Source organism: Metopolophium dirhodum, chromosome 8 (genome assembly GCF_019925205.1).
Source record: "Metopolophium dirhodum isolate CAU chromosome 8, ASM1992520v1, whole genome shotgun sequence".
NCBI classification, from domain to species: domain Eukaryota; kingdom Metazoa; phylum Arthropoda; class Insecta; order Hemiptera; family Aphididae; genus Metopolophium; species Metopolophium dirhodum.
Window position 1 is genome coordinate 16,818,319 of NC_083567.1, and position 72,089 is coordinate 16,890,407.

General features: G+C 29.1%; 3 protein-coding genes, 1 non-coding gene and 1 pseudogene across 4 annotated transcripts; 4 read left to right on the plus strand and 1 right to left on the minus strand.

Annotated features, from left to right (window-relative positions):
• Positions 1 to 9,942: 9,942 nt before the first annotated feature.
• Positions 9,943 to 10,299, plus strand: LOC132951332 (protein FAM200A-like). The gene has a single exon (XM_061023154.1). It carries the CDS (start codon positions 9,943 to 9,945, stop codon positions 10,297 to 10,299), a length of 357 nt encoding a protein of 118 aa, XP_060879137.1.
• Positions 10,300 to 15,796: 5,497 nt separating this feature from the next.
• LOC132951502 (5S ribosomal RNA) lies at positions 15,797 to 15,915 on the plus strand. The gene has a single exon (XR_009665334.1). It is a non-coding gene; the product is annotated as a 5S ribosomal RNA (ribosomal RNA).
• A 2,805-nt stretch (positions 15,916 to 18,720) lies between these two features.
• LOC132951333 (uncharacterized) lies at positions 18,721 to 20,584 on the plus strand (annotated as a pseudogene).
• Positions 20,585 to 21,048: 464 nt separating this feature from the next.
• On the minus strand, positions 21,049 to 39,606 carry LOC132950166 (telomerase-binding protein EST1A-like). The gene is made up of 23 exons (XM_061021421.1): positions 39,378 to 39,606; positions 36,791 to 37,905; positions 36,603 to 36,730; positions 36,325 to 36,534; positions 35,881 to 36,258; positions 35,525 to 35,644; positions 35,262 to 35,454; positions 34,983 to 35,197; positions 34,735 to 34,924; positions 34,452 to 34,676; positions 34,285 to 34,346; positions 33,108 to 33,253; positions 32,833 to 33,020; positions 32,692 to 32,765; positions 32,001 to 32,107; positions 31,807 to 31,913; positions 31,585 to 31,740; positions 31,321 to 31,515; positions 31,071 to 31,236; positions 30,798 to 30,973; positions 30,640 to 30,730; positions 30,357 to 30,579; positions 21,049 to 22,909 (listed from the first exon to the last, which is right to left on the minus strand). The coding sequence occupies exons 1-22, from the start codon at positions 39,415 to 39,417 to the stop codon at positions 30,443 to 30,445; spliced, it is 4,419 nt and encodes a 1,472-aa protein (XP_060877404.1). The 5' UTR covers positions 39,418 to 39,606; the 3' UTR covers positions 21,049 to 22,909; positions 30,357 to 30,442.
• A 3,746-nt stretch (positions 39,607 to 43,352) lies between these two features.
• On the plus strand, positions 43,353 to 50,850 carry LOC132950515 (probable cytochrome P450 6a13). The gene is made up of 4 exons (XM_061022015.1): positions 43,353 to 44,317; positions 48,267 to 48,491; positions 48,612 to 48,863; positions 49,021 to 50,850. The coding sequence occupies exons 1-4, from the start codon at positions 43,423 to 43,425 to the stop codon at positions 49,188 to 49,190; spliced, it is 1,542 nt and encodes a 513-aa protein (XP_060877998.1). The 5' UTR covers positions 43,353 to 43,422; the 3' UTR covers positions 49,191 to 50,850.
• Positions 50,851 to 72,089: the final 21,239 nt, after the last annotated feature.

Consider the following 72,089-nt stretch of genomic DNA (forward strand, 5'->3'; position numbering starts at 1 on the left):
GTAAATCCTGTCCCCCCACCTCCACTTCACTAGGTTTTTTTTATCATTATTATTATTATTAATGTGCATTTCGTATCTTACGTGTGTCAAACGCGTTTTTTTTTTATCACGGATAACTCTCAACTGCCGGTCGACCACGCATTGCGCCGGCGAATACGCTTCTTTATATTATACTCAATATAAAGGTATACGTATTGTTTTTCCCTCTCGCGCGGCCAACTTCCAATCCCTCTTGCCCACCCACCACCACCTTCACAACACACACACACATGCTCTCGTGACTCTTTCTATTCGATACTGCCTATATAGGTATATATATATAAGTAATGTACATATAGGTACGCACAACGATGCGATGACACTGCAGTCGCATCTCCTCGCGCACAGGTGAATAGTGCATTAGTAATAATATTTTTGTATTCTATATGAATGGAATAATTTCGCGCAGAAACGACGACTTGCGCGCCCGTACATGTGTGGAGGTAACTGCAACAAGAGTGGACAAGAAAACAGCGGCAGCAGCATCGACGGCTTGGAATCCCTGTAATGCGCTCCGAGGTCAACGCACGATCACCGCCGCCGACCAAGAGCACAGACAAACTATCTCGCCGACGTGTGTGCGACCTTCGCCACCTTCCTCCCCTCTCTGCAGCATCATCGCAATGATACTGAAATCACCCTAAGACGACACCGCGAACAATAATTCCCGCCCCGTTTCGTTTTGTTTTTTTCCGTCGCGAGTTCCGAGGGCGAATTCCTCCGCTCTGACAACCACATACGGACATTCCGAATAATCATTATTATTATTATAACTATTATTATTATTATTATTATTATTATTATTATTATTATTATTATTATTATATTAACTATAAGCATATATTGAGATTAGGTATAGTATAAACTATTAATTACCCATGTATATTATAATATATTAATATATTATAATATAATTTATTATCCAAATTAATGAACATGTTAGTATTAATAAACCAAGGGAATTTTGAGTAAAGTACAACATTTACCCAACACCAACACAGTTGATAAAAATTATGTTATTAATATTTTTGCGGTCGAAAGAGAATGAAAGATCAATAATAATATACAAGTAGCTTATGCACTTAACGTACATTAACCCCCCCCCCCCCCCAAATTGGACTTTTGATTTTTTTTTGCCCCAATAATTAGTACTCAATTCCTGCTAATTCCTGGCCAAGTTTTCATAATTCCTGCTCTAACGGTTTTCCCAGAAAGTCGAATTTTCCAAGGGTGGGGCTTGGTTGGTTATGCACTTATGGTTAATTAGTATTTTATAATAATAAATTTATATGAACAGTACCAATAAACAAAGCTATTACTATAAATTCCTATGTCATAATGTCATATTATATGTGATTAGATTACTGAATGTCTAAATGGGATGTGGTGACAAATAGCTATATGATTGTATATCAATAATCATAATAGTTAGTCTTATGATTATTCATAAGACTAACTAAAAGCTCGCTTGAAGAAAAATCAAAAATTAACTTTTGTTTGCGTGATTTGTCTATTGATGTCTAGATAGTCATATAGATTAATTATATTGATTAAGTATTTTTTAAACCGGATTGTTCTGTGACAAATTCGTCTGGAATGCCGACAAGATGATAAAAAAAATACTATTTATATTTTGAACTTGACTGCACTGCTACAGAGATTAAAATAGTGAAATTTAAAATTAACTGCAAGTTACTGAATATATATATATAACTTTATTAAAGTAAGTGTACCTACATATTTTGTAAAAGAGTTTAAACTTTAAGTTTAAACTAATGAGAAAAAATAACAAAAATGCCTTGTTAAAAGTTGAAATTTAATTAACTGTACTAACTCGGACTTAAAAATAACTCGTTATTAATTCACAACCATGCTGTATACAAACTTTAAAGTGCAAAAATGTTACGCACATATGCCTTGATAATATGGCTCATCAAAGGCATAGCTGGAAATTTTATCCGGTGGGGAAGGGCAAACGTATTTTTGTAATTTTACTCAAATTTAAAATTTCGTTAAACATTAATAGGTACGTTTGATAGCTATGGGGGGGAGGGAATTCATCCTATGCTCCCTTTTGGCTACGCCTTTGTGGTTCAACATGTGGATTACCTATTTACAATTTATATTTATAATATATCATTATAGACAGACACCTACAAATCGTGTAATTTTGTCAATTCGAAATTATATGTCCGTAATTATTTGAAACCGGCCGGTGCAGTCAAGATTTACACAATTGTATTATATTATAATATAGAAGTTGCAGTGGCAGTTGACGGTGATGAAATAACACTCTTGCAATGAGGAACACGCGATACTTTTTTCATTATGTTTATAATATACGCGCGTCATTCGGAATTTAGTAACCGTGTATAATTGACTATCTACTTGTCATATTATCATTGCAGTGAGCTTAGGGTCATAATAATAGTATGCATCTATGTAGGCTGTATTCATAATATTAGTAAATTTGATTTCGAAACAGTGCTGATTTTTTTCTAACTGTTAGAAATATAATATTGTAATATATTATGATGACGAATACGTAGGTAAAAACAAAAATGTCATGAAAGTTATAAAATATATGGGTACTATCTCTACTTATAATCGTATTGAATCACTATAGGTACCAAATGTTTAGAAACTGCCGCAATATTGACGACGGAGTATTTAAATAGAAGAAATTTAAAAATTTAACAATAAGGTGAGTTCTAAAAATCAATAGTTCTAAACCAAAATTCTACAACTGCAGTAATCGTAGTAACCGGTAAATACATATCTGGTGAATGTAGTAGACCCTCAAAAAGTTAGCAGCATAACCTAACCGTAATAGACACTTATGAAATAATAATACATCTAATAAATGTGTATACCTAGTAGAATTGTTTTTCTGACATCAATCGATTTTACTCTCGTAACAAACTCTTTCCGGCATGAACATTTTGAGAAAAATAACTTTTTATGCACTTTTTAATATTATTAAAACAGCCGTAGTTACTCAACAGCCTTGTTCCGTTTTTTTCTCCACTCTTTTAAATGTATTAAAATATTATAATTTTCCGGTAAACGGTCACTTCAATAAACTAATATGCCACATAATGCGCCATTAAAACGGCTAGGTGATTGTTTTAACTAAATACCATCATACTATGATACTATATGATGCATTGTCTGTATTACGAAAAATATATTTGACAAGTGACAACAACAACATTAATAATACAATATTATTAGTATGCAAATCATTTATTTTTTTTTTAACAACTAACAAAGATTAGTGACCTGAGTATACGACTAGTGTACACTGCACTTTAGACTACCAGTCAGATCGTATGTGTATCCATAAACATATAATATTAATTTATAACTAATAGTTAATACGCAATATCGTAATTTAATAATATTCGATAAGAGTAGCGGTTCAGGCTCAAGCAAATTATATAAATATTAAGTAATAATACAAATAATAGAGAAAAAAAATATAAATTATACATGGTATAAACTTAAAATATTTGGCTTGGCGTGGCGCGTTAGCGCATTCCGCGACTAGTAGCAAGTAACGGCCACAGCTACTAGCTCCCGGATGGGTGATCACTCTGGTTCATAGTAGTTAAAAACCTTGCCATACATACACGTGTTTGCTACCTACCGTAACAACCGTTAAAACAATCGTAAAATCAACCTACCGTACCAACCTTACCCCTACCACAGTTCATATCCCCTACAACAGCTAATGGCCATAGTCGCCGGGCTTAAGTTCAATAATAAAAAAAAAAAACTTAAAATATGATAATTAAATAACTATACAACTATTATTTGACAACTTATCAGCTGCACGACACCTCCGGACTCGTCTGCGGCCGCGATCCAAAAACCTACCATCTATACTATTGTATAGGTATGCACTGAACTGTTATGATTTGATAAGACACAGAAATAGAATTTACGAAACAACCCGCCACGACGATAAGTTTTTAACGTGTTTTTCAACGTTCGATTAATAAACCCCGGCGCGTAATTGAGCGTACCACCAACTGCCAAGTCATAATATTATTATTATTATTATTATAATAATTATAATGCGACACACAATATTATTATTATACGCATTCAGCAGTGCGCATGCCGGTGTATATTATTATAGTGCTCTATAAAAAGACCGAACTTCTTTAGATAAAATAAAAACACGATTTTCCCTCAATCTTTCGTGCGTGAGCTGAACATTATCGTATGATATGCGTTTGGATTTCGTTTCGTCCTAATCCTATTCTTGGACGGCTGGACGTGTATATATACATTATAATATCGTTATTTTTACACCATCCATGTATTATTTTTACCCCCGGGTATATGTTTTTTAAGAGCATCTGGCACATAATACTATTATTATATAATAATGATAAGTCGTTTAAAGCCCACCCATCACGAGGACGGCGATAACACGGTTATAATAATAATAATTATTATTATATTGTTTTAATCCTGTAACGACTATTATGAGAAAAACATTTTTTTTTTCTTCAAATCATCCTGGTCCCCTTGTTTATCTTGCATAATATAGGTAATATTATTTATATAAAAATTAGATTTAATAAAAGAATATGTTTATCTGAATACAGGGGTAATTTTTAAAACTACTGTGAATTTTAAGTTTTGACTGTCAAAAGTACCAACTAGATAAATTTTCCCATCAGAAAAGACGCCGAAGTTGAAAAACAATACATATCATTCTAACATCATTCCGTCCATCGCCCCGCCCAGAATCTAAAATTATGATGTGAATAGAAATAAAACTCGAACACTCTATACGCGTATATTATACGACATTATTATTATATTTCTTATTACTTGTCGACCCGACCTTTTTTTTTACTTCTCAGACCTCGCCTTATCGTACTTCTGAAAAAATAAACATTATTATTGTTAGCCAGATTGCCAATTTGCACTGTATTATTCCACTCGAGTGGCGCCGGGAGAGAAAATCGCTGCAGCGACGGAATATACGACACATCTTTCGAACAAACTTAATAATATAATATAATAACATATTTCATAGTTATGGTGGGTGTCTCGCGCAATAGCAATAATAATAATAATAATATTCTATAACGAATTCTCTATAGAGAAAATAAATACGATAAATAAATACGCGCCATACTCGTCGTCGCTATACAAAAAAACAATCGCGTGCACTCTTTTATTATTACACATTTACATATTATTTTGATCATTTGAGCGTATACTCATAATACAGCTTTATATACAGGATGATTCGCAAAGCATAATAATGAATTTATTCAGCACATCTATTACAGGCATTTAAGAAATACGTCCAACTCATGAATTTGTTGGTAAAATGTTGGATATTGTTGCAGGATTTCTCCCAGACTTTGTTGCACATTATTTTTACCTGTAGAGCTTTTTCAAAGTTGTGCTGTTGGATCAGTGCAGATCCATCCAAACGAATAAAAACTTACTAGGTAGGTATATAAATAGGAAAAATTATATTTTTTTTCGATACTGACTTTTCTACACCCGGCGGCGTGCCTAGCGGACAAAAAGAAAAGTCTTCAACGTTTTTTTTTATATTAAAAAGTAGGACTTTTCCTAATATTCTATTTTTCTATATTAAAATGATTTTGTAGCTAACAATTTATAAAATGATCAACTTTTATTGTTTAGGATTGAAAATGTAAAACAAGGATCCACGTAAGTAGGTTTCAATTCTGTAACCGAAAAATTTCAAAAATATAAAAAAAACTTTTTTATAAAGTTATTTTGTGTTTAAATGTGAACGAAATTACATATTATATAACCAAGAATTTTAATTCAACTTACCGGCTACCGTATAACAATAGGTATAAATATAATATAATATAAAATATTCACACTGACAAACCATGCATCTCCGCTCAGAATCGTTTTTCGTATACAATGATATTATATCATACAATTAAAACTTAATACCATCAGTGACCCACTTGTAACTTACTGTACAGCAGAGTGACATCCACTTGCCCACCTTTTTTGTTTTTATTTTTCAAAATAATCAAAGCATTTTTACTATCAGAATCTAAAATAATAAAAATAATATGGAATCACTTAAGACTTATTTATTCGTTTCATTTACTATGTTAACTTTATCTTATAAAAATATTAATGTGTAAAGTTGTACCTATGTACAACTGCGGTTTATAATTTACAAAGCGTTCGTATGTGGTTTTTTTAACTATAGAAGAGACTTGTCGTTTGATGATTTCGATGTAGGTAAGTATATATAAGATGTATATGTATGCAGATGTACATATATATATATTGGTACACACATATATAATTATTGAGGCGTTAGTATAATTTATATAAATTTCGTAAAACGAGTATAAATCAATGTGCGTTTAGAAGAAACTTTACGCGTCCGCGTTAATTATATAATACATTAATAGTGCACTACTGCAGGCGTATAATATTAATAGGTATATACATTTATTATTATAAAATAATATTTTCACGATAATAAAACGGAAATTATGCCGCGAAAAACCGGGGAAAAGAACGGACGGAATATTATATAATATTAACGTGTCAAAACTCATGTTATTTATGTCCGGTTTATTCTATTCGGATTATAACGAACGTAATATATTATAATAATCGTAAAATATGCACACGATAGGCAATATAATAATAATAATATAATAGTGCGTATATTATTGTTATACTTAATATTACACCACAACAGACTCGATTCAGCGTCTGATAAATTATTGCTTGTTGTATTGCGTATAATATAACTTAAACTATAACAATATATCATGTGGAAAATGCTTTTATAATATAATATTATTCCTTTCGAGTTGCATTTGAAGCATATTATAATACACCGTAGGTACACATTGCACGTAATTAAACGTGAATTTGCAATACATTAGCAGAATATGAATTTTGGATTTCTCATAAGTATACATTATAATATACAAGGTGTAACAGAAAGCCCTGATTGTAAATGATTTAAGATTTACTTACATCTGAAAATTCCCAAAACTAATATTTTTACTTGTAGCGTGAGTGTTTATAAACTATGTACAAAATAAATTGTTTTTAAATAATGATTAAAACAAAAGTTATTTCATTTGTCATATCAATTAAACACCTTTTGTATAGTGTAATTATACCTAATAATTTTATTATATTTTATGTTATAAATACATGCGTTATATGCAATAATATAATCTATCTTTATTTCTTTTACTTTTATATTTGAAGATAATTCATCTACATCAATAGACTTGGCATAACAATTGTTATTCTATACAATAGCTTAAAAGTTTAAAAATTGTATAGAAAAACTTTAAAAACCGCAAGAATAGCCGCACCATATTTTTTTTTTGCGATTTAAATTGGCAAAAGATTGACCAAATGTTGAGGGAACTACAGTGGATATTATTATATAATGGTTTATTATTCATTATATACATTATAGAACACATTTCGGAACAAACACCTTTTGCCTTTTGGTATAAGTTACCTACATCACATATTATGTGGTATATATAGCATACCCTTGTACCATGTATGTCCTATATTTTAGAACATACCTATAAATTATATTTGTGCACTAAAAATACATGCAGTCCGTAGATGTAAGAAGACAAAATTAATATTGAAAAAAAAAATAATAAAATACTTATAATTTTTGCCGAATTATAATAATATAGTCTATACAATGATAATGGAAACATATGTTTTAATCATTCATCAAAATGACATCGATAAAAAAAAAGAACATTCGACTTTTGGCTAAAATTAATTTTATTTATTGTATTTGATCAAATTGGAAAATGATAAAAAAAAATAACTGTATAACTCAAAATAAGGCCTTTGCTTGTTTTAATAAATTGATCAGCCACCGCCGTCATCCCTCGTCGAAAATCGACGAAATCCGCGAGCAACTATATACAGCTGGAGGCCACTGCTGCAGTTGCGATTTTCTACGGTTTCGACCGAGTGCGTGGCTTGAGTCGTTGAACTTTTCGTGTCAATAATAATAGACGTAAGAAATCGAAAAAACTCATAGGTTTTTCAAAATATTTTCCTTGTTCTCGCGTAGTTCTTTTGTTGTCACCGCGACATGTAGGTATAATATTATAATATATTATTATGTGTGTACGCATTAAAAAATTATATCAAACCGTCGATAATCTGACTTGGGCACGCACATATAGTGCACGATGAAGTGGACAGAGGGGGGAAAATAAACCGGGAAAAATCGAGGAAAAGTATACTACCGCGGCGCACCGCTGTCCTAACCCACCACCAATTACGTACACGCACGAGTTGCATTAAATGATATGACGTATAATATTAAATACATATTGTTTCTTACACGACACGTCGTCGTCAAAACTCACACGAAAAACTGTAGAAAACCACTTGTGTGGCGCGCGTGTGAGAGCGCCGTTACCTCAGCACTGCCAAGTTTGAAACTGAATATCAAAATTAACCAGTATTATGTACTTTTTTTTGTACAATTTTGTACAACCAAAATAAAATTTTTTACACCTTCCCCAACTTAAGAAAACATGATTTTCTCATGACCTTGCTGCGTAAACATTACCCCAGCACTGCCAATAAGCAATATTATCAAATCGAAATACTCCAACTCACAACTGGTCAAATACATTTAGTATAAGTACTAAGTACTAGAATACGAAGTAAGTATAAGTACATGGGTATACGCACTGCCACACTGGGTGAGTGGGGTGGGTAATGGGAATTAAATTATTTTTTATTGATTATATTGCCTTTAAATCTGAGCCCTAGTTATGATATTATTATTAATTTCGTTAAGGGGCCTCGTTACGTTTAATATTTGAGTGGCAACATTTGGGCAATTTGTAATCAATTACAGTTTACAATAATATAAATTTTAAATTTTACAAAGTGTTCCATAAGTGTCTATAGACAATTTTCTGGCGAGTTCAGGTTTTACAGAATAAAAGTCGGACAATGAAAACTAATTTCAATTTTATTACAACTTAAGGTCTTTTGAGCTAAAATTGACGACAGTACCTAGCGAGGGCGCGAGGCCTCTTATCTGTGGTACATTATTATGGGTAGGTATGTTTGATCCACTAATTGTAATAATATGTATCGGTGTATACCAGTGGTTCTTAACCATAGGGTCGCGACCCAATTTTGGGTCGCCAATAATTTGAAATGGGTCGGCTAAAATTTAAAACGTTGGTATAATATTTTTATTTTTAAGCCTTATAATATAAATAATAAATGAAACCGTTTTCGTAAATTCCCAGTATTGATAATTGGTACAAAGAAGCTTATTAAATTACATTCGTTTCCGTTAATGTCAACCGATTAAGTATAATTATAGCTATAAGTTATAGTATTTGATAAGTTTTTCACCAGCATTTTTCTTAGAATCAACTATCAATGTTGTGAACGTCGTATGGTATTTATTCGTGTAGTCGTGAGGTTAACGTCTACCTACCTGTACCCTGTGCGGAATAGTCATTAGCATTAATATAATATTATTTGTAAATAGACTAAAAATTTTGTATAATTTTGTATTGTGTATTAAACATTTATAATGAGTAAACAGACATCACTTTCATCTTTTTTTATAAAACCTGTGGTAGTTAAAATTAATGAAAATGAAAAGACGGAATCAAATGCAAATGAACAAGAAATAGAGAAAGACGAAATGCCTAGACAAAAGGTAAAAATATCAATGAACTACACTTATAAATACATTGATAAATATATTGGTTATGGGTTTACTTATATAAACGAAAACAGAGTAGATTTGCCACAATGTGTTATTTGCGGTAATGTACTAGCAAATGCTTCTTTAAAGCCAAATAAACTTTTGATATTCGATCAAACAATATGTGGATTCTTAACCCGTTTTTACCCTGTGAAAATCATGAATTATCTTTATTAAATGAAATCCAACTATTAGAATTATCGTCAGATAAATTATTAGAACAATCTAAAAATTTAAACCAATTTTGGATATCTTTAAGAAATGAGTATCCTAATCTTTACGAAGAAGCAATAAAGAAATTAGTTCCTTTTGCAACAACATATTTATGTGAATTCGGATTTTCGACATTAACTACGATCAAAACCAAACCAAGAAATAAGCTTGATGTCGAACCCATGATGCGTATTTCACTTACTAACTCCATAGAAGCTCATATTGATTCATTGGTGAAGCAACATCAAGACCAAGGAAGTCATTAAATTCTTCATTATTTAAAAAAAGTATTTAAATTAAAAATTATTTAAAAAAATATGTACAATACAATTATTAAAAATAAACTATAATAATAAACTATAATAATATTATGACCTGTTACTAGTACAAGTAATAAGAGTAAGAAAAATTATTAAATTAAGAGTACCCGGTGGTTTTTTTATTCCGCCATTGAACATTATTTATAAAAAGGTCACATGAAAAATTTGGTATATATCTTGGGTCGCCACTACACAAAGGTTAAGAACCGCTGGTGTATACTGTATAAAACTAAAATATAATGATATTATATTATTTTTGTACACTTATAAAACTAACACTATGAATTGTTTATTGTATTGTTATATAATTCAATTCTCATTTTAATTGGATTGTACAACAATTACATTTAATGCTGAAAATTATAACTAAAATTTTAAAATAAACTAGTGATGAACTACTTAAAAAAGGTATACGCTATATAGAATAAAAAGACATTTCCTGTAACTTCAAAGCTCTACTTGGATATAATATGAAAATGAAACTAATGTAGGGATCAATAAAGTTAGACTAATTTATTAAATGGTATATTTTTCCAAACAGTTAATTATTTTATATTACAATTTATTATTAACCATTATGTAGGTAAGCACCTAATTATTAGATAATCAATATAAATAATGAATCCTTTTATTTTTAAAAAATTCATCATAAAGATGTCATTAGATTTAGGTTATAGAATGGGGATGGAGGGCACAGCTTATTAATATTAGGATTTTACAAATATTAGGATTTTTTATCACCTTTTTCTATTTTTATCACCTTTTTCAGTTTTATCACCTTTTCCATCACTCTTTTTTCCAGTTCATCACCTTTTTCCAGATTTATCACAGTTTCCATCACCCTTCTTCCACTTCATCACCTTTTTTGTAATTTTAAATCATCTTTTTTCCAGTTTCCATCACTCCTTTTCCAGTTCATCACCTTTTCCAGTTTCCATTACCTTTTTTCCAGTTGATCGCCTTTTCCAGTTTCCATCACCTTTTCCAGTTTCCATCACCTTTTTCCAGTTCATCACCTTTTTTCCATCACCCTTTTTCCAGTTTATCACCTTTACCAGTTTCCATCACCTTTTCCATCACCTTTTTTCCAGTTCCTCACCTTTTTTGGTAATTTCCATCACATTTTTCCAGTTCATCACCTTTTTTCCATCACCCTTTTTCCAGTTTATCACCTTTTTCCAGTTTCCATCACCCTTTTTCCGAACCCTTTTCCATCACCTTTTTTCTAGTTCATCACCTTATTTGGTAATTTTCCATCACCTTTTTCCAGTTCATCACTTTTTTTTTGTAATTTTCAATCACCTATTTTCCAGTTCATCACCTTTTCCCAGTTTCCATCACCTTTTTCCAGATTTATCTTATTTTTTCCAGTTCATCACCTTTTTCCAGTTACCATCACCTATTTTCCAGTTCCTCACCTTTTTCCAGTTTCCATCACCTTTTTCCATCACCCTTTTTCCAGTTTATCACCTTTTCCAGTTTCCATCACCTTTTCCATCACCTTTTTTCCAGTTCATCACCTTTTTCCATCACCCTTTTTCCAGTTTATCACCTTTTCCAGTTTCCATCACCTTTTCCATCACCTTTTTTCCAGTTCATCACCTTTTTTTGGTAATTTCCATCACCTTTTTTCCATCACCCTTTTTCCAGTTTATCACCTTTTCCATCACCTTTTTTCTAGTTCATCACCTTATTTGGTAATTTTCCATCACCTTTTTCCAGTTCATCACCTTTTTTTTGTAATTTTCAATCACCTATTTTCCAGTTCATCACCTTTTCCCAGTTTCCATCACCTTTTTCCAGATTTATCTTATTTTTTCCAGTTTATCACCTTTTTCCAGTTACCATCACCTATTTTCCAGTTCCTCACCTTTTTCCAGTTTCCATCACCTTTTTCCAGATTTATCACAGTTTCCATCACCTTTTTTCCAGTTCATCACCTTTTTTCCATTTAATCACTTTTTCCATCACCCTTTTTTCCAGTTCATCACCTTTTCCCAGTTCATCACCTTTTTTGTAATTTTCAATCACCTTTTTTCCAGTTCATCACCTTTTTTGGTAATTTTCCATCACCGTTTTTGGTACAATTATAGTATACAAGTTTATAAGTTAAGGATTGAAAATTTAAAACAAGGATTCTCAAAAGTTAGTCAATAGTTCATACTGTTACCACCAAAACCAAAAAAATATATAAACCCAGTTATTTTTTACAGACATTGTAAGTTCAAATTTGAACGAAATTACATAATACTAAAACCAAAAATAACGATTTTAGTTATTTTATTGTAATTTAAAAATATTATTTGTGGCCCATGGGTGGTGGGTATATGAAACATTTAGAGTATATTATTATATTTTATACACACAATGACATTTCAAAATGTAATTTCTACTCCAAAAATTAATTTAACCTACTGTTGTATTTCTATGGTTGTATTAATGCCTAAAATTATTTTTCAGAAGTTTTATCCGATGACTATGAGAGATGGTACAGTTGGCATAATATAGATATATTTTGGTAAAAATAGAGATGGGATCAAATCTCCTAAGAGGAGTTAAAGTGTATTACCATTGATAATCAATGGTGTTACCAATAGGCGATTTCCTCATACTGTTGTTCATTACATATATATTATATATATTATTATTATTATTATTTCTTTTTTCTATTAATTAACCCGCGTCAACTTAGACCACACCGTTCCCCTATATTATTTTTATATCTACCATCAAGCCTTATCTATATATTTATCAAATTCACTTATTGTAATTTTATTTGATTGTTAACATTATTTTATTTTAAATAAAAAAACACAAACGGTATAGAAGATTGACACGTTGGGTCTTATTCTATTATCATCAACGGTAAACGCGTCATTGCCTACTCTGATTCTGTAATATTATTATTACTCATCACACGTCGTATAATATACGTACTTATCTATGCAGCGCATGTATCGATCATACCGCACCGACTGACTTTATATATTATTGTGGTCAGATCGATAGTTTTAGATACCTATAGAATCCTATAAGTACATACATACGTAATAAAATAATGATAATACCATTTCAGTCCGTTAGGGCGTTTTCAAAGACGACCAAACTCCGCTATACCACCATACCCCATAGGATGCACGTTATACCTTACATTAAGGAAAAACAATTACGTTACATTGGCGGAAAACAAAAAAATCTAATTCATAATGACAAGCCACGCTCGCACCGCAAAACCACATTTAATCGTTTCCATCGAAATGAAAAACGCACATTTTTCTAACGGTTTCTGTACTATCTATACAAATTATATAGGTATAATGTATGTACATAATAATATAATATAAAGTTGCAACGTGTATAGGTAACAACAGGCAACAGTGACATATTATTATAAATCATACACGTTACGGAAATGAGCGTCGCCCACGGTATTTTCTTACTGTTTTTTTTTTTTAAATCAACATCAGTGGTTTTTACTCACCAAAATGCAGCGAAAGTATTGAAAATCATTTAATAAAATAGACATATTTTTTAAAACTACAAAAATAACATTTTAACAAAAATTGCTTACAACGCAGTAGGTAGGTAATGTAATGTTTTCAAGATTCAACGTCATAATATTATATACTTATGGGAACGTGAACTAAAATATTCTTCAATCGTAAACATAAAAACAATTAAAATAACGAGTTCGCCGAAGAATTATCCCGTGTTATATTTTGTTGCAATTCAAAATTTTTTTTTGTTTTGATTAGAAACTTTTTCGTATATTATTATATTTAAATATTTTATACCTATACCAACACAGTAACATATTTTCAAAACATTTAGATTAAATTTAAATAAATATTGAACCATTGAATTTGATGATCAGAGTATTTTTTCTTTTTAAAAAAACACATTGTAAAATCAATACATTCTGAGCGGAGTGAACTATTTAGCATACCTAACTCTAATTCTAAATTTTAATGTTTAAAAACTAGGACTTTTTTATAATACCTATACCTTGTATAGAAAATATGAAAAATAAATAAATTATGCATAGTACGTTTTTATGAATATTATTACAATTTTTGTATATATATATATATATGTGTGTGTGTGTTTTTAGAAGCCTATCCGCATATAAATGTAGGTACCTAAAAATAAATCTTATATTACATCTGTTCTATACCTACTTCTATGTAATACTACTTTCGGTGACCACATTGCAATTAATATTTTTATTTTTTTTTTTTTTTAACATTTATTAGATTATATACAATCTGTAATATAATATTTACAATGAGCATATGTGCTGAATTTATTTACATGGCTTTTGAATGCGGGAGGTGACTGGTGAGTAGCTACCCAGCAGTAACACTGGACTATTCTAATTAATATAAGTATAAAACCGATGAAATATTACATATTGTAGGTACATAATATATCATTATATAATATTATATAGGTAAATAATAAAACAATTGTATATAAGTTTAAAATAAAATAAAATAAATAAGTCTGCATTAAGTAGGTAATTTTGCACTTGGAACGCAGTTTATAAATTGTTGGATTGAGCTCCTCTACTTAATAATTCCCAATTTGAGCACTGCCTAATGGCTAATACCTAATACATATTTTGGTAAAATTGTCTTATTGTAGTCGTCAGTACTCAGTTTTGACTTGATATTCAAAAATGATCAGTTATTACGTAGGCACTTACGTCTTACATTCTTACGTAGTTACGACAATGTTACAAGTGTAAATTTTGTCTCTTTAATAATAATTGCTACAGTATTATTTATTATGATTTATGATCAATGAAAATATGTGATAAATGATAACAAATAACACTATAACAGTGATATAATTATATTTTATAAATAATTATAATAACGTACCTACGTTTCTGTATAGTTTGTTTATAGATTTTCCTTTGGGGTGGGGGGGGGGGGGGGAACGTACGTATTATAATATTATAATAAATCTATAAATGAACACCAGAACACGTTAACTACAATCGTGTTTTTTTCCAATTATGGACCAATAATTGTATAATAAAGATTTGCAAAATATAAATTATGTTATCTGTGTTTATGCTGAGTCACAATTTTTAATTTTTTTTTTTTGGGTTTAGTGGTTGAAATCGTACATCATTACACCCTGTTCTTCGTCGCTGGTAGCTGGTAGGTACTATCGATAGGTATTTATTTCATGACCATATAGGAAAATAATTGTTATAGGTACTAGTATACCTTATATTTCGGTATATAATTTGATTTCTGTAATGAATAATGATTATAACTTAAACGATTTTGTACGAATTCTGGTATAATATGAATTTCATTAAAACGTATTTGCGGAAGGGAGGAATTTATTGATAAATGGTTTAAATTATTTAACAAAATGAAATAAGACGTTAGTGATTTATTTAAATATTTTAATTTTCTACTCCCTCTTCGCCAACGACCATACCACGTTGAATACACCAGTTCTCGTACGATCACTGAAGTTAAGCAACGTCGGGCGTAGTTAGTACTTGGATGGGTGACCGCTTGGGAACACTACGTGCCGTTGGCATTTTTTGATTTTTTAATATACATTATTTTTAATTTAGGGTCGATTTTTTGCCATTTTTAAACACCTTGACTTTCGAGAATTTTTGTAGAACTCCTTCCCGCGATAAATTTAAATAATTGTTTATATTATACAACATAATATCACGTTTAACTTGTTAAGCCACAATTCGCAACGTATTTATTTTTAAATATTTTGTTGTCAAATAGTTTAAAAAATTCATGTTTTTTCAAAATAGTTTTGTTTTTCTGGATTATTTATCATACATCTCAAAGTACCAACTAAATTCGATTTGATACCTAAAACCACCCATAAAATCCACGTAATTCTACTACTCATATATATCTATTAACGTTACACACACACACAATTGTAAAACCCATTCATCGTTTTCCTCAGAATCTAAAAAAGTCATTTAAAATATCTATAAATAGAACGAAAAATAGAAAAAATAGTTTGATAAAAAAACACATAATTTTAAAATCAATACATTCGTCTGATGAGATCCACCCAGTATATCCAAAATAAATTCTATAGAATGAGATAAAACAATAAAAGTTTTCGCGTATATTGTACAGCAATTATTTACTTTTATTATGGTTCTTTTAAAAGTCTGGTCTCGGGCTTAACTATTTTAAAGAAATAGCGGAAACCCAGTATGGCGTATACAGAAACGTTTGTGAACAAATAATTGTTTATCATCGTTAATAATTATTTAGTATTTACACAATATATACATGGTCGTTGTACGCTCAGTTATAATAAACATATATATATATATACTATGGCATTTCAAAAAACGAAATAGACGTTTCTTTATCAATTTAAAAAATGTTATGCTTCTATACTTTTATAGTGTTAACCAGTAATAATAGCACAAGCAACTTAATTTTTTTTTGAAAATAAGAGTTACTATTTTTATTTAACAGCGCTTGTTTATTAAAAACTTTATGTGTCGAATCATCGATTGTATTGTTTAGTACGTCTTATAATTTACTATATAATATATATATTATACAGAATAGGTATTAGATACAGTAAGTACGTTTGTTCAATTTATTAATAATCTTAATTAAAATAACTATATAATTATAATATATAAATATATTAGATTTTCTATCATCATAATTATTCTTTTTCAAAAATGTTATATAGGTTTAAACCATGAGTAGGTGTATATTAAATAATTAATAACAAAAAGGAATTTTTTAATTTAATTTCCTATAGTAAAGTTTGATAAAGTTAATTTAACATAACATTTTAAGAATTATTATTTTAAATTCGTGAACACACCACTATTACATAAAATAAAGTATAAACTAAATCATTTCCATTTCCAAATATTTATAGTTTTGTTAATGTACATTGACATAAATGATAAACGCTACACAACCGTCTTAGTAGATACCGTCTTGTCAGTATTTATAGGAGTTTAAGTCAATATATAGATAATTAAAAAGAAATTTTCCGTTAAACTCTTATAACCGATGTTAGTTATGTACTTACTGCATAGTTACTATATACTTATAATATATTATATCTAACTGTTTATGTGTTATTACGTTAATTAATTTTCATAAATTTGCACGCCTATTTTTGCTGTAAACGGCGTGGCTTGCGGATTCGATGAACGTAACATGCGAAGTGCGTGGATCACATAATACACATAAATACATAATATTACAATAAATCAAATAATAAATCAATTAATAAATAAAATAAATAAATGTATTTTTAATTAAATTAAATTTTTTTTTTTAAATTCATATAAACGTTTTAGATTGGAGCTGTGATAATTATTTGATTACGCAGTTACAGGTATTGGACGAATATTATAATGTGATTCTCAGTCGTGGCGGAGGTGCGTGCTCAGCTGGCTACCGGACTGCATCGAAGATGACGTGCTGCTGCAGGTGTTGACGGAAGTCGGCTGTGACGAGATATATTATATCGAACGTGTCGTCGAATTACCTGCAAGGAAGGTGGGATCTTCATTGGCGATGGGCATTAGTATAATTTTTTAATTTCACGTAGAAAAATGTCTGTAGATCGTACAAAACATTTTCCGTTTTTAATATTAATTTTAATTTTAATTATGATTCGAAAAAGTTCATATTTTCAATTTTTTAATTACAATTCACAATAATATAAAATTTAGTTTTTACAAAGTGTTTCGTAGAATCTATAGACAATTTTCTGGTGAGTTAAAATTTTTTTTCCGAATCAAAATCGGACGACGTTAACTAACTTCAATTTTGTCAATACTTTAGGTCTTTTTAGCTAAAATTGACGGCAGTAGCGAGGCCCCTTAAATATAATAAAATATTCTATTAAATTTGAATACCTATGCATTTTGATGTCCTTGTGCTTATTTATTTAGCTAAATCGAAGGAAAGAGTTAATTGGGAGCATATTTTGTATTTTATTATATTATAAGGTACAAATTACTGATTACAAAAATCAACAAATACTTTTTCTTGAACGTCAAGATTTGAATAATATTGCTAGTGACTTCAACATTATATATGCTACAAGAAAACATACAAATAAATTTCGCCAATTTTAAACTAAAAGTTCAGTGTAAAGGGAAAGATAATGTAGTGAAGTTTTCCCTTAATCCCTTAAGACAATTTGTCTTATACGAGTATAATAAAGACCAAGACGTAGATAACACTTTTTTAGAGAAGAAAGATTTTACCTTAATTATTATGACAAAATTCCAAGCAAAACAAATATATTCCGATAGAATTTGCATTGATGAAACTCGTGCTTGAGTTATGACATTCAGATTTGTGCCTTTGTACCATCATGGCAGTCGATGACTATATGGAACAGGATGCCCTGTCACATATTGTAGTTGAAACAAAGTAAGTACCTATACACGAAACCATATTTTAATAATTTTTCAATCAAATTACCGCTAAGGTTTTAGTACCATCAAATCCAAAGTATTTGTGTTGGATGATATACTGGCATACACCAATCTATGGGTATTTTAACGTTGTCATGGAACCTGCTGAACACAGGCTCTTGTGTACGTGGCAAATATGATCATATATTTGCAAGTAAATTTGTATTTATTATACACCGTCTGTTGTCACTTGTCAGGTCAGCTAAATTTCTAAATATAAGATTATATACTTCTAAATAGTAGCTGAAATTACTAACGTCGTTTGGCCACATTATTATTATTTGCCATCGTCCTGTGAATTTAGCAACGTCCACAGCATAATCATTATGGTTATAACTTATAAGTCATAACCTTCGTCATCTGCAAATATTATACTTTCGGTGGAAATCGTTACTAAATAATTATTTTTTCTATATTGCTATATTCGCTGTTTCACTAATTAATAAGTACCTATATAAAAATATATTAATATGCGTACAGTACACTATAGTCAATAATTACTGCAAAATATGACGAAACCCTCTCTCGGCGTGTGCCCAACTAATTATGAATTACCTATGAAAATATTATAATGTCGATGTTAATATTTTTTTTTCCTTTTTAATATCTACAAATAATCGATACTATATATTCATAATCGGTGTCGGCGCAAACAATTTTTATTCGAGGTATATGTGGTACCTAATATTGTTGTTGTTGGACAAATTAAATAGTCGTGTGTCGGCTTATATGATGTGTTTTTATATATTTTACAAAATAGGTACAAAGTAAAGTAATTGTTTCCCCGTAAAATATTATTATTCAAACAAAGGATATTTGTATAAGGTATAATAATTTAACAGATTTATATATAGTATCTGTACGGAATAATGTGGGTATGCCAAGACTATTTATCGATGATCCCGCAGTCAGCATATTAATCGTGTATACGAAATAGATACTTTTTTTTGGTGGGGGGATATAATGAATATTCATTGTGTTTAAAATTAAAGTGGCTGGTTGGAATGGTGTGACACCCGCTTCTACCCCTTAAATACAATAAGATGTTAACGACCTGTTATTGTCACCAAAGGTGTACAACTCACACAGTCTGATATGGAAATATTTATGGGTAATAATTACGCTCCTAATTATTTTTATCAATTATATACAATACACATCTTCAGACATAATTATTACATACCCGTAGTATATGCATTTTTGACATCAAAATCTGAAGATCAATATATTTCTGTGGTTAGAAATAAAAAAATTATGTCTTGATTTAACAGGTAAAATTATGAATGTACAAAAATTTCATTCAGATTTTGAAAAAGCAGCTCATAATGCAGTTATTAATACATTCCCAGGTTGTCAATTGATGTGTTGTCAGTTTCATTTATCGCAATGTTGGTTTAGACAAATCCAAAAAAATAAAATATTGTTAAGAGAATATGGTACCAATTCCGAACTTGGTGTTTGGCTTAAATATTTTTTTGGATTACCATATTTACCACCCAACGAAGTAGGCGATGGTTTTATTGAACTCAAAATAGCATTGAATTTACAGATTATATACTTGATACATACATTACAGAGGATGCTATTTTTCCTCCTTATTTATGGGCAAGGAAACCTGAAAATGATCCAAACACAACAAATGGAGCCGAATCATTTCATGCACATTATAATTCTCAATTTTATTCATCGCATCCAAATGTATATCAAGTAATTAATGTGTTACTACAAATTCAAGTAGAAACTAACACAAAATGTAGGTAATGCTATAAATAAAAATATTTACAATATTCGACGAAAAGTCATATTAGAAAAACAAGAATATTTAAAAACGAGCTGGGATAAGTATATGTCAGGTGAAATTAAGATTTTAGATTATATACAACGTATGGGCGTAAAATTCCCAGGAAAAAAAATTTAAAAAAACAAATATATTTTTTTTTAAATTTTATAACTATTTTTATAATTTTTAAACTTAATATTATTATTATATATTTACATAATATTTTTACTTCAGACAGTCCCAAGTCTGTCAAAATGAGAGGGGAAATTGATTGATAAAATACAGCATCCCAATATATTAAAAAAAAGGTCGCCCAAACACATTGCAATTTTTAAAAATTCGTCCAAACGCATTACGCTCATATTATACAATTAAACTGTGTAGAATGACGATATTAAGTAGTTTAAGGTAGAAAAGAAATCAGGATTAATATTATAACAAGCCATATTTATAAATATACATGATATATTATATTATAATATACATACTACGTAGAATTTAAGAGTTTTTTCCTATTAATTACATACAACTTAATATAAAAATTAAATTCATAACTCATAAGTAGACATAATAATTATAATATAAAGTTCAAAACAAACATATATTATTGCTTTTGTTTGATATTTTATATAATAATTTTATATTATCAGTTATCACTAATCAGAATCACCTTGTTAGAATTATGGTTACTGTGGTGTGGTGTGGTTTTAACCAGCTGGCGGGCTCATCGTCGTATAAATTATAAGATGTAACGTTACATGAATTGTTATTATTACAATATTCAGTTCTTTTTTAAATGTATTATGTTTTATTCTTTACAACTATATCTATGTATCACTAGATTAATATTTCCTATAGGAAAACAATATTAGGCAATTAATGATAAATTAACGACTAAATAAAACTAAAAAAAATAAAAATACAATATATATTATGTTTAAAATTGTACATTTCAAATGGGGCACACATTATACGATACACGTAATATTATTATCATACTTAATTATAATTTATAATATTATATACGATGAGGAGACGGAAGAAAAGTAAGAACAAAAAAAAATGTAATAACTAAAACCATCATCAGACGCCTAAAAAATGTAATATATAAACATGATTTTCCTTTCTTCTATTCGCATAAAATACATGATGACGACGTGCGTGTGTTATAAGCGAATCGTGTACCACGTGCTGGTTATGGGGAGGGGGAGTGAAGTTTGGCGGTGATGTATGACTAACATCTCATGAATCAGAATACAGTATCGTCGCGTTCTGCAGACATTTAGTTCACGTCATAATAACCCGACGATTTTTATCGTTTCGGTGGGAATATGATCCGTGTGTAATGTGTACACACACGCGCTTGATTATTATTACGCAGATAAAAATATATAGATAGATATATACATCGATTAGTATAATATGTACACGGTTGTATGACGATCGAGCTGGGACCAAAATAACAACCGTGATTGGTGTTTTAAAAAAAAATTGTCGTAGATACGGTACGGACAGATGACGAGATTTACGAGCGGCAGGCAAGGGAATCGTCCGATAATAAATTGTGGTTCGGTCGGTGGAAAAATCTTTCAACTCCTGTCGACATCGGGATTTCGGTAAGACTAAGTACACACACACGTATATTGTGACGATAGGTCGCGCGAGAGTTGAGCGACGGTCTCGCTGGGTGCAAAATAAGTCTACCAGTAAATGCAGTTACAAATGTATTAGTACATCTATACAGTATACACATACCTATAATAGTTATAAAAAAAATAATAATAAGGAAAAAATAAAAAAAAAAAAAATAAAATAGTTAATAGAAACAGAAAGGAAAACAATGTATTTAATGATGACGCCGACGATCACGAAATCGAACGACTTGCACACATCTTCTATAGTTTATTAAAAGAATGTAATACTCAATGTCAAAATAAACGGTTGATCTGCAGCAGCGTTTCGGGGTGTGCTGGCCAATTTTTTTTTATATATTCTTTATCCTCTTGACGATCTCGCGAGCATAGAGTGTGTTTTGGATATTCAATAATCTTCTTCTTTTCCAAGATCCTCTTCTTCCTCCTCCTCCTTTTGAATCATCTATAGTCTGTATATTATCTTATGTACACGACAATTTACAGTGATATATGTATTGAATATAAAATATATAAGATGATTATAGATCACCGCTAAGTCGAAAAATTAAAAATTAAAAACGTTGGTCAGACTGTGTATTGTTTTATGTATTTATAAATGGTTAACATTTGAAATGGTGCCAAAATAGAAGGACACGAGAGTTAAGTAGGTACCTGAAAAACAAAAAACAAAAAAATATCGTTATTACAACATATTATAATAATATTATATATTAATATACTATGTAGAAATGTAAAATCACATTTACGATGAAATTATTATTATTATATTATACACAAAAATACTAATAATAATAATTTTTATAGTGCTTTATCACAGTTCATCGTCGTTGATCTTTGTCCGGTGACAAATCGGTTTACTACGCATAGGATTTTTGTTTGTATATATTCGGAAGCAATGACGGTCAAGGCACTTATAAGTTATAATATAATATATATTGTACATAGATTCTATTAGAGCACGAATGTTGTCTTGTCGGTTTTTTTTAATCATTTCGGAACTTGGATTAGGTACGTAATTCGATCGTTGTCCGCAATTGACTTGTATCTCGTACTTAGCAAGTACCTATAGTACTGATTTACAACAATCGTAAAAAAATCTATAATCCATTTTTTTACATTCTATAAATATATGATATACTTTGACCTATATTTATGTACCACTGTATTTAGAGTAGGCATATTAGTTTTATCATAAGATGGAATAGTAGTAGAATGAAAATATTATATTAGCATACGTCAATTAACAACTTTAAAAAACTCATTTCCTGATATCAACAATCCCGGAGACAAACAATATGTTTCGGTTTAAAATAAATGTTTACAGAATATATAGGAAAAAATACCTCAGCTGTATCATATGTTCATCTTGACATTACATTATATACATAATATATATATATAATCTTCTAACTATATATAAATGTGAAATGAAAATCTCTCTATACAGGCTAAACTCTGGAACTACTTATGAGATCTTCTTAATTTTTTTTTAAACGAAACAATATATCACGGAGAAGGTTCTTATGAAAGACAATTTTAGGAAAATCCACCCGAAAAGTAGGAAATCTGGATGTCAAAAATACAACAGTGGCGACATCTATCCAGAAAAAATAAACTAAATAACAAAATAAAAATTTAGTTTATTTTGTAGATTAAAACAATAATAGCGTATTATATATTGGTTGCTATTGGTTAATCGGGCATGTTAGTTGATTTGTATTATTATTTTTTGTCAATATATATATATATATATACTAGTTGCTCCTGCGCACTTCGTGGCCCGTAAAAAATGACAACTCTTAAAAAAATTGTGATTGTTCAACTTCTTTTTGGTGTAACTCACTGCAGTAAATGCATATCAGCCACCCTGATAGGCAATGTGCGAAAATTCGATTTGATGCATGCTTGTACCTGATCTGCCCGATTAACCAATGGCAACCAATAATAAATACTTAATTATTTAATTATTTAATAATAATTATTTATTCTATAACCAATAGCAACCATTTATATAAAAAACATTTCCACAGTAAATCTCAAAATCCCTGTTTGAGCACTTCCCCAGGCTTCTATTAATTTGTCGTAGCGTGATGTTATATAGTCTATAGCCTTCCTCGATGAATGGACTATCCAACAAAAAAATAATTTTTCAATTCGAACCAGTAGTTCCTGAGATTAGCGCGTTCAAACAAACAAACAAACTCTACAGCTTTATATATTAGTATAGATATAAATGAATGTTTGTGTGTAGATTAAACCTCTGGACTAATTTAAAAAGGATTAAATTTGTTTTTTTTTTATACATCGTATTAAAATCCGATATACAGTATATAAAGTATGGTTAGGTTAGGATTTTGTATTAATTGATTATATTAATCCACCGCAGGTGTAATTAAGTAAAAACGACAAACTTGGTATAACTTTGATACTTTAGAGTTAAATCATACAGTTACGTACAAACAGCACGGGGTCCGCGATCTACCGCGGGTAGATTGCCTACCTGATAATATACTGCTGCGAATCAGAATTTTTATTCCAGGCAACAGAAAAGTTAAGATACATTTTGAACACCATACACCGAATATTAATTAATAATGAATTGAACAAAGTTTGAGTCATATAGAGTTGGTACATTTAACGGGCAACGAAGTGCACGGGATCAGCTAGTATACATATATATACATTAATATACATATTATATATACATTAAACAGATTTCCGATAGTTGTATCACGACCGCTGCTATATCAGCGATTATTGTATTATGCATATTTACTATTTACGATATCGTGATAATTTAAAATCGATAAAAAAATATATTAAAAACGATGTTTTAATAGCACGCATACCTATTACCTACATAATATTATATAATATAAAATATATACAACGATTTATTACAAGATTAACGACGTGACACCGAAGACAACTCAAACATCGCGGCAATTTAGTGAATATAATTATTTCGTGCACACGCGATGTAAAATTAAAAGAAATAATAATCTGGAGAAAAAACCGCACGTGTGTTGTCTGCGGTTTGTTAGTTGGAAATTCGAAAGAAATGTAAAAAAAGAGTAACTGCAGGCGTATCGTTGAAAAAATATACATTTAATAATCGGTTCAAGCGAAAAAAACCATTCGATGCCTACACATTACTTTAATAAACGTATTTTATTAGTCACACGCCATCGGGAAAACTTTAACGACCTCGCAAAGACGAGAAACGCAGCGACCGATGGTTCTTTCTCCGGTATTTTACATAGGAGGTAGGTAGGTATATCGTATAAAAACATATTAGATATTACCATAAAAACGAAGTAATCTATTTAACTGCACACGCTAATTTTCTAAGTCATTTTTTGTCTTAAAATAAATATTTTTTATCAGCTTAAAATAATTTTAAGAGATTTTTTAGGTTTTATTTTTTTTTTAATGACTACCTAGTAATTTTTTATTTTATTATAGAAAACAGAATAATTTTTTCAACGTTTATAAATATCGAATATTGAATTCATATTTAATCGTAATTATTTAAAGTTTAGATGATTATAGTAGAAGAACATAACTTACAAGGTACCTACTACTTGCCACTTAGGACCAGTTGTACCATCTCCGATAAAAGTTAACCCGAGTTTAACTGGCCGAATTTGCCTGGTTAAATATATGTTATCAGCTGATTAAGCGTAATCGAAGTTTAACCGTAGACGGTACAACTGGCCCTTAGAGTCATAATAATGGGTTCAGAAGATATAGGGATTATATGAAAATATTAGCAATTACTAATTTATATTAATCTATCATCATTTTTAATCTCTAAAAATAAGTATAATAAATATTATAAAAATACTATATACTATTATAGATCTAATATTACATATGTTTTATATTTTTGTAAAACCATTTTTAAAAACTATATTGTTATCCTTAGTATAAACATTGTAATAACTGAGAAACTACTCGTCGGAATTTTGATAGGTACCTACCTACATAACCGTTAAAAAAAATATATCCACTGGAATGCTAAATATATTGTAGTAAAAATGGTAGTTTTCAATTGAAATAGGTACATAAGGTTGTTTAACGATAGGACACTTTTTAAGTAGTATGAACAATCCTAAAAATTTGAAAATATAGCCTTTAAGTATACAGGGTGTCACAAAATACACCTGTATATTTTAAAATTCCAAAAATCAAAAATTGAATAAATTTATCAATTGAAGGAAAAAATTGGGGTGGCATGCTTGGTAAACCCCTTAATACGGTGCCATCACTAATTTTGTTTTGAACCTAAGAAAAACCACCACGATAAATAGTAAGTACAAAATCCAGATTTTTTTGTAAAAATAAAGTAGTTACACTTAAAACGATAAAAACATATTGCATAACAATTCAGTTGGAAAATTATAAAGTTTTGCCATTTAAATGTATAATGTTATATGTTTAATATTTAATGTTATCTGGTTGTTTTCTAGTTACAGGTTTCGTAAAAATGTAGAACACACCAACGTCAAACAATTTTACATTTTATTATGTCTTACAGTATTAATTTTTTCGTTTTGACGATGTGGCGTATGTGATCGCGATAAATAATAAAATCAATGACAGGAGAACTGGGGGAGAATCGATGTCTTTAGATAACACGGATATAAATGTATAAAAATTATAGTAATAATAATATCACTTTGCATCGGCGTGTTTATACCTACACTCCGTTGAGACTAATACGATTTGTATTTGTCATACGCCGCCGTCTTTCTCGCTAAAGGACAGACAATATTATAATTTAATATTATTTATTGTATGGTAAACCACCCACAACCGCTGCCGCCGTATCTTAATCCAATAACGTGTTTAAGCTATATAATTTACAATGATTTTTATTTTACCTACCAACTAATTATTTATATAAGTTTTAACCTATAATTATATTATTTATTAACCCAATGCACAAACTTCAAACTTCCCTACCCATTAATATTTGAACAAATAATATTGGAAACCATTATATTCTATATATTATATTATTCTACTTTTGGAATGTACTTGCTCGACAGAATAAACTCTTAACATAAACTATTGCCATACCAGGCAATTTCTCAGGAAACAGTGATAACGACATTTTAGTAAGTACTCCAATTTCAGGTAAAAACACTACAGAATAATAATACTCGTCTATCCCTTTGAATATTATTGTACGTCACGCGTCGCAATAATCTGCGTGCTTTTGTTCTGATAAAAAAATTATCTCATTTAATTTTACGATGCCAATCGTTACTTCGATTTTTACGTCGTATATGGTATTTAAAAATGACCTACAAATTTATTATTGTCAAAAACTCCTAAAATTATACCTTAAATAAAAACTTCTAATTCTAATTCCTAAATACATGAAACGTGCATGTTATAGAACGATTATTGCGTATTTGCGTAGCTATACAATGCAATTTACAAAGCGCATCGAAATCCCAGCCCTAGTCAGTATTATTATAGTAGTGTAGTTCTCGACGAGTATGAAAATATATAAGTTAACGTTAGACACGTAACATATACGTTTATACGATTTTGGTTCCGTCGCTGTATAATGGTTTTTGAAACAGTAAAAACTTTTTTAATATAAGTGATATCAAAAAAATAAAAACAACGTTGCACGTTTATGTGGTGAAAATCTCGTTTCTTAGTTATGAGTTATGACTGTAGCCTAGGTTCTTTCCCGCGCAAAACAGTTTTTTGCTATGATATACATTTGTAAGACGGAGACAACGCATGCGGGTATGGCGTCCTCTTAACATCATCACAAGATACAATACCATTGGTCGATTCATCCTCCTCAGAAGTACCGAATCCCGGAAAAAAAATCCCCAGACTACAATATTACCCACAACCACATGCAACATGAACAAATATTTTTTAAACGTTAATTAGCATCTATAATTATCATTTACCACATTATTAATATTCTATTACAAATACGTATATTATATTATATTATATTATTAAAAAAATTATACATTATAAATATTATGTGTAATTCAACTTAATTAATTTAACAACTTCACAAATATAGCATATAAAAATATTTCGAATGATCGATACGTCAAATAATAAAGTTAAAAACATAGTAAACAAAATATAGGTAATAATAATAATAATTATCAAACAATAATTTATTAAATGTAGGCACGAGGCATATTACACATAATATATTATTATATTATAATATAATATGCGTATTTGTAATTATATATTAATAATGTGGTAAATGGTAATTATAGATACTAATGCGATAACAACTGATAATAGGGTTAATCTATATCACACGTTTCTTGTTTTGGAAGGTTAACTCTGCTGTTAGTAATTTTAAAGGCAATTCAGAACATTTTTGGTTATGGTTGGACGGCCATTAGAGAATTGTCCATTGAGCAACGACGCTATGGGTTTCCCCAACTGTGAAATTTCCAACATATTCAAAAACAAGGTGGTGGTCATTTTTAGACCTAATATAAATAGCAAGAATTAGCATTAGCATCATTCTTAAGGGGATTCGATACCGTGATTTTTCTGTTTTTGTCTAACACACTCGCGACATAGTTTTTTAGACGTGTTTTTTGCTAAACATACCAATTGATCTAATGCAGCGATAAGAAATCTAAAAACAGATTTGAATCAGTCGTCAAGTATACTTGAAATCGACTTTTCCACATTTTTGATTTTAACTTCTCCGAAAATTAGTACAAGAACAATTTGTGGAAGTATTACTTATGCAAGGACCTTTATGGCTTTATAAATACTTTGAACATTAAAGATTATATTATAATTAGTTTTATGTTCAGCTTTAGACAATTATTATTGAACCATGATTTTATAATTTTAAATATTTTACTAGCTTTAGAATATAGTGTTTGGTAATTTGTCCCTTGTGGAATACCATGGTTTATTTTCAAAAAAGCACAATAAGACAATTAATAAGGTTTAACTATTTGCAATCTATCAGTAGGCCAGTATAGTTATAAAATATTACCCTCTATTAGTTAAAAAAAAAAATATATCAAATTTGGTTAATTTTACAGAATAGGATCATTATTCCCGTGGAGTGTATTTTTGTGTACAAAATTACATTGGCACCAGGAACCTTCACGCCTTAATGATGGTTAGAAGTGGTGCGAAAGAATCGTCGTAACAATGTCATAAATAAGTTTAGGTTCCAGCTTACGTGGCAAAAACTTTGATCCCTAAACAATTCTTATGCAATCATAATAAACAGTTATTTGTATCAGACTGAGTAGAAAAAGAAATATATCTCATAATAATATAATAAATCCAAAAATACTTAATTTATAAATATGTGTTAACTGACACTAATAAAAATAAATTGTAAACAATGTCATAATATTATATCATCATATTTTAAAATTCGTTTCTTTTCATCACTACTATATGCATATAATTATTACTAAACTATAATTGTTTAGCTCACTAGGATTCTTTGTATTTTATAGTAAATATATTTCTTTTTTAGTATAAATCAAAAATTTTAATCAAATAAAATGATCATTAAAATTAAAAATATGTCAAATTCCTTACAAAGTTTCAAAAAAATGTTACATATTACTAATTATATCTATATTTATTTCCTATACTATCCAAAAATGTTAACAACATCCTAAAACGAGAAAATTAAGCTATGTGGGTATGGCCAACTGAGTTGTGTTTCAAGATCAGCGATTTGAGTGATAGACCTCTCAAAATCCTCATGCATTGATACTGCTTGAAAGTTTAAATGAGCTAGGTATTTTCCTACATTTAAAGTGTTTTTTTTACAGTTTGGGAGTGCTCTGACTAGCAAATTCTTGATAACAAAGAACTATTGTAATTGAAACTTAGTCAAATAATAAAAATATATTTTAAAACTGCAAAATTTATCATACAATCTTAAATAAGTTACTAGTTTTTGGTAGATACATAGATAATATCAAATAACCATAGCCAAATAAAATATTACTAAGCTGAATATATATAATATTGTATAGATTAAAAATTAAAATTAAGTTAATATAAAGTTAATAAAAATTACTTAAAATATTGTTCAATAAATACTTACCATAAACAGTGGTATTTAAAAATGTCACTACAAAAGTCTTTGTAATTAGGAACAATATAGCATTCCTACCACTGCAACTGAACGGATCAACTACTAATGAAGTTCAACCAGTTAATGAAATCCATTACTGCCCTTACAGGCATGTCTGACGAGAGAGCTTTAACTCTTAAATTTCGATCCTCTGTCAGCAACACAACATCCCTAAATATTTTTTTAGGTTCTCCTAAAACAAGTATACAACAAATAAAATACTAATCATGTACTTTTATAGTTGCAAATTTACCTTCTACTGGTGGATTATCTATAGGTAGTTGAGAATTGTTTTTACACAGACTTAAACAAGTTGCCAGTATTTTATCATCATTATTTCCCACCTAAATAATAAACAGCCATTAAAATGAGAATTCAGAAATTTCAATTGTTAGACTAAAAAAAGCATACAAAATTGTTTTCTTCTTCAAAACATGTTGTCGATTTAAAACTTGACCCTTTGGTTGTCACAAATTTCACTGCAGCCGAATCAATGTTTTTTAATATTTTTAACGCCTGTTTAGCAGCATCACACACTGTATCTCTGACCCATCCACCTTTGGCCAATCCTTCCAATTCAATTAGTACTAATATCAAAAAAAAAAAATAGTGTTTGAATCTTTTTTATAATTCAATATTTATCATACACATAATATCAATTTTAATTATTAGCATTCAACTTACCAACTGTGGGAATCATTAGAGTACATGTGTGTTCTTGTGCATGCGATAAAGAATATATTAATTTCTCTAGTTGTGGCAAATAATCAATAAAACAGTTGGTGTCTGGAACCACATAATGTGGCTTGATTTCAATTTCAATGCAATACGATGCTTGTTTCAATATTTCCTGAAAGAAAAAAATTACAATCAGTTTACAATTACTATAATATATAAAATATATTATATTTTTTTAATTCAATAATTTTCATACTTGTACACGTTTTTGTCTCAGTTCTTCGTTCCGTTGTTTCTGTTCCAATTCTTCTTTTCTACTTAGAAGCTTCTGTATTTCATTTGAGATTGGTTTAGCCTGTAACTCGGATACGGATTTGTCTTCAGATGGTCTTGATTTCAAATCATTTTCCTCATTAATCCAACTTTCAAAACACATTTCCTCATCTTCACTCTATTGTAAAATATTATTAATTATTAAACACTGGATGGCATGTAATATAATATAATACAATATAATTACATCATCTTTGGGGCTAGCTGTTTCAACAACAGAAATATATTCACTTGCTCCAGTATCGGTTTTATGTAATTTAAATACAGGTGGCTCAGTCCCACACAAAAATTCTGTTCCAAAGAACAATATACAATTCACTCTATGGGTGAGCTCAGACAGGACCTAAATATAAAACTTATTGATTTCTAGATATGGTAACAATAATATTATGTATAAACAAACACTTACTCTATCTGAAGTAGTCGAAATAAATGTAGGTTTTAGCTCATAACCAATTATTGGTGTAAAACCACTAAACATAGAATCTTCAGGCAGTTTAAGTTGTTGTCTTAGACCTAAAATTTATTAACCATGTATCATTTATGTAATCTCATACATCTCTCTATACATCCAAACAAAACAATAAGATGCTTTTCTCTTACTTTCATCACTTTCATCAGGCTCATTCAAAACTAATTTATAATGCTCTTGGAATTTTTCCAAATTGTTTACCAATGAAGCTAATCGACACCAACAATCTCCAGTCCCACTGAAAAATATATAGTAAGTACAAAACATGGAAGAAAATAACACAAGATGTATATTTTTCAATCAATAAGGGTAGTCGGGTATTGAACAACAACCAACAACACATGGTCGATGTGTATAGTGTAATAATTCATAGAAAATTTGGGCAGAGTTAAAAGTTAATAATAATTGATTACTATTACCTGTCATTTGAAATTGTTGATATTTGTGGGAAATATTATGACATTTTTAGTAAAAATGATTACTTAGTTTAAATATGTAAGTAAAAGATTGATAATAATAATAAAAACATATTAAGAGTAATGTCTGAAAAATAAATAAAAAATGTTCAACATTTCTTAAAGCATTTCAATAATATTTTGCCATACAGAGTATACAGATAAGCCTATCTTTAATATTTTAATAATACCTACTATATCATGCATTCAAGCAAACTATGGAGAAAATATTTGAATATAGGGGTTTAAAAATAGGGGGTCAAAAACAAATATAGCCCCACAGGTCACCAAAACTCTTAATGCAGCCTATACAACTACCCTATATTGATCATAGCATTAAGATTTTTAATTTAAAAAAAAACCTTACGAGAGTTTATAATCCGAACATGATGGAGGTGGATTCCATACTTTAGAATTGCATAGAAGCCAATCACACCATACCTAGATTAAAAATAATTTGAATTATAATTTCCTTGATTTTAATTTTAGTGAATCTAAATCATCATACTTTAATGGGCGGTAACAGAAAGTCTATGTCACCACCAATCAACTGTTTAGCTGTAGACCCATCATCTTTATTTAAGATATCTTTCAAAAGTTGATTGCATCGGTCAACAATCAAACTAAACATTTGCAATGACATTGCCAATGCACACTCGTGAACTGTGGACCAATATCCTTGTTCTACGTGTGTTTCTATAATAAACAAATTTCATAAAAATAAACAAAACAATTTGATTAATTGTGTAATTAAACTATTTCAATGAAATTGATTTTGTTTACCTTTTGGACGACTGTATTCAATTGAAAACATGTTCAAAGCCAAATACTGCAAAAACCTTGTCGGTATGATTGGTATTGGTGTATTTGACAATAATTTACGAAATTCCCTTAACATTTGTAATGCAGTATCTTGAAAACTCTCCATACTAAAAATAAAATAGTATAACTTCATTAATTATAATTTACATTTAAAAAAATTTGATGTTTATATTTATTATTTAATCAATATTTCAAAAATATATTTAAAATTTTCAAAAACAAATATTTGTTGAAAGATAATAAAAATTTTACCTAGTAAAAATAATTACTCTTTCTACTTGTAAACTTGGCAATTAGTGATGTGAATAATAAATTATTAAAATAAAGGGTAAAGTAACATTGAGTTAATATACTCTGTCCAGCAAAACAACACACTGCGGCCGACAAAAATTTGTTCTTCTCCACATCTCCATGCGAAACTCTGCTATAGTGAAACCAGTTTCAATAGCATTATGTTGATTGAATATGTGCAGAATTGGCATGTTCTCTCGCTGGACAGAGTATAAGCAAGCTGGGGGTCTATTTACGCCTATAAAAGAACTAAGGTTATTAAACTTACCATTATATAAAATGATGATGAGTAGGCATTAAGTTAAGACAAATATTTTAAGTCGTACATAAAAAAAGTTAATTCACTAATATTTACTTTGAAATGTGAAAGTTTGGGATCCTCTAAAACCAGGTGTAATAAGTTATAAGTAATATCTGTATTGATGATTGTATGCCCTTATTTTTAATCATCGAATAGTTATTGTTTAAATAAGTTAGTATTCAATATCCACTTACCAAGAGTAATTGTTATTTCAAGTATTTTTAAACTAACGACTAACCAGGACAGTAGGACATGTAAATAAAGTTGATAAATTAAATATACTTATTACTAAATAATTCTGTATTTTTGTACATAGGCGCAAATAGCCCACATTTTATAGGGGGACTAAAGCCCACCACCCACCATAGTACTTTCTAAAAATGATATATGCTTTGTACTAACTACTAACTTTTTAATTGAGGGGACTTGGCAGAAATTTAGATGGACCAAATTAAGACCCCACCCCACCACCCCTATTTGTGCCAATGAATACAAATATATTATACATTGATACTATGAAGTAGATATAAACAAAATTGAACTTACCCAACTTTAGTAAACAGCTTCCCATGAACATGTAGAAAACTTACAATGAACCTTTTATTAACCTGTACAATTTAATCAAGTTTAGCAAAATATTTTTACACCTAAAAATATTTATTTATACAGTTCTATATACATAGAAGATACTTAAAATTAAAATGCAAATTTACTTCAGACTGAGACAGTTTTGATAGTTCTTCCTCATCAATATCTTGATTTGGTTCAGTGGATGATGTTGTTCTATGAGACCGTTTACTGCCATCTGGGTGTATCCATATTTCTTTCCTTCTTTTACTGTATTTTTCTTTGGACGACATTGAACTCTCTTTTTCTTTAGCTTTTTCACGTTCACGTCTTTCTCTGTCTTCTAGACGTTTTCTATCAGTCATTTCATACTGAAACAAATAAAAATGTAAGCAGAAGTAAAGAAAAACTCATAAATCATTATCTTACCTTTCTTCTATATTCTTCGAACAAAGATAATAAGCTATCTTTTGCTGACTGAAAAGGATTTGAAGCCATCAAACTTCTCATATAAAAATATACTGCATCAAGTTTTCGTTTTTCATACACAGCTAGTAGCGCTAACTGATTGTAGGGCCGACCATTTTTTGGGTTTATTTGGTTGGCTTTGGTATACCATCTAAAATCATACTTGTGAGACAGATGTTACAATTAACATTACTTCAATCAATACTTACTGTTTGGCAATAACATAATTAGTGCTATGATTCATGATATCTTTATACCTTGCCAAGTCTCCTAACGATATGTATAATTTTTGCGATGATATTAAAGCAAGACCAATATTTCCAAGTTTTTTTGTAGACAGGCATGTCAAAGATACATAATCATCCAAATTGAAATTATAATGTTTTTCCAATAGTTTTAAAAGGTCATTCATATACTTCATACCCTAAAAATATTAAATGTTTTAATTAAAAACTATTAATTTTAAGCTACATTTCTAGATTACATACTTCTTCTATTAAATTCATTAGCAATGTGGTATAGTCTTTTACTAATTCTGGTGAGTCTTCACTAATAAGTTTTTTTAGATGTTCAATAATATTGTGGTAAAGTATTTTCCAAAAGTGTGTTTCAATATTTTCTCTTTGACAAAATTTCATGTCTGATTTTAAAAGCTCTTTTAATGAATCTTTTAAAAACTCCCTTCAAATAAATATATAAAATAAAAAACCTACGTATAGATATCTATTATTAATTTGAGTCTAATACAAACCTGCATGAATTGATTATTGGCCAATTTTGAAGCATATTTGGTTCAAAAACTAAATTTCCTATAATAGAATCCGCTTTTTTTATATCCAATAACAAAACTGGATAGATTGAGGCACGGTAACTAAAATTGAAAATTATTATTATAAACACACGTGATTGTTAGTTTTAAATTATTTTAAAGGCCAATCATGTAGTTACGGGGGGAGGGTTCATGAAAACCTGCACCCAATATTTTTTTTCGGATTACCTAATTTACATGACTTTTAAAAATAATAATATTTTATAACTCCCAACCACCCTCTAAAAATTTGTTCTAAGTATATCCATGTTTAAATATTAATTTTTTTAAAGCAGTACCTTTCTGTGTATGGATCATACCAAGCGGGCGGTGCACTACCATAATGTGCACCTGAGTATTGTTGAGCATTTGTATTATTAGTATTCATTGGAAAATGTTCTTTAGCATGATGTGATTCTATATTAACAGGCGGATAACCTGCTCTGACATTTTGTTGTTTAGGAGATATCACTATAGGTCTATTCGGGTTATTAGGATTAAATAATTGTTTTGCCGGATATGAAGATTGTGTGGTTGTGGTCGAAACGATCTGTTTTAAATAACCACAAAGACTAAGTGACTTGCTATCAGTGGAATTGACATTCACATTAGGTGGTAGTTTTATAATACCACCAACATTTTCAGATTTATGTGGTGTAGATTTTTCACTGTTATTTCTATAATCAAAAACAAAATTGTTATACATATAAAAAAAATATAATAACTGTGTATATAGAACTAACCTGTTTTTACGATTTCGTGAACAAGTCCTCGATCGGTCATTACTACAATTTCTATTAGATTTAGGTTTTTCTTTTCTCCAGCTTCCACCATTACTATTTAAGCTTTCAGAATTATCATTACTTTGAGAATGCCAATTAGAGCGAGTACTGCTAGATGGTTGGTCTCGTAGAGGTAATGTATTTATACAATTTCTATCCTTACTGACACTCCTAATTAAAATGTATGATTATTAAATTAAAAAATCCACACGAGCTATCACATTTAGTTTATCACTTACTTTCTCTGTTTTCTGTCTCTAGGAGAACTTAATGTTTTTTCAACAGTTTCTAATCTCTCAACTTCCTTTTTTGAATCTTCTGCAACTTTGGACATGTTTTCTGCTCGTTCTACTTCTTCAGCCCAATTCTATAAATGTTTAACATACAAAATTATTTAATAAATATTGCTGTATAAGATAGAACTTACGATTGTTCCACTAGGGAGTAAAACTGCGCTTTCTATAGGCTGCTTTATACTAACAGAATGATTGTTTTCAGTATCAACCCTAGTATTATGATCTACAGTTTTAGGTTCATGATGACTATTATAAACTTTAGTAGATATATCAGCACCTCGTCTACTTGATTCAGTTGAACTATTAACAGTATTAACAACTGCAGATTGCTGTCTCCTCGTTTCAGTCTTTGGTGGCAGTTGATTAGAATTATTCCTATAAAATCCCTGTTCATGTCTTTGTGGTTCATTAAATCGACCCTTGCCGATACTTCTTGGAGGTAATGTTTGACTTCTAGATTGATATGAACTGTTTTGTTTATTATGCTCATCTTGAGACAGTAATTCATTTGTTAACAATGCTTCTACTTCCTCCATAGAGATATGATAACCATCACAAAATTTTCTTCGCAATCTAGGAGGTAATTTTTCATAGTTCATTAAAACAGCACTACTTATTGGTTTACAAGGCACTTTCTTTTCTTCTCGTTTCTTATTACCAAAACCATGTGTTTTATCTGGGTTTTTTTGTACTGTATTAACACGTGTATTTATAATCATGGTAGGTAAAATATCACTTGGAGTTATGATTTTTTCTGAAATAGCTGGTTTTTCATCAATTTTTTTAACCACTTTAGGAACAATCACTACATTAGGTGCTTTATGTGCTCTCCAATTATTATCATCATCACCTTTGGAATCGTTGGGATTTACAAAGTTTACTCGAGGTCGATCTGGTCTTTTATTACTACTCCATTCATTAGGCGGCTCATAGAATAGTTGTGTTTTCTTTAGCTGTTTCCTTTTTAAATTGAAAGTACTGTAATTATCAGCTGCAACGCCATTCATCTTTTGACCCCTTGGAAAATTTTCTTTTTTTCTACTTGGATTTTCAAAATGTTTATTCGGTATAAAATCACTCTTTTTAGATGATTCAACGTCACGATCAAATCCAGACCGTTTGTCATCATCATCAACATCTTGGCGAGAATTACCACTTCGTTTTAATGGTCCACTTCCAGGCCTATAGATTTCTACTTCTCTTGGGAACTTGTCCTTCCTTCCAAATTTATTACTCGAATCATCACCTATATAAACAAAATTAACATTAATATTAACTAAATTGATTAAGGAAAATTAAAATTAGAGGTTATTTATTTTATATATTTCAATAATTTGTATACACAATAAAAAAAAAAAAAAAATACATTTTTAATTAATTAACAATATATAGGGAACTGTTACGTCTTATATTAATAAAGAAATTTAAAAATTATAAGTACTTTTTTTGAAATAGAAAGTTTATGTTTTTTTTATAATTTTAGATTCTGAAAGGAACTATGAATGAATTGATTTTACGTTAATGTGTGTTATTTTTTACTTTTATCATCACATTTTACAAAAGAAAATGATGTTTATGTTTTAATTATTAACTTTAATGGTAGTTTCTGGTTGGTCAAAAGTCAAAAGTAGAAACTTCTCAAATTTCAAAATAATAGAAGTTGATTTTTTTTGTAATCCAAAATGTAGACTTGAAATTTTCTTGAAATATTTATATTAGCTTTTTCTGGACATGATATAAATTTCAAAATATTTTTGCGCTTTCCAAGTTATTTATAAACAGTTGAAAAAATTACTTTTTTCAATTCATAACTCTATTTTTTTTCTAATCAAAAACATAATAGTACAAAGCTTCCCATATTTTTTCTTAGGTACAGCAATTAAAAAATATCAAAAATATTTATTAGTCACGATTTTATTTTTATGAACGTTTTAAGTTTATCATGAATAAAATGTAAAAATGTATTGATCATAGCTATATAGTATTACTAATATTTGTCTGATCATAATTAACAATAGTTATCTTAATGACGGACCATTACACGATAAAGTGCAAGATAATTCTTGTTTACTTAATGTACCCGAGTATTAGTCAAAAATTGTAATGATAAATAAATAAGACAACAATCAATGTGTTCAGAATGAAAATTAAACTGCAAAAAACCATGAAAACCCTTATTAATTACTACTTTTTTTGTTTAGTTCAATTTAAATATAGAGATTTCAAGAACCTAGGTTCCAAAAATAAATATGACTCATTAATATTATAAAGCCTGAATGGTTATGAAGTGCAACCGGCCAGTAATGCTCACAGAAAATACATGGGTACTGAGCAGTGTAGAATGACAACTCAGAGTAAAATGCCATTGAGTAAAATGATACAATGGCTATCTCAGAGACCAGAGTAAACAAAAACAAAATTCGAACACGGCGCAACTGTCGAAAACGTTACTGTCGAAATGTCACCGAATTTGTGGAGGAAAAAAAATAATAAAACGACAAGAACGTTCGCGTTCGAAAACGAACTTCACGCGGCCTTCAAATGCGGAGGACGATACGGTGTCTAAGGTGGAGAGGAACGGTGGCCACCGATTTAGCGACATTTGCGGTTTACGCTGGAATTCAAAACACGGCCTAAAACGCATATGGCCTCCACGCCGGCAGCGGGACATGGACAGTGTTGAACGGTAAACAGCGGTGCCGGATTCATCAAACTCACCTATGGACATACGCGACAGATCTCCATCAAGATTGGCCATGGTCAGGACTACAAACACAACTTCATTACTTCCGTACGACGAGTCGTCGAGAAAATGGTCGTGAAAAATACGTGCGAGACAAACGAAAATAATAATAATATTATTGTCGGCCACCGGACGAATTGAAAGCGAATCGTATTATTTTTTTTTTTTACTCATTAGTCGTTGTTTGCGCATAAACAAAAACAAATGGACATGTCTTATCAAAAGCAATGCAACGAGTGCCGTTATCACAGATCGTGGAAAAGCGTAACGGTCGCAGTGCGACCGGGCCGGGGGAATGCACGGCTACCTAAAAACACCGCACTCGCCGCCACGTTCCCGCCTTATTTTGAAGACATCGTTTTTTCCTTAATATTAGCGTAACATCATTATAGGATTTTTAGTTGGTTACGTGACGACGAAAATAAGGTAAATTATGTGCAAAATGTAGCGAATAAGATGAGTCAATTAAGGTTTATTTGATTATTGATAAACGTTTTAATATTGAAGTTTTTTTTTTTAAATAACAACTAAAATATATTTTGTCAACGGATAAAATGTCAAACAATATTATTTGTAAATGTTTGTGATTTTGAAACACTTTGCCCCCCCCCCTTGAAAAAATTCTGGTTGCAGTGAGCGGAGACGGTTTGTCATCCTAGGATATTTTATATTATAATTATTTAAAAAGTAAAAATACCATCATCAGGATCTCGGGCAGTATGCGTGCTATAATCAAACGTAAAAATAACAGAATTTAATCAAACTATTTTTGTTACATTTTTTTAAAATTATTATGTACTTTGTTATAGGTAATTAAAATATATTATTCCTAAAAACTTAAAACATTCAACTATCAGAGAAATACGTAGGTATCTACACTTGAATTATCATTTTCTGTACACAATGTAATTTTCTTTTGAATTTCATTATTTCATTATATTTATCAGTCATCATCTTAAAACATAAAAATATGAAATTAATAAAATCATAAATATAATTAAAAACTCATTAGATATAACTTTTATGTTTTTTTTATAACCTTCACCTCACCCCATTAAAAATGACTGACTGTGTATACTGGGACTTCCCAGTGGGTCATTTACTCATTTATAGGAATATGGCACCCAGTAGAAGCGTTACCCTTTTTCCAATAAAATTAAACGACATAAATATAATTATGTGACGTAGTCTCCCACAATACTATACCTAAATACCCCTCCCCTCCCATAATTTGTCAAATCTTAACACCCCAAAACGAGTCATATCAATAATATTTTGTTGTATAAACTAAACAATATAAAAAAATAAGCACGGACGCACGGTAGGCACTTGCCTATGATGACATTTTTTAGACGGCCGAATATTTTGCGAATTTTTTTATTTAGTAGACCTAAGATGTAATTACATTTTGTAATGCGGTTGTTCAGCGGATACATTTTTTTTAAAATTGTTTTTATAAATATTAATCATCAATTATTACGTCGGTGGACTGCGGTAGACAGCGGCTCATAAATCTGATAATTATAAATATCGTCGAGCATACGGTTCTACGTAGGTACGTGGTAGTTTAAAAATAAAATTGATTAGCCTGGCCATCTTATGCATAGAAAATGATTTTCATTGGTCATTGGATTTAGATGATGTAAATATGTAATAAATGAATTTGCTAAGGGGAAAAGTAGGAAAAACACTTTAAGGTATCAGAATAATTCAAGATTTAACAAACATTCGATTTATTCATTTTAAGAGACTACACAAATACTATACCTAAATTGTATTTATATACTAAATATGTCGATAATATAAATCTAGTTATCTATTATCTAGTTTCTATGTGTAATGCTTTTAATAATTCGATAGTAGAAGGGTACGCTGACCGCCTGACCCCCCACAGTACTATATGCCAAAGAGTATATTATGAACGATTAGAATGTGGTATCTACTCTCTATACAGTTACTAAACATATTTTACGTACAACAAATTAAAAGTATATAATGATTTATACTGAAAGTTCAAAGTTGTATACACACATTTGGTTTTGGAAAACATTTTTTAGAAAAAGTATTCATACAAGTTCCAAAGTACTAGCTTTAGTATATTGCACACATTTTATAATTGACACTGTATGGCCCCGAAATAGTAAATGCACCCCTGGTCAAACTACATATTGATATAGGCATAGACTCAACAGTCGTGAAAATTATTATGTTATGTAATATTGTGTTTATGAATTTATTATAAAAAAAATATTGATAAACGTAGTAGTACGTACGCTCTTACGTGCTCTAAAAAAATGGTATGTACAATAAATTATTGCACGTATATTTTTTATAATTGTGTAATTATGTACCCACACTAACATACATGCAATATTCTTCTTCTTCTCCTTCCTCAGCTTGTCAGCCCATTAAGGGCTATCGCTGCCATATCAATACATGCAAATATGAAATATTATAACATGTAATTAATAACATGATGCTACTATAGAAAAAAACCATAATCTCACTTAATTATTATTTTATTTAAATTTGAAACGTGATATGTCGTGACTCGTGATTGGTCTGTACATAAATTATAATGTATATATATATATTATATATCTAGTGACATTTTTGGTATACTTAAGAGGACGCTACGCCCGCACGTGTTGTCTCATGTATTCACGTTTCTCTATAACCAACCTAAATTAGGTAGTTAGGTAAAAGTCTAAGCCAACACGAGTTTTATTTTCATAAATAATTTTTATTGTATAAGTGATAATTCATGTAGATGAGCAGCTGTTTTTTAATATAAATTATGAATAAAATAATATAAGTTTATTTTATTATAGTGAAGCCAAAATAAATTATTTTTTATTATTTAATTATTTATGTTTTTTGAATAATATTATGATTTATTATACATACAATGGATTTTGAACGGTGACATAGTACACTTATACAGTTATACTTGCACGTTGATTTGAAAATTATGCTTGTACTTATTATGTAGGTTATAAAAATAAATATTACACAGAAAAATAATTTTACTGTAGCGTAATAGTCGTAGAAAATAGACTTAGACCTTGGGGTGATACCAATTATAGTACATAAGTAAGTTAATAGCATAGTATAGTAATTATATTAGTAGGTATATTATTGTATATTATTAATATCATAAAAAAAATTTGATTTTGATCATAATATCATGTATAAAAGTGTATGTGTGCAGTATACGTCTATCAAAAATTCGCTGAAGTCAGGTAGGTAACCAGATAACTGGTATCCTTAATAATATGCATTATACAATTTGAAAAATTCACTTGAAAAATCGTTTACAAATCTTCTGCATCAGAACCTATAAACAATATATTTTCATCAACCGACGAAAATTGTTCTCACATGATTAAGGCTACAATACGTACAGTAAAGCTGCTTGAAAAAATACATATTTTTTGTAGTCTCGAAGTTCGACGTTGTTAATTGTGTGAGGTCCATTATGCCATAAATTGTAATCACGTATTTATGTGTCTGACCTCTGTTATGCCTGATCATTTTAGATCACACTTAAGTTTATCTATATTTGTCGTAATAATAAATATTATACGAACCGTTAGGTAAGAAACCACTACTCCCCGGCGACTACATAACACTGCAACACCCGCCCAGTCTATACGGCAGTTGATAACAACATGATATCATAGTATAATATAGATCAGTGGTCTCTATATTAAAGTGTGGCACTGCAGTCTATCTGTGTAAAATAAAACCAATAATGGTGTACATATAATAGTATATTATACCTATATATATATGTATGTAATATAATTACAGACGTTTTGTATTCCCTCCACTAAAAGGTTATATCATCGCGAAAACTAATTTAAGAATGGAAAAAAACCGAAAAGTATTACGTTTTTGCAGTTTTTTTTTTTTTACGAATTCATATAGCGGGAGCCAATATAATTCATTATACACCCGTAGGTGTTCCCTGTGACAAGTCACAATAGTTAAGTTAGGTACTTAAATCATTTCGTAACCATGATTTCGTACCTGACCAGTTGGCTGTTTGACTACATCTTTCTGAGTTTGATTATTATCTGTACGTTCCTTTACTATTATACGACGTCGACGTACGACACATGGAGGAAATTAAATGTGCCGTTTGCAAAGCCGGTACCCTTTTTCGGGAATATATTCAAAATGTTTACCGGTTTAGAGCACCAAGTGGACGCGTTCGGACGGATTTATCAACAGTTTCCCGATGAGAAATTTTGCGGTTTCTATCAAATGAGCACGCCGTTTTTGATGCTCCGCGATCCGGAGCTGATCAACACGGTGATCATCAAAGACTTTTCATATTTCACCGACCACGGTATTGACATGAACCCTTCGGTGAACGTAATGGCGAGAAGCTTGTTTTTTGCGACCGGACAAAAATGGAAAACGATGAGACAAAAACTGAGTCCGGGATTCACGTCCGGTAAGCTCAAAGGTACTCACGAACAGATCCGGGAGTGCAGCGATCAGCTGACAAACTGTATATACGAGAAATCCCAGGAAACCGACGCCATTGAAGTGTACGAACTCGTTGGCAATACAGCCACCGACGTGATTGGAACGTGCGCTTTCGGTATGAAATTGGACACAATTAATAACGATAATTCGAGCTTTAGACAAAACGTAAAGAAAGTGTTCAAACCCAGCGGTAAAGTAATTTTCGCTCAAATACTCGGAGTGCTATTTCCGAAAATCGTTAAGTTCTTAAAACTTCAAACTTCTCCGGTGGACGTAGATGCCATTAATTTTTTTCATTCAGTGTTCGGCGAAGTCATCGAGTATAGGACCAAAAATGACGTGGTTAGAAACGATCTAACACAGACTTTAATGAAAGCGAGACAGGATTTGGTAGTAAGCAGTGACTATAAGGGAGAAGGTAAGACTATAAAGATTTTGAAAAGTTAATGATAACTCATACTTAACATCAGGGCTTTGAACCCGAATCATTCATTAGGGTTTCGGGTTTTGGGTGCTGGATGCATTGGGTGTGTTCAAACACCGAAATAATATAAAACTAAACATACGTTTGGGTGTTAATAACTGTTATTATAATTCGGCTTAATATTGGTAATCCAGAAAAAAACATAATTTCCTTAGTTGTTTTAATAAGATATTTTTTTTAAAATTATTATTGTTTAAATATAAATTATATTTATTGTATTTGGTCACTGCCAATACATAGTTTAGTTCTTGACTGTTGACATCAGACCAGACCAGACCCGAAAATACACGTACTGATATTGCTATTGGCAAATTCCTATATTTTGATTATTCTAATAAAGTAATAATAAATTATAGTTGAAATATTTTAATATTTAGCGATTTGGTTTAAAGTGTTTAAACCAGGGTTGTTATTTTTAAAACAACTTGGTTTAAACATGTTTAAAACATGAATTTAAAAAATTTGTTTTAAACGTTTTGTTCATTGTTCAAAACAAATAAAACATATGTTTAATACAATGAATTCAAGTGAATATTGTGTTTTTTTTTGTTTATTATTAATAATAAATAATAATAGATATCCTTCAGAAAAAAAGTTTAAGTATAAAATAATTATATCTATTAAATATTAACAGATGGAAGGTAATTACCATCCTTCATTTAAATTTTAATTTAAATTTTATTGGATAAATTACCAAATTTAAAATGTTTTTACTTAACAGTTAATAGGTACATACATAATATAATGTCTACATAAAACATCCATTCAGAAAATATTTCAAATACTTTTAAGATTTAAAATAAGTACCTAGTAAATAAACAATGAAACATATAGGTACTAGGTAGTACACGGCATATTGGCATATAAGTAAATTACATATTAAACTGTTTAAAACATTGTTTTTAAGTTTTAACTAACCTAACCTAACTCAAACAATTTATATTGTTTTAAACAGAAAAAAAACAGGTTAATACAAAAAATACAGTTTGTTTTTAAAAAATGAAAAAATACACCAACTCTTGTTTTACAGAATTGAATGAGAAAATTATGAGGAGAAAATGTATAGTATTTACTTATAATTAATTGTAAATAGGTACTCTTCTAATATTGTTATTTTTGAACAAACAACTAACTCATAAAGTCATAGGCATAACTAATTCTATGAAATCGACTAACCACATATACATAAAAAATGATATACACCATAAAGATTGTAAAATAAAAAAATATTTGTGTTTCGGGTTAACTAAAGTGTTCTATTTGGGTTTTGGTTAGTTCAGGTGTTTTAAAAAAAAACGGTTGTAAGACACTTTGTACGGTCACCTAGTAAAAATGTAAGCCGTGGACAGTTTGTTCTATTTTAGTTAGTAACAATAGTCAATATGGCGGACAGTACAAAGAACTTAGTTAAGCCTATATTAAGGCTCTCTAGTTAGTACCTACTATAAATGTACCTATAGGTATGTTTTACATAATTTTTTATTACAAAAGTACAAAACACACATCCTTCATTCCTATAGTTATCAGAAATAAATAATATTAATAATAATAATTTCGTGCTATGTACAGGCTTCATGCATTTTTGAAAATACACTCTCAATTGTAAGTCATATATAAATGTTAAAATGTTAAATGCATGGCAAATTATTTCAATTAATTTTGTATTTGTTAGGTATTGTTTTATTTCGTGAATTTTTTTTGTGTATTTCTGTTTTGTTTTGTTTTATTTTTGTCCAAGCGACTAGCACATTCATCCAATTCAGATTCGTAGTTACCTCACCAGAATATGTTACCTATTTAAGAATACTTCCGAAGAATATTTGAATTATTTATTCTTAAAATGATATATAAAATATAAGTATATTTTATCCATTTTTAAAGTTTTTTTTGGTTTGTTCATAGTGTAGGCATCTACATAGGTGTATGCCGTGTATAGTTTATGTTCCACTGTCAATTAATGACACCAAAATCACACTTATTGTGATCACAATATTGTGAACTAACGTTGCGGCAATGCGATCTGAAGTCACGAGCAATTCGATTTTATCTTATCTTGTAAATAATATTTCCCGGTTTATTTCTACCGTACAAAGTGTCCGCGGTACACAAATCAAACAATAGACAGTACAAAGTGTCAGTTAACCCTGCTTAAAACGGGCATTTGTTATCTATGTTTTACAAGTGTATAACATAACAAACGTATGCTCAGCAGATCACATTTAGCTCCGTTAGTTTAAAAGTTTGAGTGAATCGACCCATTATGAAACTTGATAATAAGAACATTATCAGTGTTTTTATACGTGGATTTTTTACTAGGCACTTCAGTTATTAAGTGAGTTATGAGTTTTTTAATTTATGCTATATTGTACACTCAAAACTTGATAAAAAATTGAACTATCATAAAAAACCTACATACGAACACAGATAATGTTCTTACTTCTTATACTATCAAGTTTCACAATATGTCGATTCACTATAGTTTTTAAACTAACGAAGATTAACGTGATCTGCTGAAGTGCTGAACGTAAATGTTCCATGTTACGCACTTGTAAGTTGTAAGACGGGGACAACAAATGTCCGTGTTAATGTCCTATCGGGAGGCCGCTATACAAAAATGCGTTTGTTGTCTCCGTCTTATAAATGTACGGCATAGATAATGGCGTATTTAGGGTGGAGGGCGTGGTTGGGCAATTGCCCCGGGTAGCACTTTTTTGGGGACAGAACATTTTTGTGGGAGCTTTTTTTTCGAGAACTGATATAAGTACAAAGATTTAGGCTGTAACCTGTTAGGCATATCATTGTCAACAAAACGTTCTATTAATATCAACACAGCTGTGCTGTGCAATCAGATCTCCACATCTGATAATACGCGCGCATATTGGTTTGTTGTCGAATACATAAACCTATTGCTCTGTGCTTAAATTAAACATTTCTTGTGGTCATGGGCTATGATGTTAGTAACATCGTACTGTCAGTTTAAGAGGGCCGTATATCAAAAATGGTAAGTTGTTAAGTAGAGCGTTTTTTTGGGGACTTTCACGTTGAAACTTTTTTGATCGTAAAATATTTAATATAGTGTCGTGTGACTGCACTTATTTACGTTACGGATTTCCAAGAATCTTAGCCGTAGTTTTTCTTTAATATAAGGACACATTTAAAGATCACTGATCAGTCACTACACACACAGTCACACGTCACTCATGAATCATGATAAATATAGAATATTGCCTAAATCCAACAGCCTTAATAAGGGGTCATATTTAGGCAATATGCAATTTCGTAGCGCCGCCTATGGCATTTGAGTTAGTCGTCAATGATAAGTTTGAGTATGATTGTGTGCTGCATACGCCCACATGACAACGGCACCGCCAACCAAAAATAATAAACATGATGTTTTGCTTAAAACACGCTTTTCAGAAAAAACTCTCATACATCGTAGAGTGGTCTAATTTGATTATTTATTTTTCTGGTTAGAAAGAGGATAATTTTCTAGAGGGCGCGCTGTACTTCATTTTTTAATTTCGTTGCTCATAAGAAACAGGATACAAATAACAAAATCTTGTGGAAATTGGTCATACGCAAAATCGTATTATATGGTTAAGAAATAGAATTTTTAAAATCCAAGTCCAATGCGCCCTGTAAAAAAAGTTTCTCTTTCAAAAAAAAAAAAAATTATCGAAATCGAATTACTTTACGAGGCGTGCGAGTTTTTCCTTTAAGGTAGATTTTAAGCAAAAAAACAGGTCTTGTGCAGGCTCCTCAACATAATATTGTTATACACTTTCATTGATTAAATATTTAATCAATGATACTATCATCGTTGCCGTATTCAGAGTTCAGATTATTAATCTTTAATAATTATAAATTTTATATTTATTTATAGAAAAGTATTGTGAATTGGATATAATCGCAAATGCAATGTTGTTGTTTACGGCCGGTTCCGAAACTGTAACTGCCACAGCATCTTTCTGTTTTTACGAATTGGCATTGAACAAAGTTATCCAAGACAGGTTACGTGCTGAGATAATCTCGTCGAAAATAAAACACGGTGGACAGCTCAACAATGAATTTTTGGAAGATCTTCATTACGCCGATATGGTTTTAGACGGTAATAAAAATAATATTATTAATAAATTATCTTGTGGAGTTTTGTCGCTGAAGTAGATAAACGCTAATTTGAATTATTTTTATAAGAAACGCACTACATTAATACATTATGTTATTTCAGAAACTCATCGTAAGTACACCATAATTACCGCCCTGTTGAGAGGAGCTACACAAAATTATAACGTACCCGGGGAATCATTATTGATTGAAAAGGGACAAAAAATTTTAATACCAATTTATAGTATACATCACGATCCAAAGTATTATCCAAATCCCGAAATTTTCGACCCAGAAAGATTTACTGCGGAAGAAAAATCCAAACGACCAAATGGAACATTTTTACCGTTTGGCGATGGACCTCGCCATTGCATAGGTATTTATTGCTATTTCAAATATATGAGTATAATAATATATACAACTTTACTTGCCATTAATCATTATTCGTTATGTAATATTGAATTTCATTTATAATGAAAAAATAAAATATAAATAATAATAATAATAATATTATGTATTTTTGGCTTTTGCAGGAAAACGTTTTGCTGAATTGGAATTGAAATTAATACTATCCAAAATACTATCTAAATTTGAAATTTCACCTTGTGAAAAAACAGAAATACCGCTCCAGATGAATAAAGAACGTGGGATAACGTCACCAAAAAATGGAATTTGGTTAAATTTTAGGCCAATTGTGGATTAGTGTATGATAACTAATAATTCACCTAAACATAAACTAAATTGACTTAACATTTTAAGAAGTAATTCAAATATAGGTAGGTATTTTATTGTCGATACAATTAATAGATACCACCTACATAATACTTTACTGCTTTAACTTGGTATAAATTAACTATTTGTGCCAATATTTATAAATTGCACAGTTTTCAGTAATTACAATAATATAGATCGAATAAATAAGCCATTTATTGCGTATTTGATGTAACATTAATCTGGAATATATGTTTGTTTAAATATATTGAAATACCATGATGATACGCTACTATTTCTACTATAGCTACATATAATATTGATATTTTATGTAATATTGTAATCGCATTTTATGGCAAAGGGTTTTATTTGACTATCTAATTTTTTTTTACTCACACGTATTAATTGCACAACATATAATTGAAAATATAAATTTTATATTGTTACTAGTAATTTTTTTCTATTAGAAATATTAGGCAGAATAAATCTCTTCCAGAATTAAAACGCATATAATATAATATAATTTATAATTATTATATTAAATAATATGATAATTAATTAATTTACTAGCTGTTAATAACTTCAAACTTATAACTTATAAGTCAATATCATCGTAATGTCGTACCGCAGATCAATGTGGGTAAGTTTAATTTGACATAATTAGCTTAAATTTAATGAATATATATTTTAAACGTCATTGTGTATCACAAATAATAATATAAAAAATGGTAAAAAGTTTCAATTTCTTACAAATAATTTTTTTTTGAATTACGACAAAATAACTTTGATCGTTATTTTTGTTAAAATATGCAGTTTTTTAAAAATTTTATTTTTACGTGTGTAACAAAAAAATTGTGCAGCATACATATTATTGATATTTTTAGGTTGCTGTAAGAATAACTTATGAGAAACCTTGCATCTAAAGTTTCTGTCAAGAAGTCAAGTTTTTTTTTAAGAAACAAATGTTTTATCATACATTTTTTGGAGAAAAACTAATTGTTTAGAAAATACTAGGTAATATAAAATATATTTTATGAAAAATTCAAGTCTCTACAGAGCAACCACCTTCAAAGTTAAGGATTGAAGCATATTTGCTTCTCCAGAAGGAGAAGGTAGACAAATAAAAAAAAGAAACGCTCATCATTTTATAAATCCATCGCTCTGCTAAAAATCTAAAAGAGTGACATATTGTAATAAACATTTCAAAATGACTAATCATTAATTTATCTTGAAACGACAATAAACACAAAAATATGCTCTTGTTCTGGAAATTATCTATTCAGAATTACAGTTTAGGTTTCGTTGTAACACCGCACCTATAGACTATAGTTCGTTATTCTTACCGATCATCGCTTACAAAATGTGAAAATTATTAACTGTAGTGCTCGTCTTCGCAATTTTGTAAAAGAATTTGATGAAGACATTTTTTCTTGAGACAACGCTGTACTTTTTTGCAAAGTATGTGGTGTTAAAGTTTCTGCTGAAAAAAATATTCAACAACATATCGCTAGAAGTAAACATATCCAGCAGCATTTTCGTCACATATATTATAATAATGTATAATATATGTGACGATAAAGGTTAGCATATATTTATTTATTTATACCGGCTAGGAGGGCAGGATGATTAACAAACATAAAATCTAGTGGATGTTATACACACGCTCGGCTTTTGCAATTTGTTGTTTAATTTTAATATGATACTCAGCTGTAATAGAAATAAATATTATATTGTTTTGGGCCCGCGATGTCTAATTTTTAAACTATTTATTGACTTAATTTCTATAATCGTAGAAAACTATTGTGAATTGGATATAATTGCGAACGCGATGTTATTATTTGCTGCTGGTACAGAAACCGTACCGTAGCTATCATAGCATCTTATTGCTTTTACGAGTTGGCTATGAACACAGATATTCAAGACAGACTTCGTGCAGAGATAATCTCGACGAAAACAAAATATGGCGGAGAGCCCATCAATGCATTTTTGGATGATCTTCATTATGCCAAAATTGTTTTAAACGGTAAAGCATTATTAATACGTCATCATGCACACTTTATCGATATTATTTTGATATATTTTTGCGTATAGGCATATTGTAGATTGTTAGTATCTACTAAGGTTCTGAATTTGAAATATTTCATAATTGAAAATTTCACTCTTCTTGAAATATTTCAATGAAATTATGAAAAATATTTTCTCTTTTTTTAAACGTGTTTGGTTATAGATGATTAGAAATAATATATTGATTACACACTTAGAAATAAAGAGAAACATATTATTTTTGTTGATTTATTATTTCATATTTGTATATTCTATATTATGTAGTGCTGAAAAATATTCGTAGCATTATTTTGAGTAAAAACATTTTTTTCATGAGTTTTAAAATATTGTTGTAAGCGGACCGTCAGTGATCCAAAAGATAATGGTTTGTAAATAAAGGTGAAGTCAATTTCAACCAGTAAATGAAATAATAGTGTATATTTTCAGTAATTATTAGGTGTACAAAAGTCGTATATGTGTGTGTAAGTGACTGAGTGATGTGATTATGTGAAGGTGCTCTGGACTCTTATTTAATACTTAGATCATATTTCGTAAATCGTAAAAGGTCACGATTCACGACTGTTATAAGAGTGGTTTATGTCTACATATATTGTGATTATAATATAAAATAGTATAATATGCATTCGCAGGGCCATGGCTCTCAACAATATGTTATGATGTTGAGTTGGTTTATGAGTTTGTAACTTAAGAGTTAAAAGGCAATGTTTTAATTTTTTATATTATAGATTTGTTAAACAACTTATAAATTGTATGCAAATATGTTACATATTTTCTTTATTCATACAACAAACAAACTTTTAAAAAGTTTCACTTAGAATTTGACGACTATAAACTTTTAGATATAATAAACATTTAAACCCTAGTACCTACGGAATGAACAATATTATATAATGTTTTATGATACTGTGTTCCTAATAGGTATACCTAATTTACTATAAAAGTAGACAAAATATAGTTTTTTTTTTAAAAAACTATGATATTTTGTTGTCAATAATCGTCATATAGTTTAATTGTCTACGATAAATAAAATGAAATGAAATTGAAGTGTTCATCAATTTATCTATGTTGGATAAGTTATAAAGATAGCATTAGTTAATGACCCAATTATGAAGTTACAATTGTTATTAACCCGCATGTTGTAATTTAAATGTACAGTGTTAAAAATAATAAGATAATAAACCTACTAGCTTTTATAAACATACAAATTTAATTATTTTTTTCATCGAGTTACACGACGATATTTACACCACCAGTTAAATCACAGTCTACTGATTATAAAAAATATCATCATTACCTGATCATATTTATATATACTCGTTACTTTGTCGTGAGCACTTAAAGTTTGAAAGCCATATTATTTAAAATTGTATTTTATTATAGTTTCGGAATACAAATTAAAAAATAAAGTCAAATACCCCTATAATGCCCTATAAGAAGTGTTTCTTTCTAAAAAAAAAAAATTATCGAACCAGGATCTTTTCACAAGACTTAAGAATTTTTCCTGTAAGAAAAATTTTTGAAAAAAAAACAGGTCACGTGTGGAGGCCCGTTAAGTCGATGTACGAATACCAATTATTATTTATTATTATGTAAGTAACAGATCATTTTATAAGATTTCTGTGAAAATTAGACATTTGAACCACTGTCAGACTATATAATATGTAGCGGTATATGAAATGATGAAATGTTAACAAAATCAACTTCTTAGATATTTGAATAATATAATATATTATAGCCTATATTAAGTAAAACATAAGTATATTTAAAATTAGGTTACTAATTTTAATAAGTTCTTAATTATTATAGGTATACCTAAATATAGATATGAACTATTTTTAAAATTTATAATGGTATAAAGAGTGATTCCAGGGCTGTATTAAGGCGGGGGGGGGCAATGGGGGCATTTGTACCGGGGCATTAAAGCTATATTTTAAAACTATGGGGCTTCCAGCTCTAAATAAACCGCAAAATAAATTTAACTATATACCTAATGAATATTATGATCGTTATTGTATTGTATGTTTGTATATTGTATAGTAACATCATCACATTGGATTGTGCTTTGCACACAATATATTTCCATAGGTACTATAATATAATAGTACCATAGTAGTCTAGTATAATAATAATGTTATGTAAATATGAATTTTCCCCCCTTTAATTTATCATTTTATCATTGATAAATGAGTCGCAAAATGGTGGCATATCATACCCATTATATATAATAATATATGTAGAATTGTAGAGCCTTAATAAAACCTAGTAATGTAATTATGTTGTAAGTGTAGCCGTGTAGGCAATACCTATAAAAAAATTCAGGAGGGAGGAAGAATCTTATCCAAAAAATCATCCCTAGGTTAAGCCTTAAGAGGGAGTGCATGAAATGTATGCCTCTGGGTGCCAATTAGCTTTGCAATACGGCTTTGAATGTGACATAATATACTATTGCACACCCGCATAAGATGCTATAGGTACTGGTTGAAAAAACTCCAATTATTATTGTTAACAGTTTTAACTAGGTTAACTTAGTTTTATCTAATTCTATATTCTATCAGTATATTGTACAATATGAGTATAGTTGTTGATGACCTAAAATTAGATTCTAAATGCTAACCGAAATCAATACTAAATATAAACTATTATACCTAGCCACCTAGGTACTATTTCTAAGAGCTAACTAAACTATAGTTTACATATTATTATAGGACTGGAAGTAATTTTCGGTATACAGGGTATACTGGTAATGACCGGTATTTTAGAATACCAGTATACCGCGAAGAAAATTACGATAGCCATAAAAATCCTATAGAGATATACGTGAAAGATCAAATTTTATTAAGGGAACGCGCGCAAAAGAATAAATTAAATCCATTATGGACAGGTCCCTATGAAGTAACCGATGTATTAGACAGGGAAAATATTGTAATAATGCGCGGGAAAAGACATGTTACGGTGCATAAGAACCACGTAAAAAGGTTCCACGAGAATCCGAGTTAAATAAGAAAAGTATATATATATAAAGAATAAATATAATATACATGTAAATATAATTATTTAAAATAATTGATAGGATAAGGCAATGGAAAAAATAATATATATATGAAAATGTAATAAGATAAATTTAATATATAAGGAAACTTTTTAGGATATGATCGTCATGCTCCAAGTCGCATTGGCACAAACAAATAGCCGTATCAAATTTCAAAACTTTCCCAAGAGAATGGGATGTACTTTAAAAATCAGGGACCCCTTCGATTAACAAATTACGATTGGAAATTAATAATATATATTAAATTAGATAACTTTAATCGACGTACTAAGGATACGATGTATTATTACGATAAAACCATAACATGATGTGACGATTTAACAATAGTATATGAAGGTAATTTAAAACACTTTGCGAATATTTTAAGGTCGCGTCTATTAGTCTTGAACAGGAAGTTACGAGAAAACGAGTATATATGTTACAATCTATAGATGAAACAGATACAATTACCCGGGCAAGAAGGGGATTAGTAAATTTAGTGGGTCGAATACAAAAAACATTATTTGGTACATTAGATGATACCGACGCAGAATCATATGATAAACAAATCGAGGAATTACAAACTAGTCAAAATAAATTATTAAAAATAGTAGAAAAACAAACTAGTATATTAAAAGCAACTGCAAACACGTTTAAAAAGGCAACCCAAATGGAAGGTCAGATAAATAAACTTAGTGTATTTACAATCGAATGGCAACAACCGTAAATCAAACCATAATCAATTTAGATATCGTAGAAGCAAAAAAGTAGTATCAATGAGCAAATAAACATATTAAATTTAGTATTCCAACAATTAAGTTTCGAAACCGATACAATTTGCGAAGTAATAATAGCCGCGCAAAATGGTATATATTTGAGCGTAAAACTAACAATGAGCTAGAAACGCCATATACAAAAATAGAAATCACGAAAATTACATAAAGTATACTGAAGTTCATGCATGATATAACTAAACATAGACGTTCAAACGAGTTAAATATAGTTGTAACGATTTAATCGACTTCTTGGATATTTTACCGGAACCTGAGGAGTTAATGTACTATTAAAATACAAAACCTAACAAATAATGAAAACTAACCTTTTATTCAAATTAAGTCATATAAGGGCTAAAATAATACTAAACGAAACTTTATTAGATTAATATGTAAGCAATCTCAAAATTTGATGGTTACTATACCATTTCTAGTATTTCTTCATTGGTAATATTAATAAAACTTATACTTCACGTATATCGTACCGATGCATAAATACTCTAATAACTATATTCTATTAAATAATAATAAAGTAATAACCAATCGATATTAGTTCCAGATGAGATAATAAAAATACTTGAAATCCTAACTTCATCAATATTAGTCTTATCGATATATAAATCTTTAAGATACAACGCAGTCAAGCCTTTTAAATTGTTTGATATGTTTTTCAAATTCGTATTATATCGAAAACGTAAATCATTCAATATTGGTCGTATCGACTCAAAGTCTTCAAGATTCAACGCAGCCAAGCCTTGAAATCGAATTTATATTTTCAAAAAAGTATGGGCATTAAGATTGACAAAAGAAAATTTCCCGCCAAATTAATTTTTGAATAATTTAAATTTTGAACACATTTCTGAATTTATCATGTATTAAAAAACTAAAAAACCCAACCAACTGTACCAACATTCCCTACTAATTATACGAATGGCGATACCAATATAAAAATTAATTTATGTAGGTAGGTATTCTATGAAAAATATCTATTTCCATATTGAAATATTATTGAATAATTCAAAAAAACTTCAAAATCAATATTCAATATTTACAAAGACAACTGCCTTTAAGGAAACCAAAAAAAAATTTTGAAAAAAATTAACTGTAGGAATACATCTTACAAAGTACAAACTAAAATGCTCAATATCTTAAACAGAAAAAACCATTTAAAATACTTATTTCATGAAACAAGGATTATTCAAAGGGTACCAGATTGTCAATGTTTAAAAAATTTGGCTAGAAATAAAATCATAAAAAAAAATTGAAGGAGGGTGTTGGCGCCCGCAGGCAAATGCTTTTTAGGAAACCAAAAAAAAGTTTTGAAAAAATTTAACTGTAGGAATACACATTACAAAGTAAAAACTAAAATGCCCAGAATCTTAAACAGAAAAAACCATTTAAAATACTTATTTCATGAAACAAGGATTATTCAAAGGGTACCAGATTGTCAAAGTTTAAAAATTTGGCTAGTTAAAATCATAAAAAAAAAATTGAAGGAGGGTATTGGCGCCCGCAGGCAAATGCATTTTAGAAAGCAAAAAAAAATTTTGAAAAAATTTGACTGTAGTAATACACATTATAAAGTAAAAACTAAAATGCCCAGAATCTTAAACAGAAAAAACTTTTCAAAATATTTATTTCAATAAAGATAAGGATTATTCAAGGGTACCCGATAGTCAATGTTTAAAAAATTTGGCTAGAAATAAAATCATAAAAAAAAATTGAAGGAGGGTGTTGGCGCCCGCAGGCAAATGCTTTTTAGGAAACCAAAAAAAGTTTTGAAAAAATTTAACTGTAGGAATACACATTACAAAGTAAAAACTAAAATGCCCACAATCTTAAACAGAAAAAACTATTCAAAATATTTAGTTCATTAAAGAATGATTATTCATAGGGCACCAAGTTATCAATTTTCAAGTCAATACAAAATATTCAACTAGAGTTACATAACTAAAAAAAAAAAATTGAAGGAGGGTGTTGGCGCCTGCAGGCAAATGAATTTTAGAAAACAAAAAAATATTTGGAAAAAAATTTACAGAAGAAAAAAACATTTCAAAGTTCAAACTAAAATGCCCAGAATATTAAACAGAAAAAACTATTTAAAATATTTATTTCATAAAACAAGGATTATTCAAGAGGTACCTGATTGTCAAAGTTTAAAAAATTTGGATAGAGGTTAAATCATAAAAAAAAAAATTAAAGGAGGGTGTTGGCGCCCGCAGGCAAATGCATTTTAGGAAACCAAAAAAAAATGTTGAATAAATTTAACTGTATGATTACACATTACAAAGTACAAAACTAAAATGCCCAGAATATTAAACAGAAAAACTATTTAAAATATTTATTTCATTAAAGATAAGGATTATTCAAAGGTACTCGATAATCAATGTTTAAAAAATTTGGCTTGAGGTTAAATCCTAAAAAAAAAAATGAAGGAGGGTGTTGGCGCCCGCAGGCAAATGCATTTAAGAAAACAAAAAAAAAAAATTTGGAAAAATATTTACAAAAGAAAAATACATTTCATAGTTCAAACTAAAATACCCAAATTCTTAAACAAAAAAAACTATTTAAAATATTTAGTTCATTAAACAAGGATTATTCAAGGGGTACCATATTGTCAATGTTTAAAATATTTGGCTAGAGGTTAAATCCTAAAAAAAAAAATGAAGGAGGGTGTTGGCGCCCGCAGGCAAATGCATTTTAGAAAACAAAAAAAAAAATTTGCAAAAAATTTTACAGAAGAAAAATACATTTCAAAGTTCAAACTAAAATGCCAAGAATATTAAACAAAAAAAACCATTTAAATTATTTAGTTCATTAAGGATAAGGATTATTCATGGGTACCCGATTGTCAAAGTTTAAAAAATTTGGATAGAAATAAAATCATAAAAAAAAAATTGAAGGAGGGTGTTGGCGCCCGCAGGCAAATGCATTTTAGGAAACCAAAAAAAAATTTTCAATAAATTTAACTGTATGATTACACATTACAAAGTACAAACTAAAATGCCCAGAATATTTAACAGAAAAAACTATTTAAAATATTTATTTCATTAAACAAGGAATATTCAAGAGGTACAAGATTATCAATGTTTAGAATATTTGGCTAGAGGTTAAATCATAAAAAAAAAATTGAAGGAGGGTATTGGCGCCCGCAGGCAAATGCATTTTAGAAAACAAAAAAATAAATTTGGAAAAATGTAACTGTAGGAATACACATTACAAAGTAAAAACTAAAATGCCCAGAATCTTAAACAGAAATAACTATTCAAAATATTTATTTCAATAAAGATAAGGATTATTCAAGGGTACCCGATAGTCAATGTTTAAAAAATTTGGCTAGAAATAAAATCATAAAAAAAAAATTGAAGGAGGGTGTTAGCGCCCGCAGGCAAATGCATTTTAGAAAACAAAAAAAAAATTTGAAAAAACTTTACAGAAGAAAAATACATTTCAAAGTTCAAACTAAAATGCCCAGAATAATAAACAGAAAAAACCATTTAAAATACTTATTTCATTAAACAAGGATTATTCAAGGGGTACCATATTGTCAATGTTTAAAATATTTGGCTAGAGGTTAAATCCTAAAAAAAAAAATGAAGGAGGGTGTTGGCGCCCGCAGGCAAATGCATTTTAGAAAACAAAAAAAAAATTTGCAAAAAATTTTACAGAAGAAAAATACATTTCAAAGTTCAAACTAAAATGCCAAGAATATTAAACAAAAAAAACCATTTAAATTATTTAGTTCATTAAGGATAAGGATTATTCATGGGTACCCGATTGTCAAAGTTTAAAAAATTTGGATAGAAATAAAATCATAAAAAAAAAATTGAAGGAGGGTGTTGGCGCCCGCAGGCAAATGCATTTTAGGAAACCAAAAAAAAATTTTCAATAAATTTAACTGTATGATTACACATTACAAAGTACAAACTAAAATGCCCAGAATATTTAACAGAAAAAACTATTTAAAATATTTATTTCATTAAACAAGGAATATTCAAGAGGTACAAGATTATCAATGTTTAGAATATTTGGCTAGAGGTTAAATCATAAAAAAAAAATTGAAGGAGGGTATTGGCGCCCGCAGGCAAATGCATTTTAGAAAACAAAAAAATAAATTTGGAAAAATGTAACTGTAGGAATACACATTGCAAAGTACAAACTAAAATGCCCAGATTCTTAAATAAAAAAAACTATTTAAAATATTTAGTTCATTAAAGTTATGGATTATTCAAGGGTACTCGATAGTCAATGTTTAAAAATTTTGGCTAGAGGTTAAATCATTAAAAAAAAATTGAAGGAGGGTATTGGCGCCCGCAGGCAAATGCATTTTAGAAAACAAAAAAATAAATTTGGAAAAAATTTACCGTAGGAATACACATTACAAATTTCAAACGAAAATGCCCAGAATCTTAAACAGAAAAAACTATTCAAAATATTTAGTTCATTAAAGAATGATTATTTACAGGCACCAAGTTATCAATTTTCACGTCAATACTAAATATTCAAGTAGAGGTACATTACAAAAAATATGAAGGAGGGTGTTGGTGCTGACTTGTCAGTGTTTAAAAAATCTATATAGAAAGATCTAGATAGGAATTAAATAACAGAAAAAAATTCTCTGAAGACTCACAAATTTGAAAATATTCATATTAAAAACCAATTGAATTAAATTTATGAAAAAAAATTGAAAGGGGAACGTGGGCTACCACAGGCAAACGCATTTTAAGAAGCAGATAAAAAATTTTAAAAAAATCATATGGCACCAAGTTGTTAATGTTTTAAAAAAAGATAAATATAAAAGAATCAAAAAAAGTTAAATATATAAAAAAATAAATTGAACGGGGAATGTGAGAGAACCTAGCCAGTCTCTTTTCAAATTATATATTATGTACACAGGTACTCAGCGTACTCCCAGGTATAGCCGGTTAATCTTAAAAAATGTTTATACAAAAAATCTACTAGAGTTCAATACGAACAGTTATTATGATCAGAGGTGTATCACCGTAATATATGTATTAGAAAATGTATAAAAACGAATGTAATTTATAAAGGATGCAAAAAAAGTAAATCAGAAAAAGGTCCTGCACGGACTCTATTATGTGATTGTAATTTAAGAAGGACACAAAATAATGTTTAATTTAAAATAATATTGTGTTTGGCTGGGACTACAGTCAATATTAAATAACAAACTATAAAGTCTAAATGCAAATAAAAACATAGTCAGATATCTGTTTTAGTCTTTGTAAATATGTGCGGAAAAAAATTAGATTTAGTACAATGTAAAAAAATGTGGAAAGGAAACGCTGAGAATTCTTTGACAATAGGATATTAAAAAACAAAACCATTTATTAAATTAAAACTATTGATTTTATACATTTTCTATTTTTAAAAACTCATAAGTATTGAAAACCTTATAAAACCCTAATAAAATAATATTTTGTTATATTTTAAAATACATTTTATAATTTGTTGTGGTAAAAAAAATCATTATTTAATATTGGCTGTATTTAAGTTTTTAATAACTATACTGGTACAACTCTTGCTGACAGTCTTTAAGACCGTGTTAAAAACTATGATAATTAGTTAACATCTCATTTCCTGCCCTATCTTAACCTAACCCAACCTAACCAAATTAATAATATTTAAATATTTTCTTTCATTGTTATGTTTACAATATCGAATACCTTGATAGTTAGTAGGAAAAGATCATCGCAAAGCTCACGACCAGTGATGATAGTCTTCTATCATCACCATAGCTTCAACTAACCATAGGTTTACCTAACTAACTTTCTTACGACTTATTAGGACACTTTGAATAAAAATATCATGATTTGCAGTTTGCTGAACTTAAGTGTTTGATTATCAAGTCGATCCTTTGACTGTTAACACCTTAATCCATGCTATGGACGAAGCCCATAGATAATAAATATATGGATAGTCCACGCCTATGTTAAATACATTTGAGGCCGCGTTCCCGCGGAAGGCAATTGAGGCCAATATAACTATATTGATAGTCGATACTTGATATAGATATACTTTATTTGGCCTCAAATGTTCCCCTCGAAGACCGCTGATAAGACCATTATGTTATATCTTTATTATCTATGATGGAGCCATACCCAGCTCACTCGTGTAAACAATTTGAAGCATATAAAAGCGATTTATCAGCATCTAGCCTCTCACAACACACACTTGGAGACAACACATGCACATGAAAGGTTTTTTTTAAAACAACATTTTTAATGATTTTTTTAAAAATACCAGGATAATGTCGAGCATGGGAGCAACTTTATAACGTATTCAACTAATTTTATTTTGGACTTATTGAAACATGCTATGGAGGATGGTCCTTTTGGTCGTCCAGTGTCCACAAATGCATAATATGAAATCCCAGACCTGTCCCCCATAGTCTGATATTAAAAGCCCAGCCCACCTTCATATTATTCTCTATGCAAAAAGTAAATTTAAGACAAATTTGTAAATCAATGCACAGTCTCTCTATTGTACTAATATTTGTGATTTCATTAATTTTTAGTATTTTGTATTATTAGATTGGGAAAACATAAGACAATATAATTTACACAAGACTGTGGCTAACACAATCATACTTTGATAAAAGTATATGATATAAGTACCTTCTATATTTGAATTAATCGTTTTTTTTTCGGGTACTTTATTGGTGGACGGCACTTTAACTACCATACTTACTAACGACTTACTGAGGCAACCTTGAGGCATTTCCTTATAGGAAATTAATTAAATCCTCAAACATAACACTTAATTCAAGAGTTTGTAACTAATACAATCATAATATAATATGAGTATAGTACCTTTCCTAAAATTATTTTATAATATTTACTGTTAGTGAAATATTAAGTTTGTATTTCTAATATAATATATATTATGATATTGATGGACGACGCTTGCACCATGGCCCCTCGATATAGTAATGTGGCGACCCGGCACATCTCTTTTAGATAAATGATTAAATACTTAATCAAGTCTTCCAAGTTACTAAGCATTTATATTTTGTAGATAATTTGAAGAAAAATTTAAAATTGAAGAGAGACTGTGTGAATTAACAAAACTTTTGGTATGAAATGTTTATTTGAACACATGTTATAATGTATTATATTGAACTTAAGTTAATTTTTTATAATGTACCTACTATAGTAAATATTTGAACATTTATTACAATATATGTATATTATACATAGATTTCAAGTATGATTTTTTTTAGTTTTTTTTTTGAATGTTACCTACCTACTACAATACAAGACACTTTATTTTTATATTTTGAAGCAATATATGTTTTGGATTATTTAGATCTATATAAACTAAATTTCAGACCCATAGTTTAGTATTTAAAGTTTGTATGATCAAAGTCGTGGAACCAAATTTTATCAGACTCTACTAGAATGTTGTAGATAAATTAAACTATAATAAGTATGTGGAATAACAGTACCTGACGGTCTATGATAATTTGTTATGAATATAATATTTTAAGTAATAGCTCAAATTTAGCACTTTTACGGTACTTAATACATTTTCCTAATATTTTAACAGAAATTATGGAGCTAAAAATATAGAAATACCTATATTATGTCACGGTCCATAGTTTATAGTTTTGTTTCATTTATGATACTAATGCTTTTTAATATACTTTTTCATAAATTAATATTTATTACAGTTGGCTTTTATGATTTGTTTGAACTATTGGTACGTATTTTTTTTGGGAGATCCCTATTATTACAACACCGTTACCAATATGATTTTTTTTTTTGGTTAGTTAATATAATTGCATGTTTTCATGATTTCTTCGTATTTATGCTTATTTTCTTAAAATGTTTTTATATTTTCGGTTCATCCGTTACCTACCTACATGCCTACCTACCAAGTGTGTGAATAAAGAATTTTTTTTGTAAACCAATTTGAATTATAATTTATTAATTTAAAAAAATTTTAATAAAAACGTTTTCATTCAGTATTTTTTTGAATTTTAAGTGCATATTTTTGAATATTTCAGTGCATATATTTGCCTGTTTTTAGTGCATTCATGCAGGCAAATATTTAACACTTTTTCATTGCATTAAATTCACAGCCCTGCTAATTACTTTTACTTCGAATCATAATACCTACCATAATTAATGTTAAATGTCAAATTGTCAACAATCAACTGCTTCTTCAACTTGATAACACTAAGAGGATGTCAGATTTTTAGCGCGCCATTTATTTCTCTCTCTGACCCAATCATTTTAGTGTTTTCTTAATCGTACATTTGGTATGCTACGCGTGGGTCAAAGATGGAAAACAAATAGTGCGCTGACATCCCAACCGGCAACAAGTTTACACGAGTGAGCTGGGTATGGCTCCATCATAGATAATAAAGATTTAATTGTATTTAACATAGGCGTGGACTATCCATATCTTTATTATTAGGGCTCGGATTTATATGTAAATACATATTTTCTCTGCGACATGATAAACTAATTTCGGCAAGTGATAAATTTGTTTCACAAGATTTTTGATAAAACGAGCTATATTTGATTTTACATATGTTTACATATTTTGTCATAAATACATGTTATTACATATTTCACAACTATTCAATTTGTTCTCACATATTTAGACAATTATACTGTTTTAATGTCTTTTCTTCAGAGTTCAGAATTATTGAAAGGTTATCATGACTATATATTATATCGACGAACTTTTGAATTCGAAAATTTTAAAGTGCATGTTATTATTATAACTGTAATCAAGATAATTAGATAACTAAATAAATAAATAATTTTTATTACATTTTATTTTATTATTAATTATTATAAACATTTTACTACAAGATCGGCGATCTTTTGAATTCGAAAATTTGAAAATGAATGTTATTAATTGTAATCAAAATATTAAGGTAAATATACATTTTTTATTTCATTCTATTATACCTATAATTAATTATTATTATAATTTTTTTTTTTTTTATAATACATATAAATCCGAGCCCTATTTATTATCTATGGGCTTCATCCATAGCATGGATTAAGGTGTCAACAATCAAAGGATCAACTTGATAATCAAACACTTAAGTTCGGCAGCCTGCAACTCAGGATCTTTTTATTCAAAGCGTCCTAATGAGTCATAAGAAGGTTAGTTAGGTAAACCTATGGTTAATTGAAGCCAAAGAGTCAATAGGGCATTTGCAATTCAAGATCTTTACCTACGTATTCGGCATTGTTAACATAACTATTCTACCTTTACACTTTTTCTTCCCCCGTCTCTCACAGCTATATACAGGTTCAGCCACTCTCATTCCACACCTCCATATGATCGGTATTCTGTCTATCCATCTCTTCTTCAGTCTTCTCGTCCATCATTTCTCCCCTAAATTAACTTCTATAGCCACTCTCACTATCTCTTATCATACAGTGACCGAACCACTTAAACCTATTCTCTCTTGTTTTCACTACAATATGTACACTACCCTACACTACCCTTAATTAATTAATTCCTTATTCTATCCTCTTTTGTACCTTAACACGTTACTTATTATCCTCATATCTGCTACTCTCACTCCACTTACCTACCCTAACCTTACATTTCTTTTTCATCTTTCCCTTTCATACACCAAACATTCTGAAATCCTGTTGACCCATTTCCTTATCTTCGCCATATCACACACTTCCTAATTCCTATTCAATCAGTCTCTAGTTACCTACAAGTCATCGTACTTGATTATCGGTGAAAATATTTAAATATCATTGAGCGAATTCCCTACTCGAAAGAATTGCTTAAAAAAATATCATACCTCACCAATTATCTAATTTTGAACACGACTTTATTGATAGCCCGAATAGTGTTATACCAGTATAGTTACAATAGAAATATTGAAAATTTTCGGGCTTATACGGGCAATACATCCCCTGATCAATTAACTATAATAAAAAAAAACCTACTGAGAAATAAGAAAGTACATACTCCGTGACGGAATCAAAATCTGCTACGAAACTAAGTCTTCGAAACACTGAAACGTTCACACATTTCAATCTGTTTATGATATATTTTTCCCAGTTTGAAAATGTTCACTGACGAATACCATTTCTGAAATAACACGCATTTTATGCTTTAAAATGTTCTACAATATTCTAATGACCTATGCGTTACAGTCTACAGATATTATATAAACCTACCAATAAATACCTAATATTAATTTTTATTACACAGAGTTTGTATTTTTAAATGTTGTATTCAAGGATTTATTAGTTTTATTTTTATACCTAACAAAAATTACATTTATTCACAAGTCAGTTATCAACTAGAACTCGACTACGAGTAAGACAGCGTTTGGATTGTTCGGACTGGCGTATAATTTATTATTATTATACATTGCGCCTTTGGTAGGCAGTAGTAAACATATATGCTTCTACGTTACTTCTACGTTAACAGATTTTCCGCGACAATAAATATTTAATTCAAGTCTAAAAAGTAAATGTAAGACCAAAATAATATAAAAACAAACTTACGCATAAACATCGACTCTTCCAGTGAAACCTAACTGTACTGCAGCACACGCTGTCGTCGAAGAAACAGCACCGCTGGGGAAATTATATTTCTTTAGTACCTAATTAAATTACGATACGAATTATAAGTTACGTTGGTACTTGTCCAATACTCGACTACCAGAATTTAAATTAAAGAATGTGATATACCTAGGTAACATATCGATCGATCAGCGCGCGTCTTCATATCTCCGATCCAAAAGTTCAGTCTGGAAGTATTGAGATTAATGACATTTATAAAAATAGGCACCTAGTATAATAACCAGAATGGAACGAAATATGTGAGTACGTATTGGAATCGCTGTTCGTCTCAGACGATTGTCATTTGCCATAGATTATTTATAATTATAACCTCACCGTCCTAATCATGGAAAATATATATATGGTCCTAACCGATGGATGATGGATATTTTTACATTATCTTCAAAAAAACATTTATTTGTTTCTACTAGACGCAAATGCGGTAAATTGAATTCAAATTTATTATATAGATAACGGTTTTTTTACTTGGTAACCATTTATTTATTACTTGGTTTATAAACAAATTAATTCTAATTGATATAAAATAGTAATTATATAAGAATAGTTTTATTGATCCTAATATTTAAAAATCATGTTTCAAATAAAATAATAAAAAAAATTAAGAAATACCTATTAATTAATATGTATTACCTAAATAACAAAATAACTAAATAAATTCGTGTTTTTTTTTAAACATTTTCACGCCCCCCCCCCCCCCCCTTATGAAATTGTGTCACTCTTCCTTAGAGTAGTGCGCCCATTAAGAGCCCTTGAAATAGTTCATGTTAAAAAATCAGCCATATCCTCCCCCCCCCCCCACCCGTTGACAAAATCATTTGACTCATTTAGCTACTTTATGAATTAAGAACGATACATTGAACGTACAAAACTGTACTACCTACATAATAGTTATCAACTTATTAACCCATCAATAATATTATATTTTTTATTGTGTACACTAATCGATTGGTATATACAAAATAACGTTAAGTTATAAATAGGACGTGGATTTAAATGCATTAAGAATAAGAAAAATGCCTTAAAAATACGATTTAATGCACTTATATTACAAAGCTTAATAAAATGGCCAGAAAAATTAAAAGTCCAATTTAAACGAATATAAAATAGAATTTAGATAAGTGTATAGGTAGTGTATTCGTTATATTTTGAGTTTCATTATAGCACATCAGTCGATCAGATGCTATTTAATATTTTAAAATAAAAAAATTCGACAGTAATTCCATATAGGCAAATGTTGTTTTCTATAACTGAAGACTGAAGTTATAGTATCGAACATAATGGGTACGTAAAAAAATAGAAATATAAGAAAAAAAATTACCTTTATTTAATTGTATTTAATTTTTTTCTAATAAGTTTTTTATAAATTGACTTTATCCCATATAAATGTTCTAATTTCATTTTTCAATTCGTTGATAATATATGAAACGAATTCTTTGCTTGGAAAGCAATGTTTTAGAAAATTCAGAAAATGCAGTTTATATTTAAATATTATAAATAATAATTTCTGATGCATTGATGCGGAAGAGTGAGGGGGTGGACAATCAGCCGAACCCAAATCTAACATCTTCAACACTTAATATAAACAATTTTTCACACAGGCGTCATGGTATGAAAATAAAAAAAAAGGTGGGCCAGTGGATGTCGCTCTGCTGTACTGTAGGTTACAAGTGGGTCACTGTATAATGGATGGTATTAAATTTGAATTCAATGATATATCATTGTATAAGAAAAACGATTCTGAGTGGAGACGATATGTCAGTCTAGGTATAAGACATATTATACACTTATCTATGGTATTAAAAAAAAAATTGACCTATAATAAATTCCAAATTAATCATATCACAATATCCATTAGGTACATATAACGCGTTATACATCAACAACAAACCGTGATACTATCATCATAATATATCGATGAAAATATTACAAATTAGAAGTTTCAAGTGCCCACGAATAATATTATACAATCACAACAAAATAACTAAAATAGTTATTCTAGGTTTTTATGTAATTTCGTCCAAATTTGAACTTAAAATGACTATACAAATAAACTGTGCTTGTGTATTTTTTAGATTTTTTGGTAACCGAATTATCTATTTACATGGAATCTTGTTTTAAATTTTCAATCCTTAGCTATAAAAACTGAACATTTTATAATTTATTAATTACAATGGTTGATAATTTTCGAGATTTTGATAAATTCTGTCCAAATTTGATCTTTAAATGCTTATAAAAAAAAACTGTGCCTATGTATTTTCAATATTTTTCAACTGCTATTGTAAAAATATATCAGGAGTCTTGTATTAAATTTTTACACTTTTTGGCCCAACAGATAAAACTTTATTGATATTTATAGAAAAAAAAACTAAAAAAATTGAAAACTGAAAATGCCCGTAAACAGCTCAAAAAGTGTCAAAATATTTTCAAAATTGTATGGTGTATAGGAAATGCTAATATAAACATTCAGTGAAATTTTCATGTATCTACAGTTATTCGTTTTTGAATTACAAGAAAATAAGGAAATCGGTCATGAGAAATCGAGTGAATATCTAATGTTGTAAAAATATGAATTTAAAACGCTCATAAAAATTTAATTTGACTTTCTTGTAGAAATTTTTTTTTTGATAAAGTTAGACAAACTTATGAGGAATCTTGTATTAGATTTTAAAATCTTAGATTTAAAAAGAAAATTTTTTATGAATTTCTAACTCAAAATAATTTGCAAATTTTCGTGATTTTTCCGTATTTTTTCAAGATTTGAACTTTAAACGTGTATAAAAAAAAACTGTGACTAAGGATTTTTAATTTTTTTCATCTGCCTTTGAAACAATAACCTAGGAGCCTTCTATTAAATTTTCAAGCTTTTTTACCCAACAAATAAAATTTTATTGATATTTATAGAAAAAAAATTTAAAAAAACTGAAAACTGACAATGTCCGTAAACAGTTCAAAAAAAGTCAAATTATTTTCAAAATTGTATTGTGTATAGAAAATGCAAATATAAACAACCAGTGAAAATATCATGCATCTACGGTCATTTGTTTTAGAGTTACACCAATAACCAAAATCGATTTTGTTAAAAATCGATTTTGCGTAAAAATTCCCGTTTTTCCTTAATTTTTCTTTTGTTTTTCACATCGCTTTTGAAAACTACTGGGAAATTAAAATTTTGACCTCCCCAATGCACCAACGATATTCACTTTCCCATCGAACAAGATACTGAAGTCGAAAATCGAAGCATTATTTCGACTACTTATCGTGTACACAGACACAAAAATAAAAAAATAAAAAAAAAAATAAAAAAAAAATAAAAAAAAAAACACACATCATTGTAAAATCAATACATTCATCGTTTCACTCAGAATCTAAAAATATTTATAATTCATATTTATACCGATTTTCTACCGAAAAAATAAATTACTTTAATCTCAATATTATTTATTAGTTAACGATATCTTTGCTCAGAATCGTTTTTCGTTGTGTATTTTAATAATTTATACGTGGATATATTATTATTATTAATAATTATAGTAGTTGTGTTTGTTTTATTTCATTAATTTATTTAGTACTATACTAATAAATTATATATTAATTAATAATTTTTAAAACATTGTGTTCAAAAAAATAAAAAAAAAATGTGATTTTAATTAGAGTCTTGTAATGTACCTACCTATATTTAAAAAATAAATAAATATAATAATAACTATTAAACTCTTAGGGACATAATAGGTAACACATTCGAGTATGTAGTATTACACTATTTATATAGGTATATTTATATACCTATACGAGTATATGAGTAGGTATATTATTCATAAGTGCGCACACGTCAGGATAGGCAATTGACCATTCCGTGAATATACTTTTATGTGTACCTGGTTATACGGTATTGTCCGAGTTGCGGTCGCAATAGACGAATTGCGGTCTTAATAATATTGAAGGTAAAATTAACGTCTTAATTGCGGTCAGTATCCGGTTATCGATTATCCGATGAGCTCTTATCCAATTTTCGATGAAATGTGTATCATACAAATATGAACCGGTTTAATATTATAAATGTATTAATTTTATTCGTTGAATGTGTGTTTTGTATTTTAAAATGTGACTATATTATAATTTAATGTGTAAGTGTAACTATAAACTAACTATAAATTTGTATTTTGACGTAACGTATTTTGACCGTTTCATTTTTGTATTTAGCATAATAATATGTAACTATGTCAATATTAAAAACATAATAATTATTAATCATATTTTTTCACCGCAACTAGGATTTTTACCTATTTTGATATTTATTTTGATATTTTGATATTTTGATATGTTTTGATCCCGACCGCAACTCGGATTTTTTTTTTTACCTGTTATAATCTTGACCGCAACTCGGTATCAACCGGTTATACATCCCTAATCCCTATGGTATAGAATATAGATATTAGGTGAACAATAGAAGTTAAGTATGTGACACTAAATTAATAGTTACCTATAACTTATAACGTTGTATTTGGAAAAAAAATTACCAGTTATTAATTAAAATTGTATCTTATGACTATTATCAGTTATAAGTCATAACATATATTTCTATAAATTAAACCAAAATATTTATATATTTATATTAAGTACCCTGTATAGGTATGCACCTATTAATTTTAATTGTTCTACAAACAGGGACTGGAAAAACGACGACGGCGTTTATATCTCGCGTATTTTATACATTTCTAGTCCGGAACTAAAATATGCGCCTACAACACTTGGATAGCGCATTTTTCGTGACATTAATTATTTGTTTTAAGTCTTAAAAGTAAATTTAAGTCCCAAAATATTATAAAAACAAACTTACTTTAATATTATCGACTCTTTCGGCGGAATATGAGGAAACGCTTTAGAATACAGCCAGAACTTAGAATATTGTGATTTATAAAAAATAAAATTATACGAAACGCAGTAAGTTTTTTGCTCATATCTTCTTTGCTTATTGAAATTTTAGAATTTTTAATCGACTGTGTCTTCTGCAACGACTTTGAGATTTGCCATAGATTAAATAAATAAATGATAGATATTATACTAGGTACGTCAATATGATGAATCCACGGATATAATATAATGCAACTTTTTATATCAAAGAGTTCTGTGTTAAGGACCAATTTGTTCATTGAAATTTGATATGACAATAAACCTAAATAGTTTATAATTTTGAATTTGAATTATAATAATATGATATAGGTATTATTTAAATTATTATTTTCGTTTATCAATTTAATTATTGATTAAGGTGGTGAATAGATATCAGAAGCACAACAATATTTTTATAAGAGCATATTGTATTTTATGAATTATTAAATAAAAATGTGATTACTGGATTTTAGAGTTAACATAAAGCCATAAACGTATACAGTAAATTCATCAAATACTATAATACCAACTATATTTTTACAATGATGTGTGTTTTTTTTTTTTAAATATTTTTAATTATTTTTTCTTGTGGTCTGTATAAACGATAAGTATTCGTAATAAAGATTTAATTTTCATATATAATATTATATTATAGGAACTCAGTATGTAATCATATGTTTATTTTTAGTTTAATTTAATTGTAGGTATTTAGTATAAATTTTGTAAATGATGTACAAATGTATTTTTGGTGTTTTAAGGCTGCTGTAAGATCAATTTATGAGAATCCTTGCATTAAATTGTTAGGATTATTTGATATGAATAATTATTTTATTACATATAGGTTTATTACATATTGGTAAGTCGATCAGAAACTATATTTACACTGAATGTTAATTGTAAAAAGCTATTAAAAAATCTATTATTTGTATTTATTTGTTAATAATAATTAAGACTTAAATATTAGCAGTAATCTTGTTCCTTTCACAAAATGTTTTTTAATTATTTTTAATATAATTTACATTTATCCCAAAGTGATCTCTGAATAATCATTTAATGATGAATTTAATAGTTACATTCTCGGTTACATTAATTGGTTTATAAATTAAAATAAACTACAGTTTCCAGCTTCCACTACAACATTATTTTATATTTTATTTTATGTTTTTAATTTTTTAAACGCAGTCTGCACCTTGTGTTGGTGATTTTACACGTAATATAATAAAATTGATACTAGTGATGAGTAGGTAAGTACCTTATTGTTTAATCAAATTATTTACACGATTATTAACTAAAAAAATATCTAAAATATATTGTATTATATAAAAATATAAAATATAAAGATTAATAACATTATATTGTTTTAAATACTTCGCGCAAACCTAAGGTAATACCCGGCGTATAGTATAACATGCAAAAAGGTGCGTATTAAACTTGGCGTGGTGAAACGAAGACGGTCTCGCGTATTTTATACATTGCGCTATTGGGATTAAACTTATAAATGCTTCTACGTCACCTAGTTAACAGATTGTCCTTGCAATAAA

Bases quoted from the DNA above. Each gene is read 5' to 3' on its own strand.
- LOC132951332 (XM_061023154.1), top strand. From the start codon at position 9,943: ATGTGGATTCTTAACCCGTTTTTACCCTGTGAAAATCATGAATTATCT.
- LOC132950166 (XM_061021421.1), bottom strand. From the start codon at position 39,417: ATGGCCAATCTTGATGGAGATCTGTCGCGTATGTCCATAG. The intron at 31,516-31,584 runs GTAATTATATTG...ATTTTACAATAG, and splicing joins CAGCTAGCCCCAAAGATGAT to AGTGAAGATGAGGAAATGTG. The intron at 31,237-31,320 runs GTATGAAAATTA...TTTTTCTTTCAG, and splicing joins TGAGACAAAAACGTGTACAA to GAAATATTGAAACAAGCATC.
- LOC132950515 (XM_061022015.1), top strand. From the start codon at position 43,423: ATGATTTCGTACCTGACCAGTTGGCTGTTTGACTACATCTTTCTGAGT. The intron at 48,492-48,611 runs GTAATAAAAATA...ATGTTATTTCAG, and splicing joins CGCCGATATGGTTTTAGACG to AAACTCATCGTAAGTACACC. The intron at 48,864-49,020 runs GTATTTATTGCT...TGGCTTTTGCAG, and splicing joins TGGACCTCGCCATTGCATAG to GAAAACGTTTTGCTGAATTG.